Below are 63,169 nucleotides of genomic sequence, written 5' to 3'. Positions count from 1 at the left end.
CAAACACAGATTTCTTTCAAGAACTGTTAGCATTAGCAAGCTTTCTCTGTGATGCAGGATTATTCTATTTTATGAATTCCTTTCTCTGTGCATGTAACACCTGTCACATCCTGTTCTTTCACTTTGCACACTGAGGCACAGAGAAGGTGGAATCTAAGCAGGGGACGGATTTGTCACATTTCCCTCTCAGGAACATACATACATTTTTAATGCACTGCTCAAATGAACAGCTCTGCATAAAAAGGCCACTATCTATCAGGACTCAGACTACATAACAGATGCTTTGTTATGAACAGCTACGGTGTTACAATAGAGGGTTTCCACGGAGCGTCATCATTCGAGTCATCAACCCGGAAGTCGCCATATTGGCGATATTCAGCAGGTAAACAAAGCGCACGTACACAAGCAAATCTCAAATTTCGAGAGGAAATGGTGAATTATTGCCATGTTTTTGGCTGTAACAATCAGTCAGACCGTGAAAAACATTTGTAGTTTTATAGACTGCCAAAAGTTATAACAAGTCAGGGAGAACAATGTCCAAAATGATCAGAGGAAAGGAGGCGCTTGTGGCTAGCAAAGCTAAACCAGGACCTGCGAGGCAAAAATCTGAAAAACCTCTGAAATTGTTCGGCCCATTTCTTGTCAGGTAAGTGAATTGTTGATAGAGTGCCGCCAAAATGGCTGTTACTACCCAGAACGTGACGTCGGTGAAAACCCTCTATTCTCCCCAGGACACTTCCAGCTGTGTTACTGTCACAGCACTCCACCCCAGGAACGAGGCACCCGGCCCAGCCAAAGGCGGCCTCCAATCTCCCTGCTACAGAGGCCGGCACCCAGACGAACCTGCGCACCTACACTTAAAGCTGCATCATGTAGAATCGTGAGGTGCTTCACACTCCTCCCTCCCCTTCTAAAAAATTAACCGGTCTTCTTGGGAACGTTTGCGTACACGCACACAACTGTCGAACTCTTTGCGACAATTTTCTCCATAGAGACTAATAAACAAATTTAAAAGACTTTATCTTGTATTATTGGAGAGTGTTCTGACTACGTCCACACTGCAAATAAACTGGGTCTGTTCTTTCCACCTTAGATATTTTTTAATTATTCTGTCTGTTATCACTCTCTCTCTCTGACTCGGGGCAGAGAGCACACGGACTGAAAGCGGATCACGCGGAGTCCGGCGTTCATCCTGAACACGTTTGTACCTTTATAAGCCTTTTCACACTCTGGAGGTGCGCATGCGCGACCTGCGGGGGTCATAGGTCAAGAGGTATAAAAATGTGATCACAACGCTGTTTGTGCTATGTGCTGAGATTTTCAGCTGACTTTTTGTATGATAAATGTAGGCCTAATCTATCTGACATTCCAATATATTGCAAGTGCAACACTCAGACTCCAGTCACTCACTTAAATCGGTTTACAACGAATACATTTTATTGAATATTTGTGATTTTATTTGGTCAGGCTACCGGACTCATAACGCCACTCACTTGTTGTTGTGTACACTAGTTACAGTAGGTACGGAAAGTATTCAGACCCCTTTAAATTTTCTCAGACAATCCTGGCTATAGTTCCGTCACTTCCTGTTCTGTCACTGCTGGACCCGTGTCCTTCTAGCTATAGTTTTGTCAGTTTTATTTTAGCCCTAACCCTAACCCTAACCCTAAAACTAACCCTAGCCCTAACCCAGGAAATACCCAAAAATGTTTCTTTTTTCTGTATATGTATTTTTAAAGGTGGAATATGCCATGTTAAATAAAAATGAAGAAGAAAAAAAAGTCAGAAGTGGGATTTCAACCCACATCAGCAGAAGGAAACATCCTTAAGTCTAGCACCTTAGACCACTAGGCTATTTTGACACGGTGTTAATACAGGCACATTACGCTTATGTAGAAAAGGTTCGGCAGCGATGGAACTGCACATGTGCACAGGAAGTGCCGGAACAATAGTCAGATTTGTCTGAGTTCCGGGTCAGGAACTATAGATACTTTGTATAATAAAATAGAATGATTTTGAATTTTTGACCAAAGAAAACCCCCAAAAAACTACATATTGCAGCTTTAAGCCCCCCTTCTTGGGCTAAGAACCTCCACCAACCTAGCAGAAGCCACGTGCTCCTGGTAGACCGTGGCACTTTGTCACGTGTTATTTGTCACAGCTGAATAAAGCTGTTTTTAATCAGAATGTGATTTAGAAGGCTTTTCTGTTTAACTGCATTATTTTATTTCATAAAAAGGCCTTAAGGAGGTGCCCTTGAGCAAGGCACTGAACCCCAACACTGCTCCCTTCATTGTAAAGACTACCCAGAAAAGCGCTATATAACATTTATGTCAGAAAAAACCCCAACGTTATTATTGCGTTAACAGCTGCGTGGCGTCCGAATAGTCCCTCTTATCTCCTTTCCTATCTCCTTTCCTAACCACGTGGACTCAGCCCCAGTTTTTATTCATAGTGACCGCTTTCAGTGGGCCACACCTTGTTTGTCCTCTTTGTCTTTCCGTACTCATTTTGTGTGTGTGTTTTGTCATTTTGAATATTTTTCCCTGTTTTTGTTATTATTATTTTTGTGTTTTGGAGTCATTTTTGGTGTTTGGTGAGTTTTTTTTTTTTTTTGTAGTCATTTTGTGCATTTACTTTGGAGCCGAACAAAATTAGACCTGGGCCCCCGCGCCACATGTTTCCTATGTCTGCGGTATAACCGTTGGATTCAATAAAAGATGTATTCACATATTTGATGGTCAGTAAATGCCTTCAAAGACAGATTTCTTTCGAGCACTGTTAGCATTAGCAAGCTTTCTCTGTGATGCAGGATTATTTTATTTTACAAATTCCTTTCTCTGTGCATGTAACACCTGTCACATCCTGTTCTTTCACTTTGCACACTGAGGCACAGAGAAGGCGGAATCTAGGTGACGTAATAATCACACGGCCATGCCTCCTTTCCTCGGGGAACGCTCTTTCATCATGAGTACCACTTAAATACTAAAGAACAGTGGATAAAAAGGAGATAAGAGAGACTATTCGGACGCAGCCCCAGTTTTCATTCATAGTGACCGCTTTCGGTTGGCCACACCTTGTTTGTCCTCTTTGCCTTTCCGTAGGTTCAGCGCCCACGTGACCAAATAACCTTATAAATATTGGTGCCGAAGACAATCGTTGCTTTGAATTTCCGGTCAGAGTGAAACAGATATGGCGTCTACGAGCCGGTACGTAGCACATTCATCTCGCACCGCTGGACCTTCTTTGTCTCCTTCTGTGAATAAGTGTAGTTTAAACGCGGAGGTTTAGCTACAAAATGAACTAGTGGAAAGTTAGTGTAGACACATGCTGACGGTAGACGTCCGTCTATTGTCCTGGTTAGCATGTTAGCTGGTAAATGAGCATCGGATGTTGCCAGAAGTCGGTGTTTGTGTCCCCGCTTTGCTTTCACCGGCATCGGGCTGGCCGTTGACGTGTCCTCTGTTGTTGTTTTTGTTATTATTATTGTTGTTGTTGTTGTTGTTGTTGGTTTCTTGAGTGTAGCGCAGTTCACGTCTGTAAACAAACACTGTACCAATGTTATTATAATGTAATTACTGCCAAAACAAAGCGTTGCCACTGAATAATATAAACTCGAATTATATCTGAGCTTTAGCTATTAGCGTCTGTTGCCAGTATTTCAAGTTATTTTACCTACTTTTCGAAGTTGGTTACAAAAAAATTAATAATAATAACTTTTTCATTGTTATGTATAGTACGTAATTTTTGTGTACTTGGTCTTTTTTTCAACATGTTGTCTCTGTTGTTGTCGTTTTGTGTATTTTCGTGGGGGGGGTTTGCGTGATTTTTATTATTTATTATTAGTGTGTGTGTGTTGGTCATTTTGTTGTTGTTTTGTATATTTTCCAGGTTCATATATTTACAGTAACCTCGTGACAGTGTTTTTGGAGTCCTTTTGTGTGTTTTTGTTGTTGTTTAGAGGGGTTTCTGTGTTTTGTTGTCATTTCGTGTACATTTTTGTTGTTTTCTGTGTCTTTTGCTTTTTTTTGTATGTTTTTCTGTAATTTTGTTGGACTGTTTTTTTTGTGGTTTTGCAATATATTTGTTGTTTTTTGTGTTGTGGGTTTTTTGTTGTCCTTTTTGAGTATTCTCCTTTTATTTTGTAAGTTTTTGGGGTCATTTTTTGTGTTATTTTTATTTTTCACATTTCTCTCATATTTTTTTGTGTTATTTTATATTTTTTGTGTGTTCTTGTCATTTTACATGTCATTTAATTATGATTGAATAAATGTCTTCACTTCTAAAATGAATAAAAACATATTATTTAATTGTAAGTTACATCTTTTATTAAACGCTGACAGGTGTTAAAAACGTATCAACTCACATGATCAGTGTTTGATCACGTTTCAGTTGTTTTCTATGATAAATGGACTAAATAACACCATTTTTAACACTTTACTACTTTTAAAATGTTCAAACCACAGAAACTTCTTCAACTTTTTTTCCGCTGCTCAGTAACGGATGATGTCGCGTCCTGTTGGTGTCAGCATTGGTTTCTATTGGCTGTTTAATCAGATTAATAGCTGCAGCGCATGTGCCCTCACGTCTCTAATCAATGTATTTGGAAAATTGCTAAATACATTGTAATGGTAGGAGATCTTATTCATTTTTTTGTGCAACTCCTTTGTCTTGGGTCTCCTCCTAGGTTATTAATGCAGCATTAATGACACATTTGTCATCTCATACATAGGGGCAATGTCAAGGATGTGCGGACGACCTTTTTTGGAGCCAAAAGGTCGTGTCAAGTGTCAAAGACAAAATTTTTTCCTTATCTTTGAGTATTTATCGTACAAGATCGATGCTTACATTTATGAAAAGTTCATCTCAAGTGGAGTATTTTATTTAATTAGACCAACACTGTATGACCTACCAGTAAAAAGATTGGTAGGGGTCAAAGTTGATGACATCACAAAACAAAAAAAACCTTTGCTCAAGGTCACATTTGAGGTCAAGGTCAGTCTTCTGTTTTTTTGCATTATATAACTTGTCAACAAATCCAGATACAGGTTGTGATTTTTGCCAATTTCTAACTGCCAAATACGTATTCACCTTGAGAATACAGGTCTTGCCTAGTTAAATCTGTGATCGATCTCATGGGTCTTATGAAGATGTCCATTTAAGCTAAACACTGTCAGCTGGCTTGGCTCAGCTGGGGAGCTCCAAGCTGAGAAGAGTTTGATGGAATGGTGAAAGCCACCATGGTCACGGACAGCTTTAAACCAGGTTTAAACCATAAGCCTGGCTCTACTAATAAGAACACTTTGATGAAATACCCCCTGATTTGTTCAGGCTGGCTTCGTGAAATATAAATAAGGTGAGATGTGCTGATATTTGACTTAGGTGGCATTCTTCATGTCTAGTTTATCTGTGTGTCCTTGCACCGTACAGTGGTGCCTAACTACGCAGTGGTATCCTTTGTCACACTCTCTGAACGAGCAGCTTTTGAGCTTTCAGGGTCGCTTGGCAGAAAAGCAGTCACCTGTTACTTCCTGGAAATGAAATATATTCTTTATATTTACCACAGAAAAGTGTAAGACACATAGAGATAGGAAACTTTTATCATATCCGGGGTGCAAAGAAGGGATTTTATCTGATCTGAGGGTCATCAACATTCATGTCAGCATTTAGAATAATGATCAATCACAGCACTTTGTTGTGTCGATGATTTGTGAGTTTTTGTTGTTTTGAAAATAATTTTGAGTTTTTTCTTTATCAGTTTTTTTTTTTTTTTACTATTTTGTATGTTTTTAATAGTAATTTTGTGTTTTTATTGCAATTTCTTTGGAGTCAGGTTTGTGTCTTTCCAAAAAGAACAAGTTGTTGTCTTGCGTGCTTTTGTTTTTGTTTTGCGAGTTTTTAATCAATGCCTGTATTTTTGTTCACAATTTGTTTGCGTTTTTTGTTTTATTAAAATCATTTTGTGTGTTAAATAGTTTTGTATTTTTTCTTTTATAAGTTATTTATAATATTTTTTATATGTTTTCAATAGCCATTTTGTGTGTATTTTTCTCATTTTCTGATTTTATTTGTCTGTTTTGTGTGATTTTCTTGTTGTTTTGTGTGCCCTTCTGTCATTTATTTTGTCTTTTTGTGTGCTTTTGTTGTTGTTTTGTGAGTTTTTAATCAATTTGTGATTTTTTTTTTTTTTGTTCATGATTTGTGTGTGTTTCCTTTGTTGTTTCAAAAAACATTTCATTTTTTTTGATTTTTGATTTTTAATAATCAATTTGTATGTTTTTAAGAGTTATTTTATGTATTTTTCAGTCAATTTGGGAATATTTGTTTATTTGTGTTTTTTAGTCGTTGAGTGTTTTGTGTTTTCATTTGGTGTATTTTTCTGTAATTTGTGTATTTTTTGGAGTCAGGATTTGTGTTTTTTCCTTGTGTATGTTTTGTCTTTGTCAGTTATTTTTTGTTATGATTTTTTCTCGTTTACATTGCATCATACTTTTTAGTCATATCCACGATCAAGTCAAGTTTAATTCAGACACATTTACCTCTACACCTCCTCCTCCTTTTTTGGTTTTGTCATTTGACGGACTTCCTGTTGCTTGATCACTTTACTTGTGTTTTTCTATATCAGAGATGGTTTGGCTCTTCCCAAAGTTCAGTGTCCCAACCACCCTGATGCCATCCTGGTAGAAGACTACAGAGCGGGGGACATGATCTGTCCTTGCTGTGGCCTGGTTGTAGGTGAGTCCGTTTCCTGGACTTTGAATGTGTAAAGTTTCAGTTCAATATCCATATCGAAAATCGATTCGATATTGGCAATAAAAATAAAAATTGGATTATATAGGAATAAGTGTAAACTCTGCGATACAATAACTGAAGTGATCTTGAATTGTCATTATTTACTTTTAAAACTCTTTTATTTCAGTATTTTTTATTGGTTTTGAGGGTATTTCTCAGAATGTTTAAATTATTCTTTTTTTAAATATTCTACTTATGTTAAAGTTCAAAATATAATATTTAGTTTTTAGGGATTTATTCAGATTATTTTTCAGGGTTTTCTAAGTTATTATTTTATTTATTTCATGCAGTTGTGGAATATTCTTGTTTAAGCATTTACATTTATTTATTGATCTGAATAATATCCACTGTTATCCAGGAGGTTTATTAGTATTTTGCCCCATAGTATATAGTCATTTTAAAGATGTAAATCTTTGTTTTAATTTGAAACAAAATGGGTTAAAAGTGACCAAAAATGGTGGAAAAAGTGGTAAAATTGAGTTTTAAAAACCACACAAATTGGTTAAAGTTGGAAATAAAGTGGGCAAAAAATGGACAGTAATAGTGGTAAAAAGGGATTAAAGTGGTAATATTGGCCAAAAAGTGGCAAAAAAGTCAGAACAATTACTTTAAATTGTCAAATAATGGGCATGACAAATGATGAATGGGGTTAAATTGGCAAAAATAAGCATGAAATATGGTGAAAAAAGGTTAAAAGTGACAATAATGGGTCAACATATGTGACATTAGGTGGAAAAGTGGTGCAAAGGGTTTATAAGTGCTGAAAATGTCTTGGAAGTGGAAAAACGGTGCAGGAAAGGCATTGAAATGTGATGAAGTGGCAGAAATGCATTAAAAGGAGCAAAAATATGACAAGAAAAAGTGATGAAAACAGGTTAAAATATGGTAAATTTGGTGTAGTTGCAGAAAAATGGTAAAAAATAAGCAAACGGGCTCAGTTCAGTAAATATTCTTAATTTCCTAAAGGCATCTTGTTGTGTTTTGCAGGTGATCGAGTGATTGACGTGGGCTCAGAGTGGAGGACGTTCTCTAATGAAAAAGCCCTCAAAGATCCTTCCAGAGTGGGAGACGCTCAGAACCCTCTGCTCAATGGGGGAGACCTCACCACCATGATCAGCAAGGTGAGCCCTGTCTGCAGCTGGGTCTGATCCCTAATCAGCCCTCAGCGTCTGATTGGTTCTAACGCGTGTGTCTGACAGGGAACCGGCGCCGCCAGCTTTGACGAATTCGGAAACTCTAAATACCAGAACAGGAGAACCATGAGCAGCTCTGACAGAGCCATGCTCAACGCCTTCAAAGAGATCAGCACCATGGCCGACCGCATCAACCTGCCCCGCAACATCGTAGTGAGTAGAGACACACCTGATGATGGGATTGTGTGGTGGGGAATCTGCACAATCTGTAGGGATGGGTACCACCGAATTCTGTACTTTTTACACCTACCAGATTCTAAACGCCACTCACTTTGTTCTTCTTCTTCTTGTGTACATTAGTTAAAATCACTCCTCTGTTATTTGTGAACGGATCAGACTGAAATGTATCTATAATCTATGGATGTGTACGTATCGATGCTTGCAGCCCGATTTTCCATTTGGGGCCACAAAAGAAAAAAAAAAAACGAAAGTCGATTTCTCATATTACGACGGTTGGTGGTAGTGAATCATTGACACATACCAATGTATACAGTAAATGGGGCCCATTACTCCGTATGTGCCACAGGGGCGCCAGGGACTGAATTCTTGGGAACGTGGTACGTGCTATTCGGCGCGGAGACGTTCCGCGGGCCCGGCCGTAGTTCATCAGAACTTGTTTAGGTGACGACCTAATTATTTGATGTCGCTTCATGTAAAATCCTGTTTCGCTTGTGACTGTGAGGAGAGGAAGAGTTGGTAATTCCCCCTGCAGTGTCTGAACCAGGGTTTGGGTCAATTACAATTACCTCTTCAATTATCCAGTTCAATTGCAACTCAATTATGATTACGGCGGCCAATATTCCAATTATTATTTCCCCCTGGAAGTCAATTACTTAATAAATAAAATTAGTTAATAAATAACCAAATCAAGGTAAAACTTCCTCTTGTGTTAGCTTCCTGTTAGCATCTCTTATGATAACAGGTCACTTGTCTTAAATCAGCTGTAAAATACTGTAAAAATATTATTTATCATTTAATTTGTTCTTCATCTCTTGGTTAGCTTGTTAGGCTTCCTAATCAATGAAAATATTGGTATTAATATTTTTGGTGTGGGCGTCTGAGCCTTTTTTCTGTCACTATGCCTCTTGATTAATTTTTTTTTAATGGTAAATGACAGGTCGTGGGAAAACATAAAACATATTTTAATAATTGTTTGCTATGTAAGTGTGAACCATAGAATTTTAATCCTCAATTTTGCATTTAATTAGATTGTAGTTGACAGTTATTATAGAATGTCCATGCAAATTACAATTACAAAGTGAATTAGTTGAACTCAGTTATAATCCAATTACGATCACAACAGCAACAGATCTTTTCCAATTACAATTACAGTTATAATTACATCATAACTGTAATTATCAATTACAATTATAATTGAGCCCAACCCTGAACACAACATTGGCAGTAGCTGCGAGTTCAGCGATGGCTGAAGAAGTCGTATTTACTATTTATTACCACACAAAAAAGTACAGAAAATTGCTACCGATGCTGATTCACGGGTATCGAGTATCGGTTGAAATGTGAAATGTACTCATCCCTAGTGATCTATGAGTGAAACGTGAACATCCTTCATCATCGTGTCCTGTTTCTGCCCCCCCCAGGATAGAACCAACAACCTTTTCAAGCAGGTGTACGAGCAGAAGAGTCTGAAAGGAAGAGCAAACGATGCCATCGCGTCCGCCTGCCTCTACATCGCCTGCAGACAGGAAGGAGTCCCCAGAACCTTCAAAGGTCTCCACAAAGTCCACATTATTACCATTAAGGCTGTTGGAAATGTCACAATAACGTACAACTTACTTACTATATGACACACATGTCAAACTCAAGGCCCGGGGGCCAAATCCGGCCCTTTACACCATCCAATTCGGCCCGCAGCAGAAAGCAAAAAAGTCAGCGAAGTCATGAAACACTGTGTAAATGAAAAAGTAATTCAGCTGTAGATATCTCCAAAATAAAACACAACTTCAACAAAACTCCACAATATTTGCAGGGCTTACACATAACACTCTTATATCACATGATGGAAGTCATTTTTAGTCTCAAATTGATAAAATAATTATAATTTTTTTCCCAAATCCTGCAAATTACTTGAAATTATTGCACGGAATTTCCCCAAATTACATAAAAATTAGCTACAAAATGATTACATTGAAAGTGAAGTCACTTAGCCTCACCATTTCAAAATAAAAGCATCTCCTCTTGTCTTTCATTAGTTTTTTTAAATGCGTTTGTAAATAGGGCTCTTATTTTGAAGTTAATCTGAACGCATAAAGCACGTTTTACTCACAAACACAACCTCGTCCAAAAACATTGTGTTTTGTTTTGCCAATAAGAAACATACCCATCAAACAAATACAGCATGTTTAACACGTCTCCAATTACAAAAAATATTCTTCCAAGATGTGCACTTCTTCCAAGTGCACATCCTTCCAATTCAAGGATGTGCACTTCAAATCCTCACAAACACACGCAACGACTTTCAAATACAAAACCTCATCCGTAAACTAATGCCTTTTCTTTTGCAAATAAGAAATGTATCCATCAGACAAGCTCAGCATATTTAACAATTCTTCAATTACAAAAAATATTTTTCAAGTACAAAAAAAAACAATTGCACAACACTCTAAGAAATGTCTTTTTTTGTACTTGAAGGAATTTTTTTAGGGGGAAAACTTGGAAGTATAATTCAGTGGGAACGGTCATCATCCTAATCATACTAACTATACTTATAGTAGATTAATATACAGGTGCTGGTCATATAATTAGAATATCATGAAAAAGTTGATTTATTTCAGTAATTTCATTCAGAAAGTGAAACTTGTATAAGATATACATTCATTTAAATGGTCTCCAGAAGGAGGACAAGACACAACAGGCCATGGCCTAAGAACCTGTCTGTTCACAGAGCTCTGTGTCCAAGCACATTCATAAAGAGGTGAAGGGAAGGAAAAGATGTGGTAGAAAAAAGTGTACAAGCAATAGTGATAACCACGCCCCCTGGAGAGGATTGTGAAACAAAACACATTCAAAAATGTGATGGAGATTCACAAAGAGTGACTGTAGGTGGAGTCAGAGCTTCAAGAACCACCACGTACAGACGTATGTAAGACATGGTTTCAGCTGTAGCATTCCTTGTGTCAAACCACTCTTTAACTAGAGACAGCGTCAGAAGCGTCTCCCTGGGTTAAAGACATAAAGGACTGGACTGCTGCTGAGTGGTCCAAAGTGATGTTCTCTGATCAAAGTACATTTAGCATGTTCTTTGGAGATCAAGGTCCCAGACTCTGGAGGAAGAGACACAGAATCCACGTTGCTTGAGGTGGAGTGTAAAGTTTCCACAGTCAGTGATGGTTTGGGGTGCCATGTCATGTGCTGGTGTTGGTCCACTGTGTTTCCTTAGGTCCAAGGTCAACGTAGCCGTCTACCAGGAAGTTTTAGAGCACTTCATGCTTCCTGTTTCAGACCAACTTTATGGAGATGCACATTTCATTTTCCAACAGCACTTAGCACCTGCACACAGTGCTAAAGCTACCAGTACCTGGTTTAAGGAGCAAACTCACCTGACCTTAACCACATAGAACATCTATAAGATATTGTGAAGAGGAAGATGTGAGACACCAGACCCAACAATGTAGAAGAGCTGAAGGTCACTATCAGAACAACCTGGGTTCTCATAACACCTGAGCAGTACCACAGACCGATCCACTCCATGCCACGCCCATTGCTGCAGTAAAAAGTATTGAGTGATGTACATGCTCATACTTTTCAGTTGGCCAACATTTCTAGAATTTTTTTTTTTGTATCAGTCTTAAGTAATATTCTAATTTTCTGAGATACTGAATTTGGGATTTTCATTAGTTGTCAGTTATAATCATCAAAAATTCAAAGAAATAAACATTTGAAATATATCAGTTTGTGTGTAATGAATGAATATAATATGAATGAAATTACTGAAATAAATCAACATTTTCATGATATTCTAATTATAAGACCAGCACCTATATACCTATTGAGTGTGTAGTGTAGAGTGTTTAGTAAACTAAAATTATGTATTTTTATATGATAAAAATCTTACATTTATAAAAAAAAAAAAAGTCGTAATCGTGTTTTCAAAGTTTTTCTTTTTTCCCCGATTGTGCTTCAGAAATCTGTGCCGTCTCCAGGATTTCAAAGAAAGAGATCGGTCGGTGTTTCAAGCTGATCCTGAAGGCTCTGGAGACCAGCGTGGACCTGATCACCACTGGAGACTTTATGTCCCGTTTCTGCTCCAACCTGGGCCTCCCTAAGCAGGTCCAGATGGCTGCTACCTTCATAGCCAGGAAGGCTGTAGAACTGGACCTGGTCCCTGGAAGGAGCCCCATCTCTGTGGCTGCAGCCGCCATCTACATGGCCTCCCAGGCCTCCGCGGAGAAGAAGACCCAGAAAGGTGGGTGTGTGAAAAGGAGGCGGGGTTAATAATTCTACCTATTTTCAGGGAATTTCCTTTGATCTCCTCATCAAAGGCAGGGTTAAGGTCCTTAAAGCTGATGCGATTTATAGGTCAACAATTAAAAAACGGAAGAATTTACTCACGAACGAAGTTTCACGACACATTTAAACGAGGATTGGCTGAATCTGTGCCGACAGACAGGAAGTAGAATCTTAAAATATGATTTATATCATAAAATTGCAAATTTATTAAGATAGAACTTTATTCTCGAGATATTTCGACTTTAATTTTGAAATATTATGACTTTAATCTCATAAAATTACGATTTTATTAAGATACAACTTTATTCTCATGAAGTTAAGATTTTATCATTGAAAATTGCGGCTTTAATCTTGAAATATTATGACTTATCTCATAAAATTATGATTTTATTAAGATTCGACTTCATTCTCATAAAATTACAACTTCTCAAAATATTCTGACTTTAATCTTAAAATATTACGACTTATTCTCACAAAACTGGGATTTTATAAAGATATTTTATTCTCAAAATAACACCTTTATTCTTGAAATATTACAACTTTAATCTCATAAAATTAAGTTTTGTTTTAAGATACAACTTTATTCTTGAAATATTGCTACTTTAAACTCATAAAATTACGTTTTTTTTTTTATTGAAATATTACGACTTTAATCTCATTAAATTACGTTTTTTAAGATACAACTTTATTCTCATAAAATTACAACTTTATTCTTGAAATATTACAACTTTAATCTCATAAAATTAAGTTTTGTTTTAAGATACAACTTTATTCTTGAAATATTGCTACTTTAAACTCATAGAATTACGTTTTTTTTATTGAAATATTACGACTTTAATCTCATTAAATTACGTTTTTTAAGATACAACTTTATTCTCATAAAATTACAACTTTATTCTCGATATTGCAACTTTAATCTCATTAAATTATGATTTTTTTTTTAAGATACGACTTTATTCTCATACCTCGTAGTGCCCAGATTATTATTTTATTTTAACGTGACCCTAATACATCGTCATAATCCACAGCTTTGAATTTACGGCGTAAAGGTTCCCGCCGTCTGTGGGAGGAGCTTCGCTAACGTTTTAACCTTTGTTTTGTTATCGTTTCCTGCTCTGAAACTATGTAAATCTGAACTTTTCGTCTTTTCTTTTCTCAGAAATCGGAGACATCGCGGGCGTGGCCGACGTCACCATCCGACAGTCGTATCGTCTCATTTACCCTCGAGCTGCCGAACTCTTCCCTCCAGACTTCAAATTTGACACGCCCGTCGACAAACTGCCCCAGCTGTGAAGACTCCGCCCCCTCCTCCTTTATAAAGTGCTGATATTTTTTTGCTGTATTTACTTTTTAAGGAAAAAAATAATTTCTGTTGAATTTGGACGTGTTTTTTTTTTTTTCTTCTTCTCTGGTCGTGACCAGTGAGTTTTACAGGAAGCGCTCTGTGAATAAAGGAGACACATTCCAGCGCTCACTGGCTTTACAGACTGCACTCGCAGTATTTCATTTGATTGTATATACTGTGTGTGTGCGTTCGCGTGTGTGTATCCAAGTACCTGATGATTGCGATTTGAGGTTTCATACTGTACACATTAAAAAAAAAAAAAAAAACCCTGTTTTTTCCCCCGATTCCTCGTTTTTTGTTTTTTTTTGTTGTTGAAAAAAACCAAAAACGAGCAGGTCTATTTTGTTAGTATTTGTTCGTAATTTAAAACAATACCTCAGCAGTGACACAGATTTGGTAATAATAAACATTTGTTTACAACAATAAATGCTAATTTAAGGGGGGAAGCACTTTGTAAAATGTGAACGGATTATTCAATAAAACATTTTAAAAAATTGTTCCGAAACTGCTTTTCGAGCTCATTCATTCAAACACAAACATGAAACTTTACACCAGGTTTAAATAGTGAGTAAAATGCTGTACCATTTAAAAAAAAAAAAACCAGCTGGGGGCAACGACGACTATTCTCATGAAATTATGACTTAAATTGTGAAATATTGCAACTTTAATCTTGAAATATTATGACTTTAATCTCAGAAAATAACAATTTTATTGAGAAGCAACTTTATTCTCATAAAATTACAACCCTATTCTCGAAATAATGACTTTAATTCCACAAGATACGACTTCATTCTCAGACTATTGACTATTCTCCTAAAATGACAACTTTATTCTCAAATTATTGCAACTTTAATCTCATAAAATTACGATTTTATTGAGGTACTACTTAATTCTTGAAATATTGCGACTTTAATCTTGAAATATGACTTTATAAAATTACGGTTTTATCAAGATACAATTTTTTTCTCATAAAATTTCAACTTCGTTCTGGAAATATTACTTCTTTAAATATTGCAAATTGAATCTTGAAATATTGTGACTTTAATCTCAGAAAATTATAACTTTATTTATAGTGTGCGATTGAAGGGACGCTCTTTGTAAAATGTGAACAGATTATTCAATAAAAAAAACTTGTTTCGAAGCTGCTTTTCAGTTCATTCTTTCATTATTTCAAACACAAACATGAAACTTTATACCAGGTTTAAATGTTGAGTAAAAATGCATCATTAAAAACCAGCTGGGGGCAACGACGACTTTATTCTCATAAAATTACGACTTTATTCTCAAAAAGATTGCGACTTTAATCTTGAAATATTGACTTTAATAAGGTACGACTTTATTCTCATAAAATTTCAACTTTGTTCTTGAAATATTGTGACTTTAATATCATAAAATTGCAATTAAAAAAAAACAAAAAACTTTTATTCTCATAACACTCATGACTAATCTAAAAATTGCAATTTTATTAAGATACAACTTTATTCTCATAAAATTACAACCCTATTCTCAAATGATTGCGACTTTAATCTCAAAAAGTTATGATTTTATCAAGACACGACTATTTTATCAAAAATATTGCAACTTTAATAAAATTACGGTTTTATTAAGATACAACTTTTTTCTCGAGATACTGAGACTAATTTTGAAATATTACTTTAATCTCATAAAATATTGCAACGTAAATCGTGAAATATGACTAATAAAATTATAGCTTCTCGAAATATTGTCACTTTAATCTTGAAATATTATGACTTTAGTCTCAAAATTATGATTTTATTAAAATATGACTTTATTCTCACAAAATTACAACTATTCTTGAAATATTGATTAGGAAAAAACAATAAAAGCTAATTTAAAGTGTGCGACTGAAGGGAAGCTCTTTGTAAAACGTGAACTGATTATTCAATAAAAAAAAAATTTAAAAATTGTTCCAATGCAGCTTTTCGAGCTCATTCATTCATTCATTCCTTTGGTCGGCACCTGTTTACAAAATGTTTAATTCCTGCATTGATTGCAAAAAAAAAAAAAAAAAAAGACACAAACATTAAACTTTACACCAGGTTTGAACAGCAACGGTAATGTTGAGTAAAATGCTGTACCATCAAAAACCAGCTGGGGGCAACAACATGCAAAGAAAAAAAAAAAAAAACAACTTTGTACAAACTATGTTCAGCATTAAAAAATGTAAATACTGATAAAAAAATGCTTTTTTGCGCTCATTTGTACACACTCAGTATGTAAATTATATATATATTACACGCCCTGCGCTCAGCTGTCAACAGTTCATGATTGCAGGGCTACAGCCGGACTCGTGACGCATACTTTTGTTTTTTTTAAGTCCAGCAAACTGGTTTTTGGCTGCTTCTTTTTTTTTTTTTTGATTGTGTGAGTCGCTCACAAGCATCACATTCAACACGAAAAATACTGGAAAAAAAAAAGAAAAAGGAAAAAATCATCCTGAATGAAATAAACCTGAAAAACAAAAACTTCACTGACACACTCGGCTTTTAAAGAGATATCCTCCACCATTTTTACAAATCTGGTCTAAAACCTTTGAAATGTACTTAGAAGATCTATGTCTGATAAAACTCATTATTATGCACCATATTCATTTTAAAAATGGAACTACGTTACCATGTTATTGCCCGTGTTTCGTCATCTTGAAATCACGTGATTGATGATGTCACACGGCCCTACAGCTTGGAAACATTCCATTGTTTTCAATTCGTTCAGCCTAATTTTTTAATGATTTAGCTACTTTTTCATTCAAAATGACAACTTGTGCTGCTTTTGGTCGCTCTAAATAATCAGGAACAGTTAAAACTGTTGATGTAAACCTCTTGTTTACCAAAAGATAATAAAAAAAGTGAAGTGACAATGAAGCAAAGAAGAAAAGCTCTCCTAACGGACCTTTACTCCCACTTAAACAGTGTGCTGACATGCTCTGGTGGCTGAAGTAAGCGAGTAAAACACAGACTCCCACCATATGGACTTCTATTCTCAGGGTTTGTCTGTCTTTAACAGTCCCTCATAAAAGTTCTCCTCAAGGACCTTTACGCTCCCTTAAACAGTGCGCTGACACACTCTGGTGGCTGAAGTTAGTGACTAAATCACAGACTGTTGGACGCCCACCCTAAAGGTCTTTTTATGCACTGTTAAAGACACACAAACCCTAAGGGACCTTTATTCTCCCTTATACAGTACTAAGGACTGCTACGGACTTAAGGACTCCCACCTGTGATTTACTCGCTAACTTCTGCCACCAAAGCGTGTCAGGGCACTGTTTAAGAAAGAGTAAAGGTCCCTTAGGAGAGCTATTCATCTCTGCTTCGTCTACTACCAAACCACAGAGTGGGAACTGTTGCCCCGTGTGGTCAATTGTTTTTATCCGCTTTCGATAAACAAAAGATGTTTAGATCTTTACTTTAACTTTTCCTAATTATTTATAACAACCAAAAGCAGCACAAGTTGTTATTTATACCAAAAAAGCTGCTAAATGATCTAAAAATCAGGCTGAATGTTTCCCTCCAATAGAAAACAATGGGATGTTTACAGGCAGTGGGGCCGTGTGACATCATCAATCACATGATTCCAAGATGGAGGAACACAGGCTCTAAAACTGTGAAGTAGTCTCATTTTTAAAAGTTATTTAAATGAATATGTTGCATTATAATGTGTTAGATGTGTTAGACATTGATCTACTATTAAGGACATTTAGAAGGTTTTAGGCCACATTTGTAAAAACAGTGGAAGATCCCTTTAATGGATGGAAGGATCGAGCGTTTGATGCTTTTTTCACAAACGATATAAAGACAACGAGGGCTTTTCACAATAAAGATACAGGAATCGCGACGACGTACAGCTGAATATAATATGTACACATGAAAAAGAGACGACGGCGACAACAAGTATAACATGATTGTGATGTTGCCTTCTTGAAGTTGATGATATAAAAAAAAGAAAGACATTCTCAGTGGTCAGACCAACAGGCAGGAGAAGCTCCTTCACTCTCCGACACATTTTCAATGTTCTGTTCCTTTAATAAAAACAAAAAAAGTTCTTCATGTTGACTTTTTTAAAAAAAAGTAGGTTTTTTCCTCCAACACTTTCTTTAATGGCACAGAGTCACAGCCTCGGAGTGAGCGACGGTCACTTCACAGTGTGTGTGTGTGTGTGTGTGTGTGTGTGTGTGTGTGTGTGAGGGAGGCTAACACCAGTCTGCGATGTAATCAAAGTCAGAGAACATGTTCTGGTCGGCTGAGCTCAGAGCTCGAGGTTCTCTGGGCGGAGTCAGGATGGGAGCCTCTGAGGTAAATTCATCGTCAAAGTTGCTGACGTCGTTGGATCCGTGGATGGTCGGCACAAACGGAGGTTTCACCTTCTTCGCTAGTAGCCCGTTCCAGTCCAGGTTCTAGTGGAGAGACCATGTGTCAGAGGTCAATTCATCAAGAGAAAATGTATCACCATACTTAATGTAGATACCGATTCAATATAGATTGTGATTCAGATTTATTGCTATGTTAACTTTTTTCAGGAAATTCACTTTGATCTCCTGACATGTTTTCGACTGTCAGTCTTCCTCGGAGGTGTATGATTTTCAAGATTGTTTTTTTGTTTTTTGGTCATTTTGTGTTTTTTAAATTATTCTTTATGTTTTATAAAGTCATTTTGCATGTTTTTATTAGTGATTTTGTAAGTTTTTGTGAGTCCTTTCAACATTGAAATTTTTTTCTAGTCATTTTGTATTTTTTCTCGTTATTCTGTAAGTTTCTTTTAGTCATTTTGTAAGTTCATTATTTATTTATTTACAAAACGTGACAATTTATATCATTCAGTTTTGTTTATATTGAAGTTTTTGTATTTTTGTGAGTCCTTTGTACATTTACATTTTTTTCTAGTCATTTTACATGTTTTTTTTTTTTAAAGTGATTTTGTAGGTTGTTTTTTTTAAAAGTCATTTAGGATGTTTTTGAACCATTTAGTATGTTTGGTTTTTTTTGGTCATTTTGTGTCCCTTGTCTGTTGGATTGTATTTAGCGTGTTATTGTTGTTGTTGTGGTGTGTGTGTGTGTGTGCGTGTGTGTACGTAGTAGATCTCCATCTGAAGACGTGTGTCCTTGTTCCTCACCCTGAAGAACAGATGCTTCTTCACCTCCTCGGCGTCCTTCTCTCCTGCTCCGAGGCGTCTCTCTGGGCTCCTCCTCAGGAGCTGAGATCACAAAGACAAATACAAAACTGCACAAACAGTGGGAGAATCTATCCTATCCAATCAGAGACGGGCGTCTACACACCCTCCTCATGATGGAGATGGCCTCTGTGGACAGGAAGCGTGGGTAGCGGACTTCATCGTTGACGATGCTGTCGAACACCTCCTCCTCATCGTCTCCAGGAAACGGAGACTGAAAGGAGACGAGTCGGGAACGTTACTCACAGAACCAATGAAAAAAAGAAGGTGTCAAAGAGGAAAGACGTGCTCACCTCTCCCACCAGCATCTCAAAGATGAGGACTCCCAGTCCCCACCAGTCCACAGCGCGGGTGTATGACGTCTCTGTTAACACCTCCGGGGCTAAAAACTCTGGCGTTCCACAAAAGGTGCTGGTTCGATCCCTGAAACCCATTCCTGCACACAGAGGACAATAAAACAGTCTGATGTCGGGCATATGATGGTAGAAAGGCAAATGTATATGCATAGCGCATTTCAATGTACTCTGTATTATATTTTTTCATTGAAATATACACCAAATTCATTGCATTTTCCAGTTGACAGTAATTCAGGGGCTATCTGATCTGGGGGGTTGTGAGCTTTTCAATTACAGAAAACAACGTGCGAGAAGTTTTTAGCATTAATTTCAGAAAAGTATTGCTGCCTCACTTTGAACAAGCCATTATTGAATGTACGCAGACTTATTCTGTATAGTTCTAGATGAATTTGAAGTTTTGTTGATCTCCATTTACGCTCAGCTCTTCTACAATCAGATTTCAAATTCTGCAATATCTCAGTCCTCCTCCAAGATGTTTTCTGTGTGTTTGGTTTTCTACTAGTTTTGACTGGAGCCACCACATCTATGACATTACAGACATTTCTATCAAACTCATCCAGGATAACACTGTGTTAAAATAAGGAAGTAGAAAGTAGATACTGTGAATTTAGACAAAGAAACCGATTGTTGTCTAGGGCCTCCGATTTTCCATGAATGCGGAAAATGGATAAATAATATGGAATTCACTTCATAAAACAGACATTTTTTAATCAAGTGAAAATTGCAATCTGACGTTGAATATACGAGGCATGGTAAAGTGTTGGCCCGGGGGCCACATGCGGCCCTCGGCCTGATTTTGTGCGGACCAAATTGAAATTCAAGAAGTTCATTTGACAGGACAGGAAAATAAAATGAAAAACAACAACAAAATAACAAAAATGTATAAAAGGAATTTTTAAAAACACTCACAATTACTCCAAAAATACAGCAAATAAAAAAAACACAATAAATGACACACAAAAAACTCCCAAAATACTCGAACTAACATTAAAAACACACAAAAGGGGAGGAAAAATATAGAAAATGACAACAGAATTACACAAAACTACCAACAGTTGCACAGGAAAACTAACATAAGAATGTACTGAATGACTTTAAAAAACAAACTAAACAACAACAAAAATATACACAATGATTCAAAACACACACAACAAAATTATAAAAAACATTGCACAGAATCACTCCAAAAAACATAGAAAACAACAAAAATACACAAAATGACTCAAAACAACAACACAATTACACAGAATGACTCCAAAAACACACAAAATAACTCATAACACGAACAAAAAACATAAAAAATAACAGCAAAATATACAAAAAGACTCCAAAAATACACTAAATGACAACAAAAATACACAGAATGATACACAAAACACCACAATTACATAGAATATTACACAAAATGACTTGAAAAAACACACAAAATCATTCATAACACACAATAAACATAAAAAATAACAGCAAAATATACAAAACGACAACATAAATGCACAAAATGACTCATAACACACAAAACAACAACATAATCTCACAGAATGACTTTAAAAACACAAAATGACAACAAAAATACACACAGTAATTCATAACACACAAAACAACAAAATTACACAGACTAATATTATTACACTGTAAGTTTCTCAATAAAAGTCAAAAGTTTTTAAGTCTTCACTAACATTTAGTTTCACGTTACCTTCTTTACAAAGTCCAAAGTCAGCGATCTTCACGTAGCCCTCTGTGTCCAGCAGGAGGTTATCCAGCTTCAGATCTCTGCACGGTGTAAATAAACCATAGATCATGTGTTTCCTGTGATCAAACCGTAGCAGCGTAGTAATTAAACGTTTACCTGTACACTATTTTATGGTCGTGTAAAAACTGCAAACCCAGAACGACGCAGGCTGCGTAGAATCTGCACAGACAGGAAACACGAAGGTTAGATGATGATGATGATGTAGAGTAAAAGTTCTGAATATAAACCATGAGCTGGTCTCACTCACACGGCCCGAGGCTCAGAGAAAACGTCAGCGTGGATGTGCATCATCAGGTCGCCTCCCGCTGAGTATTCCATGACGAAGCACACGTGTTCCTGCGTCTGGAAACATGCAAACAGGTTGACCAGGAACGGGTGGCGGACGCTGTTCACCGTCTCAAAGATACGCTTCTCACACATGAGGCTGGAAGAGGAAGAGGAAGAGGAAAAGGGAGAGGAAGAGGAAGAGACTGTGAGGCACTGCAGTCAATCTAAACATTAACACCGCAACAAACAAATGGTTGGCTCTATTTTTGTGTTTTTTTCTCTCGTTGATGCATTTTTGGTGTTTTCTGTGTATTTATCTCTCATTTTATATGTTTTTATTGTCGTTTTTTCTTAATTGTTTATTTTGGTAGTTGTTTTGAGCATTTTTCTATAATTTTGTATGTTTTTTGGAGTCATTCGTGTATTTGGATTGTCGTTTTGTGTATTTTGTTATCTGTGTGTTTTTCTGAAATTCTGTACATTTTGTTGAGTCATTTTGTGTATTTTTATGTAACTTTGTATGTTGTTGGAGTACATTTTATAAGTCGGTTATTCAGTTGTACATTTCTCTGTAATTTGTGTGTTTTCGTAGCTGATTTGTAAAAGTGTATCTCATTTAATGTAGATTTTTGTTGTCATTTTCATATATTTTTCTAAAAATAGGTCGTTTTTTGAGGATCATCGTTGTCATTTTAGTTTGTTTTGGTCGTTGTTTTGTGTTTTTCTATATTTTCATTGTGTTTCGTGTATTACTGATAGTTTTGTAGTTGTTTAGTGCAATGTTTTTTTTTTAAATATTTGTGTTTTTCTGAAATTATGTATGTTTTATGGAGTCATTTTGTGTATTGTCACTGTCATATTGTATGTTTTTCTATCATTTTTGCTTATTTTGGTAGTTGTTTTGTGCATCTATAATTCTGTATGTTTTTAGGAGATAATTTGTCTATTTTTATGTACATTTTGTATGTTTTTGTCATAATTTTAGTGTATTTTTTTGTAAACTGTTCTGTTATTGTGTGCTTTGGGAATGTTTTTGAGGACTCGTGCAGTTGTTTTGTTGCCCACGTGCGCTGTAAATCATAGGGAGAGTCAAACCTTGGTCTCACCTGTCAACCTCGTCACGTGCAATGATGTCTCCTTTCTTCAGAGCTTTGATGGCAAACATTTCTCCTGTGCTTTTGTATTCCGCTAAGAGAACCTGCAGAGAACAGAAACACTTCAGAATCAGCAGGAGGTTTTCAAACTAAGAAAACCACAACAATTCAAATGATTTAAATGCTTTCGAGACAGGGCAGCTAATTAAATAATCAGTCTTTTGTAGTTTGTCAAATAAAAGCTTTAGTAATTGTAATTCACATTTTCCAACTGTAGCGCTAATTTTGCACAGCCTCAATAATTTAACGCAAGTGTAAGAAGTACAAAATAACAGAAAAATACACAAAAAGGCCACAAACAACATGAAATGAAAACAAAAATAAATAAAAAAATACAGTAAAAGTAACCAGACAACAAAAAATGACTCATACACAAAACGACAACAAATATGGATAAAATGCAATAAACAACAATAAAATCTCACAAAAACCCTCCTAAAATACACTAAACGACAACAAAAGTAAACACAATGATTCATAATACACAAAACAACAAAATTAAACAGAATGGCTTCAAAAATCCCCACAATAACACAGAATCACTAAATAAAAAGAAAACAACAAGAACACATAGAATGACTTTAAAACACACTAAACGACAACAAAAAAACACACAAAAATTAATAACACAAAACAACAACATTACACAGAATGACACCTAAAACACAATAAATGACAATAAAAATACACAAAATGATTCATAACACACAAAATATCAGCGAAATATACAAAACGACAACAAAAATGCACTGATGTCATTGATCGGATCGGCAAAGTAAGACATTACACCCGATCACACAAAAAATAAACAAAACAACAATGAAATTACACAAAATGACTGCAAAAAACATACAAATAACGACAAAAATACACAAAATGACTCTAAAAACAAAAAACAACTGAAAAATAAACAAATCAACAAAAAATCTCATGAATGACTCCTAAAACACACTAAACAACAAAATTACACAGAATATTATACAAAATAATGTCCAAAAAATACATAAAATGATTCATACACAAAAAGCATCCAAAATAACAGCGAAATATACAAAAACGGACAAAATGACTTATATTTTATCTATTTATTTCAAACCATCCCACCAAAAAAAAGCCAGATGAAAATGAAAACACACAACACAATTACACAGAATGACTCCAAAAATACACTAAATGACGACAAAAATACACCAAATGATTCATAACATCCAAAATAACAGCAAAATATAAAAAATAACAACTAAAATGTGTGCATTAATGCTCAGATTGTTGATTACACTAAAAGTCTCACCTTCCCAAAGTGACCACGACCGAGGACCGCCACACATTTGAAGTCCTGCAGGCTGAAGTGAAACGGTTCTTCTTCCCTGGAAACATCAAGTATATTAGGATGAAGCTCAGATTTCAACCACCAGGGGGCGACATTGGCAACAATATGATTTAATCTGTACTGATATTAAACAAAGAAGTTTAAAAAGTAAAAAAAGAAGGAACCAAAGGGAGCTGACAGACCTTATCTCCTGGTCTCTGTGGAAGGCAGTGAAGTCCAGGTCTGGATGATGGATCTGCTCCACCTCTCCATCCATGTCAGGCTTCATCATCATCACGCTGTTCCTCTTGTTCAGGAAGTCGAAGGAGGCGAGGGCATCCTGCACAAAGCGAGGAGGATAAAAATAAACATGGGGGGGGAAAACAGGAAGTGAGGAGTACCTTTTTCTCTGTTTGATCGTGTATTTAAAAAAAATAATAAATTATTAAAAGGCTTCAAAGTACAGGAAATAAATGTTCTTTAATCTGATGATGGATGGAGCTTTTATTGCCTGACTACAGTAGATTGTTAGGCCTAGAAAATTTACTTTAAACCATTAACCCTTCATTATCCTTAGAGTCAACAATAGTTGACTTTATTTAGAATTTTGTATTTTTGTTGTCATCTTTAGTACATTTGTAGTCCTAGTGTATTTTCGTTCTTTGTGTGTTTTTGTTATCCACTTTGTGCAGTTGTCCTGTATATTTTTCTTCTTTTGTGTACTTATACTTGTGCTTATGTTGTGTATTGTTGTAGTCATCTTGTGTATTTTTCTCTTTTTGTGTATTTTGTAGTCTTGTGTATTTTTGTCCTCTTGTGTATTTGTGTAGTAATCCTGTATATTTTTCTTCATTTGTGTACTTTAGTAGTCACCTTGTGTACTTGTGTTGTCATCTTGTGTATATTTGTAGTCGTACTTGTATTGTGTAACTTTGTAGTCGTATTGTGTATTTTTGTTCTACACGTGTTTTTGTTGTCATCTTCTGTATTTGTGTAGTTGTCCTGTATTTCTTCTTTTGTGTACTTGTACTTTTATTGTGTATTGTGTATTTTTGTAATTATCTTGTGTATTTTTCTCCTTTTGTGTATTTTTCTTACTTTGTGTTTTTGTATTAATCTTGTGTATTTTTGTTCTTTTGTGTGTTTTTGTTGTCCTCTTGTGTATTTGTCCTGTATATTTTTCTTTCATTTGTGTACTTTTGTAGTCCCCTTGTGTATATTTGTAGCCGTAGTTGTATTGTGTATTTTTGTAGTCGTATTGTGTATTTGTTTTGTCGTCTTGTGTATTTTAGTTTTGCGCCTGTATTTCTTCTTTTGAGTACTTATTGTGTTTTTGTATTAATCTTGAGTATTTTTGTTATTTTTATTGTCCTCTTGTGTAGTTGTCCTGTATATTTTTCTTTTTGTGTACTTTTGCAGGCGTATCGTGTACCCCAAGCGGTTTCAAAACGTATTTATGTAATCAACAAATAAACAAACGTGCCTGACACAAAAATTTGGTTAAACAATTTTGTGAAAATTATTTTGTGGAGGAAAATAAAGGGTTACATGTGTTAGTAATATTTGAAGAGAATAAGAGGGTTAAAAAAAAAAAAAATCACTCCGAACCTGGACTTCCTCCTTGTTGGGGAGCTTGTGCTGCACCATGGGTTCTCTGATGTTGTCCAGTACTGTGTAGCGTTGGGCTCCTGGTGTGGACTCTTTGTCAAAGTCTAGTTTGGTCACCAGTGGGTCACTGTGCACACACACACACACACACCAACGTATGAATAACACACACTTTAATAACTAACACCGGGCTCAGAAAGCAGCCAATAGCAGACATGAGAGAGATACACAAGATGATGACAAAGATACTAAATAAAGACACAATACGACTGCAAAAGTACACAAAAAGAAAAATATACAGGATTAAGTACACACAAGGACAACGAAAATACACAAAAGAACAAAAATACAATGACTCCAAAATGAGACAAAAGAATACAAAAACACAATTAAAGGCACAAAAAAAAAATCCAACATAAATAATGATAAAATACACAAAACAAGGCAAAAACATACAAAATGATAACAGAAATACACAAAATGACACACACACAAACCTTGCTGGGTTTGTGCATTTTCGGAGCCATTTTGTGTATTTTGGACGTAATTGTGTATATTTCTGGTGTCATTCTATGTATTTTTCTGTCATTTGGTACAATTTTCTGTCATGTTGTGTCTTTGCTGCTTTCAGTATTTTTTGGAATCATTTTTTATATATTTGGTTGTAAGTTGGAGTCATTTTGTGTATTTTCTCTGCACTTTTTATAAGTTTTTGGGATTTTTTTGTGTGTTTGTTGCAATTTTGCATATTTTTGTCATCATTTTGTGTATTGTTCTGTGATTTTGCACAGGGTATTTCTTTGGAGTCTTAAGTGTTTTTGTTGCAGTTTTGTATATTTTATGTTATATTTGTGCTCATCTTGTGTTTCTGGAGTATGCAGTCGTTTAAGCTTTTGGGTTGTTTCAATTTGAAAAAGAATGATAATTTCTTTGGTGAAGCAGAACATTAAAGATGTGTGTGTACCTGCTGGGTGTGGGTGAACCAGGCAGGCTGCTGGGTCCAGTGTCCACTGCCTGAGGACTGAAGGAGTTTGTGCTGACGGTGGGAATGGCTCGTCTCACAAGACGGCCCCAGGTGGCGATGTTGATGTTCATCTGAGGAGCTCGAAGGAACGTCTTCCCTGATATACACACAAAACACACACACACACACATCAGGGACGTGACCAAAAACGAGGACAACAGGAGAGCAATGAGCACAGATTATAGAAGGAACCCTAAGTAAACACACAAACATGACTCCCCATAACATAAAAACTTACAGAAAAATACACAAAAGGGCAAAAATATACAAGACAACGACAAAAAACACAAAGGAACAAAATTGCACAAAAGAAGAAAAATACACAAGACGACAACACATTTGCACAAGATGACTACAAAAATACACAATACTACCGCAAAAGTACACAAAAAGATATATATACAGGACAAATACACGAGAGGACAACACAAATATACAATACGACCGCAAAAATACACAATACCACTGCAAGAATAGACAAGAACAAAATTACACAAAAGAAGAAAATACACAAGACTACAGGTATACACAAGTCGACTACAAAAATACACAAGATGTCAAAACAAATACACGATACGACGACGAAAATACACAAGTCGACTACAAAAATACACAAAAGAAAAAAAACACCACAAATATACAGTACATAACATGACAACAGAAATTTTACACAAAATAACTACAATATACACACAACACGACGACAAAAGTACACAAAAGAAGAAAAATATACAAGACAACCACACAAATAAACCAAAAAAAAGACTGCAAAAAATGCATTTACAAAATTACGACAACTAAAACAACATATAAATGACTCCTAAAACAAACAAAAGAATACAAAAATAAAGTGAATGACTCGGGAAAAAGCCCCACACAAATAACAATAAAAAAATACAAAATAACAACAGAAATACACAAAATGACACACACACACACACACACCTTGCTGCTTTGAGAAAATCTTCTTTTGTCTTTGTAACTTTGGTCGTCTCTCAATGACGGGGTTGAAAAATGTTACCTGGAAAATTAAAATAAACCTGGTTAAAAACTGCCTGCGATGCGTTACATTAAAGCACAGACGAAAAATCATCCACTTAATAAGATTTTTTTTTTCTTCTTTTATTTGAATCAATGCATTTAAAAAATAAAATTAACATCAAAAAGCTTTTTAATTCTCCTTCTTCAATTGTCAAGTCAAATAATTTCATGCCTCTAACGGCCACAAAAGTAAAAAATTCTAATTCAAAGTTCCTCATTCGGTAAACTAAGATTAAGTTTATTTTTCTCTGGTTTAAATTTAGTTGTAGATACAGGAAACTGTGATCAATATTAATTTATCGCCTAAAATGAGTTAAGTTCTGCAAAGTATTTCAAACGGCGCTTTAACTGTAGGTCTGTTTATTCTTGTCCAGGGACCGTTTTTTCTTTACACATTTTCACTGACCAGGGTTTTCTCTGCTCTGAATGTACATGAATATTTAATTTTCAATGTAAAACAAACATTATTTATGTATTTTATGTTTTGTTGTTAAAATGTATGTATTTACCTTAGAGTTTATCATTTAATTTAAAAATATACCAAATTTAATTTCATTGAAAAGTCTTGCTTCTTGTTACAAATATTATTCCATTTAAATGTGACTGAGATTAAATACTGTAATTAATTAGATTGTTTTAAATGTATTTTTTTAATCGAGTTCCACCCCTAATAAATACATAAAAAATAACTAATAACTTACCATGTCGAACTCTTTAACATTAAAAACCTTTCATTTATTATGTCTCTATCTGTTTACATTTCTAATTCAAGGTTCCTCATGAAGTAAACTCAGATTAAGTCTATGTTCTCTTGTTTTAAATTTAGTTACAGATACAGGAAGCTGTGATCAAATTCTTCCACTCAAAATAAGTCGTCTTCTTAGAGCTGCTCGATTAAAGAAAAAACTAATAATCATGATTATTTTAGTCACAACTGAAATCACGATTATTTGTTAACCAAAAAGTTATTTATTTTCTGTACAAAAAAAAAGTCAAAATATATTCTTTAAACATAAATAAAATCCTTCAAACACTAAAATCAAGTGTGTTCATTTGACTTGCCTTTCTCGTTTACCAAGCGTTTTTTGATGCGTTTCTCCAGCTATGTTTCAAGGTTGCTAGCAACAAACTCCTCGTGTTAGCCTGTAGGCTAGCTTTAGCGTTGAGAGGGGCGGGGCTTAGGAGCTTGAATTAAACAATTAAAAGTTTAGCATCAATAATCATTTTTTTCTCTTGTGTGCCAAGCTTTATTCTTTGTAGATATCTTAAATTATGGATTTCTTTTTATTTCATAAAGAAAACACATGTATAATTTAAATACATTATTTATTTATTTTCTTAAATAACGTTTTTTTCACGATTGTTATTTTTGTAATTGTTGAGTATATTTATCAAAATTGGATTATGATTAATTGCACAGCCTTACTTCTTCTAATTTAGTTTCTACAGTTTCTAATGAATGCGTCACCGCTAAAACCGAGTAAAAAAAACCAAACAAATCAATTTAATCGATCTTGAATCGATTTCATTGAAATTTTCCAAAATCGATTCATAGGTGCTGAAATATTTTTTAAATTTTTTTTTTAACTCTATAGCGTGGCGTTAGCAAAGTGGACTACTGCGACTGCTCAACGCGAGAGTGCATTTGATTCTTTATATTTATTATTTATTATTATGATTATGATACTGTTTCTGTTTTTTGTTTTTGTAAACAGTTTGTCTAGTGTGACGAAGCTCGATTTTTTGGCGGCATGAAAACCAAAAAAATCCACAAATCAGCCGTGTCATTGTTTAAGCCGCAGGATTTAAAGCTTGGGAAAAAAAGGTTTGTGGCTAATAGATTGGAAATTACGGTAATACGAATCGAAAACAAACTGAAAACCTTATTAATCAAAATGGAGTCGATTCAGGAAATTGGCCCTAAAACCCAGCTCTGGTCACCTCTGCAAACAGCATGCCCTGTGGCTCCAGGTACAGACACATGCCGTGGCGTTGGTTGTCCAGGAAGTCCTCCAACCGCAGGAACTTTACGGCGCAGAGCGAACGCCAGTCCCTCCAGTACACAGAGATCTCCAGCTCACGAGACTGCAACACACCACACACACGCACGCGCACCACACATTTGCATGTTGGTCACAGAAAAAGATGAGGATCACAAAGAGTGCGTGCATGTGTCAGGGTTTGGGGTCAATTATATTTGTAATCGCGTAACTGATAATTAATTACAGTTATGCCATAATAATAACAGCAACTGTAATTGAAAAGAGCTGTTGCAATCATAATTGACTTATAGAGTTCAGATAATTGACTTTGTGAATGTAATTGGCATGGAAATTCTATAAAAAACTGTCAATTACAATTGAATTAAATGCAAAACTGTGGAACCACGTTACAATTCTATTGCTCACACACATACTTGGTTAATAGTTATTAAAATGTGTTTAATATCAACTTTTCCCACTGCCTGTCTGTTTTCCTGAGGATCATTTTACCATTTAAAAAGAAACGTAATAAATCTAGAGGTATACTACGCCTACACCAAAAATATTAATACCATTATTTTCATTGATTAGGAAGCCTAAAAACGTGATCAAGAGATGAGAAACGAATTGGATATTAGATTATTATTTTTAGTGTATTTTACAGCTTTTACAAAAATGATGCTAACAGGAAGCTAACTCAAGAGGAAGGTTAAGATTTATGTTGTTATTTATTAAAGGCTCAGGAATTGTTATTAAATGTACTTTAGTAATTTAGAATGTAATTGTAATTGACTTACAGGGGAAAATAATACATTTAATTTTAATTGTAATTGGAAAAAATGCCGGTCACTGTAATCATAATTGAGTTGTAATTGAACATGGATAATTGAAGGCGTAATTGTAATTGAGCATGTGTTGAGCGTTACCCGATCCAGCTCCAATGTAAACTTCTGGTCCCAGGCCTGGTTACTGACGGGCCTCCAGCTCGTCTGTCCCACTACAGTGTTGTCCAGCTTCAGTACAGCGCTGATCTCATCTGGGAGGAGCACGGACACGTTATTGGCTTTAACTTTTACTACTTTAACTGTGATGTTTGGGAGGGGACACACTGGACTTACTAGAAAGCTCCTCGCTCTTTGCGATGTTCCTGGAACCCACGCTGCGGTTCCGATTGGCTCGGCTGATGAAGGACGAGCGCGTCTCGCTGGGACTCCAGCCTGGGAGTGGAACCGACGCGGGCTTTGGAACGACCCGGAACATTTTCCAGGAGGTCCTGACAGCCCATGAGCCTGACGTCTAACGTCCCTGGGAGTGGAGGAAGAACGTTTTAACAACAAAAAAATACTTTCAGCACACTTTTCATCACATTTTAAAGCAGACATAACCAACTGGTCAAAAAACACAAAAAAAAAAAAAAAAATCACTGAAAATATACAACAAAAAATGACTCAAAATGACTGCAAAAAACATACAAAAATCACAGAAAAATATACAAAACAATACTAGAAATACACAAAATGATACCAAAAGTGCAGAAAACTGACTCCAAAAACAAACTACACAGAATGACTGCAAAAACACACAAATAACGGCAAAAATACACAAAATGACTCCCAAAAAATCTTAAAACAAAAACACACTGAAACATATACAACACTAGAAATACGCAAAACGACGCGAAAAGTACACATAAATGACTCCAAAAACCGAAAAGTGACTCACAATACCAAAAACAACTACGCATAACTGCAAAAGCACACAAATAATAGCAGAAATGCACAAAATGACTCCAAAAACACAAAAAAGAAAGAAACCCACACAAAACAATTGACAAAAAAGAAAAAAATGAATATATATATATATAAAACAAGACACACCAAAAAACTGCAAAAGCACACAAAATGACAACAAAAATATACAAACTCACTCTAACAACACACAAGTAGGCAACAAAAATAACTGAAAAACACATACACATAAATTACTCAACACAAAATGACTCATAAACAAAACAACAATAAAAACACAAGATGACATCAAAAACAGATTAAATTGAAGAAGAATATAGAAAATAAATGTAAAATGAAAAAAGTGCTTGTAGTTACCTGTGAGTGCTGCAGGCTTGGTGACGGTGCTGTACTGGTTCTGGGTGGAGATGAGGCTGGATCTGGGGCTGAGGGCCGGTGAGGACAGCAGCGACAGCTCCTCGATGATGCTGTTACTGCGAGGGTGGTTCTTAGGCAACTCGTTGAGGCGCTGCTCCAAGGAATAACGCAGCAGGTCCAACTTCTGACTGGACTCGTTGAAACGGGCCTGGGCCTACGGAGGACAACAAGAAGCCTTAAAGGTGCAGGGTCCGTTTCCTATTGAATAATAGCTGTAACTGGGTCCAACATGGGCGTACCTCTGAGTGCGCTCTCTTCTCTGTCACCTTCCCAGATCCGAGAAGTTTCATGACATTTTTGGCACCCTCGGCCACTGCAGACTCAATCTTGGAGTGGTGACAAAGCTCCTCCACCCGCAGGTCTAAAGGGCTGATGATGGGCTTATCTGAAGGACACGGGTGAACAACACTTTTTTTAAAACAAGGGACGGGACCAGAAACACCATCTGTATTTATTACAAACCGAGAAAAACGGTCAAATTCTTTACTTTTATGCATTAAAAGACAGAACAGATTAAACCAAAAAAACCTCCATCAATTGCACTGAGGAAAATTGTTCAAAGTTGTACTTTTTCAGCATTAGAATATTGAGCGGAATGAACCAAAATATCACTGTGGGCAGCATGTATACATTGAGTTTATGATAAAACTCAAACATCTTGCAGATAATGATGACAATAGAGAGGAAATAGTTCCTTTTATCATTGAGTATATCATGGAAAAGTTTTGTTTTGAAAACACTAATTCATTTTTTATTATTATTATTTATTTTTTATTAAAAATAAAAAATAAAAAATTAGAACAAAAATCCATCACATGGCAAAACCAAAATAATTAATACAAATTTGAATGATTTTTAAAAAAAAATGGGCTAATAACATCTTATAAACCAATTCTTGATTAAATCTGAAATTATACTTTTAAACATTTTTAGTCTCATAATTACTTTTTTTAAATTGTGCTTGATTTGCACAAATACATTTCCATGAAAATTAAAATAGGGAATGTACATGTTAAAGTTTTACTTTTTTCTAGACATTTACTTTGATCTGCTGACATGTTTCGACTTCCAACTGTCAGTCTTCCTCAAAAGTATCTGCCGATCGCTTTAATGTGCCCTTACCTTAGTTCTTTGAGGAGATCAAAGTACATTTCTTAAAAAAAAAAAGGTGTCTGAATAAATGAAACTTTAACATGTTATTCAAAACAGAAGACAAAATGAACTGGCTGGAATTACTACGCGGAAGTCAAAGACACATCAAAGCGATCAGCAGACGCCTCTGAAGAAGACCGGCAGTTGACAGTCAAAACATGTCAAAAAATCAAAGTAAATTTTTGCTAAAAAGTTGACTGAATAAACTAAACCATGACATATAATTTGAAAAGAAGGCAAAAAGAACTTGCGTAATATATTTTATTCTGGGCCCAGGAAAATGCACGTGACCCAGAAGTTGAGAACCTCTTGTTTAGAAATACATAATATCAAACACAGAGCTTTTTCTTTATCTATTTATGCACGTGAAGAGTTCTGAGGTTAAACATGGGATGTGATTGTGAGTTGATGGTGAAACATAAGGTGTGGCTCACCCATCACGTCGTTGTTCTCAAAGCTCAGCTCACTGGTCTGACTGGCCTTGAGGATCTGCATCCTGATGAACTCGATCTTGGTTTTGCTGTCCTGGAGCATCTGCTGCGCCGTCGCTAGTAACTTACGGTCCTGCAGAAAAATAATTACCCAATCATCAAACAAATCACAGGTTGCACGACATTGGCCCTAGGGCTGAGCGATACGAACCTAAACTCATTGATATTTTTTCTCAAAATGCCGATGTACAATATAAATTGCGATAATTATAATTCAAATAAAAGTCTGACCAGAAAAACAATTCTGGGTTAAATTTGTTGATGCAAAATGTCACACAGGCTAAAATAACACCACGGTGCTTTAAGAATGGCTAAAAAAAAATAATTAAAAAATAAAACTTGAACATGTATGACAAATATAGGAAACTAGTAGCCACCAAAATGACAGCAAAAAATACACAAAATTAACAAATTAACAGAGAAATACAAAAAAGAAAAACACAAGTACTTAATAGGATGACAAAATACTCAAAAGGAGAAATAAAGGCACAATGGGACAACAAAAATACACAAAACAACAGAAAAACAACCAAAATTACTGAAAAAGACAAAAATACATAGAACAACAAAAAAGTAAATATACAAAAGGACTGGAACATTTATTAAATAGCTGCACAATATGTGCCACTTTTGGCTTTCTCTCCTGTAAGGGACAGCACGTGTGAGTGAGTTCTGTAGTGTGGCTTGTTCAGGAGAAGGTTTGGGTTAGGATGCACTCAGAAATACATCTAACTGTGCTTTTCATCCTGTTCTGAGAAGTAGAGATAGTATCTCCTAATACAAGTATTTTAATACAAAATAAGCTATATTGTAATTTTCTATATCGCTAAAATAGAAAACTCAATATATCTTGAATCTCGATATATTGCCCAGCCCTAATTAGCCCAGCAGCATCTCTGATCACTTATTGTCTTTTTCTTCTCTGTGAATGTGAATGTGTGTGTGTGTGCGTGTGTGTGTTCAACACAAACAAGCAAGAGACCACTTCATGCCCTTAATTGGAGCCGACGCACATGGAAAGTGTTGTTCACCACAAAGGGAAACATGGAATCTCATTGTTGTGTTTGTGAACCGTTCCTGTGTGTGCGCGTGCGTGTGTGTGTGTAAACTCCACCACACATTCCTGAAATGCTTCAATCCAGGTTGTATAAACTAAAAGGCATTTCCTTTGTTACATCAGAACAGGACTGTGTGTATATCCCACTGACACTGATCTTAGAACCATTACACAAACACCTCCTGTACACGGTCATGTGCTGCTGACACATTACACTGTACCTGAAGACACTTTTATGTTTAAGAGTGAACAACTTAAATAATAGTAATGTTAATATTAAATGTTCATCTTAGAAATGATACTTAATGACAGAGACGGGCAATTGTTTCATCCGAAGGCCACAGAATAATGACCAACTGACAAAACAACGAGGGTTTTTGTACATTATTGTTGTCATTTTGTGTATTTTCAGACACATTTTCTGTATTTTCAGATTAATTTTCTGTATTTTTAGTTTAATTTTGTGCATGTTCAGAGTCCTTTAGTACATTTACAGAGGCATGTTTTGCATTTTCAGTCATTTTTTGTATTTTCAGACTCCTCTTGTGCATTTTCAGTCATTTCGAAAGTCCTTTTGTGCATTTTGAGAATCCTTTAGTGTATTTTCAGTAATTTTTTGTATTTTCAGATTCTTCTTGTGTATTTTCAGAGTCATTTTGTGCATTTTCAGAGTCGCTTTGTGTATTTTCAGTCATTTTATGGATTTTCAGAGGCGCTTTGTGTATTTTCAGTCATTTTGTGTATTTTCAGAGTCATTTTATGCATTTTCAGAGTCATTTTATGCATTTTCAGAGTCATATTGTGTATTTTCAGCCAGAAAAACTGTCAAAGTGACTTCCCAACACATTTCTGATGTTTACACTGAAAGCTGTGGCAAAACAATGGTGGATGTTTATTTTCGGTTTACACAAAAACATCCAAATGTATTGATCTCTGAGGCCTACACTATATCCTTATCTAATAAAAAATGATTTTCTTCAGCAGCTTTAAGTTACTGGCAAAGAACAACTCCCATCTGCAGACTGTAGAGCTTGGAAAATTAAACCTAAAATGAAAAATGTGTCAATTTTCTGTTCAAACTATAAGCAAAGCCGTGGGAAATGTTTTCAGCTCACACCACATTAAATTAGACGGGACACATTTACACTAACGTAATGAATGATAACACGTTAAAGCTGCAGTCCTGATGCGTGTACTGTGCACCATCTGCTGCTACAAAGTGCTTTCACATACAAACTACTCAGAGTACGAGAAGCTCCCAGTGCTGTTATTACACTGACCTCCCAGTTAAATTACAGCTTTTTACCGAGGAGACGCAGACGCTAAACGTTCTGCAAACAAGGGCCAGAGCACATGACACACAATGTGTGTGTGTGTGTGTGTCAGCACATTCTCCTCTTTCCTCCCCAACATGACTGCTGGAAACCTGCCCTTTCAAACTGGGAACGTGCCTGTTCACAGCACTTACTTTACGATCCTGATCTGAAAATAGTTTACCTTCAGTCATCAGACACACGCAGTTACACAAAGCTGGGGTCAGATTGTAATAGGACGTGGGCAACTGGCAGACTCATTTTGTGTCGCCCCCCAAACAAAATGCACAAAATGACTCATTAAACACACAAAACTGCAAAAATACACTAAATTAATTGCAAAATCTCAAAAAACTTGCACAGAAAGACACAAATTGACTGGCTATTTGGAGACTATATCAATAACATTATGTCTGGCTCACTATACTTGTATACTCTTAAATATTTTGTATATTTGTATTTTATTTTCATGTGTATTTGCACTTGTATATATTTCAACCTTATTTCACATTTAATCCTTGTTCTGTTAAATTATTATTTTTTACTTTTTCTTTCGTCATGTAATAAATCTGGGCAAAATGTTGAGATTTCTTTTTTAAATATTACGACTTTAATCTCAAAATACTTTACTTTAATCTGATGAAATGACAACTATTCTCCAAATATTAAAATTTTAAACTCGAAATAATATAATTTTAATCTGATAAATTACGATTTCATTCTCAAAATATTATGACTTTAATCTGATAAAATTACAACTCTAATCTCAAGATATTATGACTTTAATCTCAAAATACTACGACATTAATATGATGAAATTACAACTATTATCATAATATTACAATTTTAATCTCGAAATAATACTTCTCCAAATATCAGAATCAGAATATTATAACTAATCTCAAAATATTGCGACTTAAATCTGATAAAACCAAGACTCTAATCTCAAAATATTACGACTTTATTCTCAAAATATTACGACTTTATTCTCAAAATATTACGACTTTATTCTCAAAATATTACGACTTTAATCTCATTCTGCACAGATTTCTTTTCATTTTAATGTGGTCCTATTACGCCATCATAAATTAGAGCTCTCTTTAGCGTGAATTATTATTTTTTGTACGAATCAACTGAAGTTAAATTAATTCCAAAATAAATACAGTCATTCCGACCCCTTTGGGTACATAATACACACACACACACACACACACCACATCCTGTAGGTTAATAAGCAGAGCTGATCACCCTAATGCCTACCTTGGACGGCCCATTGGAGTACATCTGAATCATGTTTTCTGCTCCCTGTTTGACTTTGAGCTCAATGTCGTTCTGCCGCTTCAAGGCAGCCAGTCGACTACTGCTGGTGGACATCCTCGCCTCGCTGTTGGGAGTGTCAGGGGTCAAAGGGCATTCTGGAATGGCACAAGAGAAAAGAACAGCTTACGTTACGTTTGTGCGGCTGCACATGTAGCTCGACGGTCCTGCAGCACTTTAATTATTGCCTATGAAAAAGTCTGACTGAATACTCATGAAAAGATCAGTAGAAGTTTGTGTCAGCTGGTGACTCAACCACAGCAAACCAGGGAACACCCAGCAGCAGCTGTCCTAAACTTCAATAAAAAACAACCCTTGCCATTGGACGGTGTCGTTTGGAAGGCCTTTGACTTCAGCGCAGAGTTAAAGATTGACACGTGTAGAAATGCAGAGCAAACATAGAAAACACTTTGCTTTAGCTCGCTTTGGTAGGGACTCAGATTTCACATTTCAAAAAAGTTTCCTCATGTCCATTTCAGAATTGACCCATTTTCATTAAAACGCTTTTACTGGCTAAAAAAATTTCCAGAATCGTAGCAAACATGTTAGATAAGGTTGATTGTAGGGTGTAAGGATACAGTCAAACAACGATTTGACTCAAATCCTGATTGTTTTTTTTAACTCAATTCAAAATGAATGCATAGAGATCATCAGATTAGTCAAAAATACAGATTCTTATTCTTTTAGTAAAATTCACAAAAAGTTTTGTGACTAAAATATTTTCTTCTTATAAACAGTTTGAAGTGTTTGGACTCAAACCAAAATAAAAATGCACATTTCTTCATTTATCACCATGCAAAGTTAAACAAAAACAAAATATTTGTTTAATATGAATAATATATATATATATATCTTGTATATATGTATTACATCACATATGTATATATAAATGTTTGATAAAATAAAGTTAGACATTAGCAAACAGCATATATTGCATAAATTACTTGCATTAAAATTTTTGTTTTGTTTTTCGTCTGTTTTCTAAAAACATAAAATGGAAACATAAAGGTTTTCAAAACATAAATACAGTGAAAAAATAGATGCAAGTTTGTTCTTTATTTATTTTAACTTTTAAAGTGCAGCCTAGGGATGCGAACCTTTCACATTTCAACCGATACTCAGTACCTGTGAATCAGTATCAGTGCTCAACGGTACCAATTTTCGGTTCTTTCAATGAAATGCCGACAACTGGCGAATCACCCCTGAGTTTGGCACAAAAACCTACATAATCATGTGATTACGTGGCGTAATTTGCTACACATTCTGCTACTCATTTTCCAGAGGAAAACAGAGTGTAAATGCATGATATTGTCCCAAAAAATGCATGTGAAGTATTTCCGCTTTATATTGAGGTCAGATTTTAAATAAATTGTACAAAATATACAGTGCAAATTTTTATCATGATTTAGTGAAATTTGACATATTTTTTCATTTGCTGCACATTCAGTCACTGATTTTCCAGGGGGGAAATAGCGTATAAATGTGTGATATTGTCCCAAAACATGCATGCGTGGTATTTATGCTTCATATTGAGGCCGGATTTGAAATAAAAGAAAGAGGGAAAAAAAACATTTAAGATTGCTTTTTCCATTTCAGAACGCAAGTTTGGCTTTTTCCGTCATCCCAGAAAACCGGAGTTCCTACTTTTCCGTTTTGCCGATTCCCTGTCGTGTGCACGTGTAACAAGAAATAAAAAATATCAACATGGAGTATTTTCTCCCCCAACAGCTCGTTGTGTTTAATCATGTCTGAACTTGAGTGATCACAACAGAATGCAACTATGCCATCACTCACTCACACACACACTCACACGCGCACACACACACAAACACAACAAAACAAAAAAACCTGCCAAACTTCTCGTAACTGGAAGTTCAGTTTAGGAATTATTACTGGAAGACGAAGCTGTTCTCAAAAAAAAAAAAAAAAAAGTCAACATCTTACAGAAATCATGTAGATTTAAAGTTATTCAATCAATTTTACAAACTGAATGTTGTAACATATTAATGAATTAAAAAAAAAAGGAATACTCGGAAGAAAGTGAGCTCATTTCTCGTGAAGTGAAAAAGAAACATATTGCGTGAATCATCCGTTTTACGGGCTCTGCCAAAATTGATTAAAAACAACAATGTCCTTGGTTGCCCACGGCGACGGTCTGATAGCGTTAACAACAACCAGCAGGTGAGTTTTGTGATTCATTTCATCAAAAACATTGGTCTTATGGCTTCCTTTGATCGTCGGTGGGATACGGGTATAAAGGAAGCATGTGACTCTTTGAATTGAATCACCTAATGACCCTTTATGCTCAGAGCAGTTACTGCTGATGTGTGTGTGTGTTCACTGCCAGGTTTATAAGCAGAGAGACACACACTGAGTCGAGTCGGGCAGGGCAGGAAAAACAGAGCGGGCACAGATGTTCAAGCAAGGTGAAGATTTACAGGAGAAACAGATTCTGGTCTCACAACAGATCCCAGCGCACAAAGCAGCACAGTGTGTGACTGAAGCCTAACAAAAGCACACTGCGGGAACACACACACAGAGTCAGATAAGTGTGTGGATCTCAAACAAGGCAACGTTTTGGGGCTTTCCTCTCCCGTGTGTTACTGTGTAGTCACATGGAGCCAAGAATCCAGAGACCTCCGCCCCGTTTGTTCTCTACCTACTCTACAAGAGACAGCTACTGAATACAGCAGCGATGATGTCACTGTTGGAACGCTGAGCGGGGTAAACCCTCCCTTGGATTAACCCCATCTGGAACTTTTTTCCTCTCACTAAACAATTACATCAGAACGCAGAGAGCTGGAGCTAAAAATGGTGCTAGAAGTCATCATTGGGACTGAACTACTGATGATCTTCTTAATCTTAATCAAAAAGCATTGCACACTATTTATTTAAGTGGTTTCCAATCTTTTTCATCCCATGTACCCCGTCAAACCACGTGTACCCCCTCTTTATATAAGTACCCTCTCTATAATTTCATATGCTTTTTCATTTGTGGAACAGCTGACTCTCCTAAACCCCTAACTGTGTCTCCAACATTGGTTCCCTAAGGCTTAATCTACACATTCTAAACAATGAGTGGAATTTAATGTGAATTTATTTTTATTTTTTTATTTATAAATAACATTTATAACTTTCATTTTCATTAAAACAAAGAGCCATCAGACAGATACATAACGCAGGATACAGAGAACACACACATGGATTATTCTTAAAAACACCAGATTTAAAACTCCCAGATCTCCAAATGTCCAAATGCTTTATAAAGCAAGTAAAGGTTCACTTCCAAAAGGGTTTCAAAAAACATTTTTAGAGAGAAGGGGAATAAAATTGAAGAGGAAAACCACATTTCAGGAGCCAGTACGCTAGAACGACAATACGATAATAACAATATCAAGGGTTAAATTATGACGTTGCCTAAAGAATGAAATAAAACAAAGCACCAACATAAACCAGTTTAAAACACTTTTTAAGACATCATTAGTATGTATAAGAAATACAATTTTACCTATAATATGTATATAATGGTATAAAATATATTAATACCAAATAAAAATAATAAAAGGTTTTTGTTAATTTATATATTGCCACTCCAAATTTAATTGAAGAAAAATTGTGTCGTAGATATTAAATAGTATAATATTATTATATACATGTCATTCACATTCATGTGTATGTAAGTATGTGTGTGTATATGTGTACGTATGTATATATGTTTGATGTGCATGTATCAACTGTATATCTAAAACTTGTGCAGAATATATATTGAATGTATATTGTGAAAATAGTTGTTCTTTTTCAAATTAAAACACAACACACAACAACACCATCTTCAACAACTGTATTCTATATAGGGGGAATTGAGAGAGTGAGAGTGAGAGAGAGAGAGAGAGAGAGAGAGAAATATTAACAAACAAAAGCTTTAAAAATATAGAGTTTTATACCGTTTCTTTTGAGTTCAAAATGATAATCATAATAATGATCTTTATTAGAACATGAACTGAAAATACAAGGGTCAGTGTTAAATAAATAAATTAAATAAATATATTCAGGAAGCACTAAATACTGCCCATGTATCCTTTAAAATGTGTTATCACTCATTCATTCCATCATTATGTTCTATAGTTGTTTTTTATCATAGTATTCTGAGCAAAATGTTGTTGTCGGACAAAAGGAGGGACTTGAATTCAGAAATAAGAGAAACTTAATCACAGCAGTTCACTTTATTAACCCTATCTAGCATGTTTGGTATGATTTTGGGAAGTAATGTCATCTAACAGGGAAATATAATGAAATTGAAGATAAACAGAAAAGTAGAAAGTGACTCTGAAACGGAATTTGAGAAATTTTGAAAGGGAAAATGGAAGGCCCTGGGCAAGGCGTTTTATAAATACGACCACGAATGATTTGGCTCGTTTCAGTCTGAGCTGAGTGGTGGAGAAAAACCAGAGGCGCGTTCAACTTTGTTCCAGAACAATAACAAAGTTCTGGCAGCGTGCAGAAACAGAGCAGGGTCTTCATATTAATCCAGGAAACGAGTGCTTTCTGTGGCGTGTTGGACATATTTCAGAAGGCTTGTCTCATGTCTGAGGTGTTGAGCGGCTCTCATTCCCTTTGCATCACTTTGCCACATTCCAGCTGCGCTGCGTCACTCAGTAAGAAAGACCTTGTTCACATGTTAGAAGGTCGCCGAGTCAGGGCTAAATTTGTTTCCACTTAAGATAGCCACTTACCATGACAACCTCCCTTTCCCTCCACACACACACGCGCACACACACACACACACACTCTTCCTCATCTACCTCCTAAAGTCAACTAAACAGCAGGAATGTGACAAACGCCATCAATCCTTCTCTTCCTGTGAGCTCCCAGACACTCGCCATCAGCTATGTACGACGTTAAAACACACTGAACGCACACAGCTGTTGTGGTCAAGCTCTTAAAATTCCACCGCTGTTGACAAATGCACAGGAGCGAGCTTTCAGCAGCGGCGGAGAAGGAACAATCGACGGCTCATTGTAGCGTCTGCAGGAATGTGGAAGGCAACAATGTCAGCCTCTGAACTCGTACTGTGAGCTGAGCACGCTCCGTTTGTACCTAATTATGTGGCGCTCCAATTAAATCTATCAATAGATTGTCTATAAATCACTGTAAATACTCTGGAAATAAATAAACATTCAGTTAACAGTAAGCGCCGTATTTTCCATCATATAGGACGCTATTTTTTCATTTAAAGTTGAGGGTGCGGCCAATACGACAGAACATTCAAAAACGAGCTTCGGATACCGTAGGAAAAGGGAACACTCTCACAGCTTTATTAACTGTTGAACATTTGTTTTTATTTTCTAAGCCTGAAATAAGATGTTTGCTGAAATAAGAAGCAAATACCGGTAATAAATGGTAATAAATTGAAGTTTCTGGAAAGGGGAGTGGTGCGCACGTATAGCGTATAAAAAGTACAATAACGTCTAAATGTCAGATATATCAGCTAGTTTTTAAAACTAGGATATAGGGGTGGACGATATGGGAAAAATATCACATCACAATTTTTTCTTTGTAAAATCACGATCACGATTTTATCACAATTTTTTTCATTCAAATAATTTTGACTATTTTTTTTTACGAATAAAACAAACCAATTCCTTAAAACCATGGCCCTAAATGGAAAAGAAGGAATAAAAGATAATTTAAGACAATGTAATTTCACATAATTTTTTAAAATGTCTGTAAGCAATTCATCAAACTGGTTCCAAGTACAATTAACATCAAACAAAAAGGCTGACAAGTTATTTTAGTCAGTCTTTTTACTTTGTTTAACTAAAGTAGTTTAGCATTTGCAACACTTGCTACATAACAAGGCAGCAGATCAATCTAGTGATTTCCATTTGTTTTTGAGGTAACACACATGTTAATAAAATCCTACTTTAAACAGTGTTTGAACCCCCCATTTCACACAGTTTAGACAATCATATCCTTTACGAGATAAAACGTTACTGCTTTGGTTACATTAGGCCTGGGTGATATGGACCAATATTAGGGATGGGCGATATGGACTAAAAAAAAAATTTCCCGATAATTTCTGGTATTTATCACGATAACAATAAACATCACAATAAATAAAAAAACTATAAATGAATAAAACAAGTCCCAACTTAAAGTGTAAACAGGTTCCTTATAAACACATAAATGTGAATACATCAACACTAAACATATTAAAAAAGGCTACAATATCTGATGACTCAAAGAGTTCATGAGCTGATATTTTACGGAATATATTAGTGCATGTGGATCACTATTAGTGTTATTGTAAGTAATTCATTTATTTCCCTACTTAAAATTAAATTATTTTCTAACAAAAAGCACATGAAAAGCACAAATAACTCTATTAGTGTTTTTACTGCTGCTGAATCTTGTTTCATTTATCTGATAATGAATTACATAAAGTTATGATTGATAAATAACTCTGATTTCCTATAATTAAACCAGACCAAGCTGATGATTTAACCATTCAGTACATTTAGGTGTAATAATCTCAATAGTTACATTAGTCTAATGGGACCAGCTTTGTCTATGAACACGTGAAATATAATTAAAAAATAGTGAATAGTGACATTAGTATTTATGCTAATGTCACTCACACACCACTGTCTGTGTGTGTGTGTGTGTGTGAGTGCTGGGGGCGGGAGGGGCGGTGCGTACCGTGAAGGCTCCGCTGTGGAGCTCCCGTGAACAGAGTTCCGCTCCAGAGAAGAATAAGTTGTTGACAACAAACTTGTGGACAATTTTGGCTTCTGAAACAAGGCTTTTATGGACATTCTTGGCTAAATTGAGGAACAAATGGCCCGTGGCCCTCGCTAATTTCCGACATGGCCATTTATCGTTTCTATCGTGGGATGACATATTCTTACCGGTGAGAATGTTTTTGATGATATATCGTGAACAACGACATATCGCACATTCTTAACCAATATTCATATCATAACTCTGCCCTGTTTAAGCGCTTAATAATTCTTCGGTGTCTGTAATGCTGACATGTTGACTAGCAAATGGCGTGATTTGGCAGAGAAAAAACCTTTGGCTGTTCTGTGTATGGACCACAGACATGGAGAACTGACACACACACACAGAGAGAGAGAGCGCGAAAGAGAGAGAGTGTGCGCTGCAACAGCCTGGATAAAGTAAAAATCAGCCAGTTTGTAATAGAAAGAAATAATAAACAACATTAAGTTCCCAAATCAACACGTTAGGTTTGTACTGGAGCGATTATGTTGGGATTCTGTCTCTCCTGAGGTGGTATATCAGTCTGGATCCAGTAAAAAGTCACCATCAAAAGCTGTAAATGGACGTGGAGCAGTGAAGAAGTGACTAATCAGTTGAAACTTTATCAGTATACACGGAAATACACAAAAATCTCGGTTTAATCGAACAAGAGTACAGCAACCCGCCTACCTGCCCGTTCTGATTGGCCGTGTCTTTTGAAGAGCACCCTCATTAGCCAATAGAGTGCAGCCTATGCTAATGTAACGCAGCAGCATTTACGTGGATTTTTCTTGAAAAATTGAAAAAAATCCTGAAATGTAATTACTCGTTTACTTAAGGGATGAACTCATTACTAGTGTGTATTTCTCTGACTATATTTGCTTAAATATTTAGTACTTAAGTTGGTTACCAGATTCAGACTGAACCTTTATTAATATAATTTAAAACACTATCACGTGAGCGGAACAGTTGGATGGAGTTTCATGTGTTACCTTGCAGCTCGTCTGGATCTTTGACCACAATGTGGGCGTTGAGTTCTTGTAGCTCCTGATGAAGCTCCTCCACCTTCTTGTTGGATTTTTTCAGCATGTTGTCGACATAAGCCAAGCTCTTCTTGTCTGTGGTGACCTTAAGACGAAGTTTAGATTAGAGTAAAATCAGTAAAAGGATAAATAATTCAATGTACAGCAAAATTTAAAGGTGCGACTTTACCTTGCGCAGGTTCTCTGCTCCCTCTTTGATCTTTAGCTCCTTACGGATCTCGCGTCGGATCTGGTCCTTGATCTCATCCAGCTTTTGTTGGACCATCGTGTCGGAGAGGTCCAGGTTGTTCCCGAGACCGAGTCGCTCCGCCACCAGCTGGCCCCTGGCATCCCCCTAATGGAGAAGAATACGGCTTGCTTAACCAATGAAGAAATCAGTAAAAGGTCTAAGACTAAGACTAAGTATATGGTTTGTAGATCTACATTTTATCGTTCAGAAAAATACAAGTTAACAATGCAATTCTCAGATTTTTATACCGTACTTTTGTTGTCGTCTTGTATGTTACGAGTGTTTTTGGAGTCATTTGTGTTAGGCGTGGGCGATATCTAAATTTTTATACCGTTATACCGTGATATATGGTATTACCGTGACTAATTAAAAAACAAGACGTAAGGCTCAGGGTGCGACTGTGTGTGTGTGTCTGTCTGTGGAGCCGACTGATCGCTTCTTTTCCTTCTTACTCCGGCCGTATATTTACAGCACTTATCATTAACAGAGCTGCTTTTACGGTTGAAATGATCAACTTACGGAGTTACTAAAGGATGAGTTCAATCAGAATGTAGGCTTATTCAAGGAGTTACAGCTGCAATTCCTAGAATCTTCTCTCCGCTCCGTTTTTAAACCCAAACCGAAACTGAACCTCCCTTACCGGTATATTTTCTGAACACTCTTAGCGACTTTTTTCTCAATAGACTAGTGACAAATGTATAAACTTTATCTAGTGTTATTGAAGATTTTTCTGATGTTTTAGAGACTCTGACATGAATGTACGCATCACTGTAGATACTGTCCCAAACACCTGCTGCTGCCGTCAGCTCCTCCCCGCCACAAGCACACACACAGGGGGCTGTGATCACTGCTGACTGACGCTCTGAGCGAACCATCACTCCACTTCCAGACTATAGAATTATTTCACTTTGAATAAGCTTCTCTTGGTTTACACGTGTCTGTTCTTACTCTCTGACACCTGTGTGTGTGTGTGTGTGTGTTGCTATTTTTATGACCCCGCGGTATACGGTATTATGGGATTACCGCCCACGCCTAATTTGTGTGTATTTTTGCTGCCATGTAATATACTTTCATCTTGTGAGTTTTTAGAGTAAATTTGGGTATTTTCTGTTGTTCTTTGTGCATTTTGTGTGCTTTTGTAGGTTTTTTGGATTTACGCTGCTATATTGTGTATTTTTTTTGTTATTTCTGTGTATACAATATACTTGCGGTAATCTTGTGTGTTTTTAGAGTAGATTTAGGCATCTTCCATGATTATTTTGTGCATTTCGTCTTTTATTTTGTAAGTTATTTGGAGTATTTTTGTGTATTTTCACTGTTTTGTGTTATTTTGTGTTTTTTGGAGTCTTTTATCTGTATTTTTGGTGTCTTTTGTGTATTTTTTGCTACCGTATTGTGTATTTTTTGTTATTTCTGTGTATTCATTATACTTGTGGTCATCTTTTGTGTTTTTAGAGTATATTTGCGTATTCTCTGTATTTATTTTGTGAATTTTGTTTGTGACTTAGATCATTTTGTGTATTTTTACTGTTGTTTTGTGTGTTTTTGTCATCACTTTGGTGCTTTAGACTCTTTAAGTTTACATTTTAACCATTTATGTATATTTTTTGTCTCACATTTCTTGTTTCACCTTTGTTAATACTTCTTCACTTTGAGAGTCTTGTAACCAAAGTAATTTCCCCTTAAGATTAATAAAGTAATTCTGATTCCAATGATTCTGATTGGGTAAAATATGTGTGGTACAAAAGCACATTAACTAATTTTACAAAAAAAGTGCAAAAGTCAAATTACTTTATATCACTTTAGTTTATAAAATATCCAGAATGCCCAAGAGTTTGTTTCTTTAATTGTTATGTTTCACAAGAGTTAGTGAAATGTGAATGAACACAGCAGCGACTGTCAGCAGATAGTTGGTTTGTAAATTGAGAAAATTCAAAGAAAATCTACTAAAGTATTATAAGTGTGACCCAAAAGGAATTCAGCATAATCCATTTAAAAAACACACTTGTGTTATTGTGAAGAAAACAGCATTTCGGTACAGTACTGTGATCAAAATCCAAATAAAACTATTAGTTATTATCTTCTTGGACATTTCTTTTATTGCTTTTTAAGATAATTTTAATTGAATTAAGAGAAGAAACTGGAGATCAATTTCATGAAATTACAATTACAGGAAAAACTAACAGAATATAAGGTTTTTAAGCTCATGCACTTTCTCAATGAGTGCTGCGTCGTGAACTTAAGCTCCTTGTTGTGTCACTATTACTGTCACATGACATTGATCTGCCTCCTTAAACCAGCACCTTAACCGAGGACGGATTAAGAAGTACTTCCTGAATGGTTCAGCCTGAAAGGTCATCGTGAATAGATCAGTGACGTACATCCAGTTAATAGTGGTGTGCCTGCATTTGGAGACCATAAAAAGTCTGTATAATGCTTTTCCTTTTTTACTCAATCTGTTCATCCAGAGCAAAATTTATGAAACCAAAATTAAACATGGAATACACAACAAAAGACGTCTATGTTTCCTCGATCAATCATGTGTGGGGACAGCTGTTTATGTTTGGACAAAGCACAAAGTGAGCGCACGCCTTTACATGCGTCACCTCACATCATAGACAACAGAAACTAGAGTAGTGTCATGCTTCTCTGGATTACAATAACTAACTAATTAATATAAACACGAGTAAATGAGGTGTGGAAGTGCAACCATACCAGTGTGTCATTATATAGTCCTAAAAATACATTAACAACAATAAAAGTGGGTTTTAGAAGATTTATCTGACCAAGTATAAAAACTAGTTTACTAGATTTGTTTGTAGAAATATGTGATTTTGTTAAGATCGCTAGGCTAAGATTAATGTCTTCTACTTTGGCTGCATGTTGCTGAACAAGAGCAGTCAGAAGCTGTGTTTTCATTTCACTTTTTCACTAAATAAAAGCGATATTTCAAAATTATTTCAGAAAATTATGTTATGGTTTTTGTGGCCATACCAGATCTCGGAAGCTAAGCAGGCCTGGTTAGTAGTTGGATGGGAGACCACTGAGAATTCCAGGTGCCACAGTGGTATCGGTCATTGTCACCCACACTGTCAGGTATGAATGTAGTGTGTGAGTTGGTGGTGCACTGTGGCAGCCTAGCTTCTGTCAGTCTGCCCCAAGGCAGCTGTGGCTACAATAGTAGCTTACAAACACTAAGTGTGTAGTGAAAGAATAATTCTGTAAAGCAACTTTGAGTGTCCAAAAAAGCACTATATAAAATTGATGTATTAATATTATTATTATTAATTTACTTCAAAAGGAAGACAAAAAGAACTGGAGCTGGAATTGTTACGCGGAAGTCAAGGACACATCAAAGCGATTAGCAGACACCTCTGAAGAAGACTGGCAGTTGACAGTTGAAACATGTCAGGAGATCAAAGTAAATTTCCTGAAAAAAAGTGGTCTGAATAAATTAAACATATGATATTTCTAAAGTTTCAACAAAGTATAATTGTATTTCGAACACGTTTCCATTGAAGGTTATTTTGGGGGAGGAGCCTCGTAACTCCTGTGAAGACTTCGCTGCAGGAAGATGGATGCTCCAAACCTCCTCCTAACACTCTGCATTTGTTGTTTTCTGTCTAATGTGGCAGTGGTTTGCTCGGAAAGAAAAGGTCTTGTGAGCCTGTACGTCACGCCCTGTGACGTGTAATTGCAGAATAAGTGTTTCCATTGCGCTTTTGCGATACGTTTCAATATCGAAACGTCTGGAATAAGCCTCTTCATGAAAGCGTATAAACTTTTTAGCAATATTTGAGAGTTTTTTTCAAAATTTCAATTGTTTCCATTACCAGTGCTTATTGCACTATTTAGATTTTGCGTATTATAATGGAAACGCAGTTAAAGAGCGCAAACCTCCAGCAAGAGTCAAATCTCTTGTCCAGATATTGTCAGCTATCTGGATCAGTGATCATTCACATTTTAAAGGCTTTGAAGAAATTTCAATTCCCATTTATGATGCTATGAAGCTGACACCATCTGAAAGTTCTGTCCAACTGCATTTTTGTGAAAACAGGTTTAAATGCAAAAAAAGATACCAAATATGTAGTAAATTAGTATGTATGTGCTCAGTTTGATTTTTTCTTTCTTTTTGTTTTAAATGTTACCTAATAAATTACTTCTGAAAGTCTGTGTTCTGTCCTCAAAATAGACTTTAAAGTTCTGCTGCTGGTGTGTAAATGTGTGAATGGGTTTGGTCCAGAATACATCAGTGAGATGTTAGTCAGGTATTAAACCAGCAGGTCTCTCAAATCTATGGACACAGGTCAGATAGTGGAGCCCAGAGCTCACAGTAAACATGGTTGATGCTGCTTTTAGTTGTTATGCTGCAAAGAAGTGGAAGAAACTGCCAGCAGAGCTGAAGTCAGCATCACATGTGAACATTTTTAAATCAAATTTAAAGACACATTTTCTCTACTGCATATTTTGAAAGGGAGATTTTTGGTCATGTTGATTAAATGTGTTTGTTGATGATTTTTAAATGATTTTACTGATGATTTTAAATGATTTTACTGATGATTTTAAATGATTTTACTGATGATTTTAAATGATTTTTTAAGTTGTTGAATGTTTTCTGTTGCACTTTTTGATCATGAAAAGCACACTGAGTTGCCTTGTGTATAAAACGCACAGTACAAATAAATTTGCCTCGCCATTCAAAGTGTCAAAATATAATATGGTGTGACTGTCCGGCCATGACTGCTGTTTTGAAAAAAGTCTTTAAAATTACTGAAAATGTATTTTCTGCCCTATTTTAGTTATATTATAGTCCTGAATTAAAATGTATTTATTTCCATCATAACATTCATGCTAACCTTGCTTGATGATGCACATTTTATGAAATATCATGTGGTGAAAATCTTTATACATCATTGACCCTAATAATAACAATAAAAATGTATGGACACCACCATTAAAATAAATTAAATAAAAAAAATCGCAATGAAATGCGTAATCCAGCTCCGTTCCTAATGAAACTCAGAATAATTGAGTAAAATTTCATAAAGATCAGTGAATTACTAACCAAGATATTAATTTTTGGAAATTTCACCAATGGTGAGAAAAAGGGATTTATCGATTTTTGAAATGGATCAACAATCAATGTATTGATCCAGATCCCCACCAAAACTAAATGGAATCTTTCATGACATGTAAAGTCTTTCTTTTCCCCCAATTATTATTATTATTATTATTATTATTATTATTAAAAAACATTTATTTTACAAGACATTAATTACATAATCATATATTACAATACAAATGTAAACAACTTCAAATGTCATTCTGATGGGAGTTGAAAATACATATTGTTCATTTTGCACTAGCCTTTTATAATATATATACATAAAATAGTATACTTATATATATATACTTTGGTTAAGCAGTTTTGATGAAATTTTGCAAATGAAAATGAAAGAAGTCTATGGCTAATAGACACAATAGACACTTACAGTTGAACTTCTATTAAATGAACTGTAAACAAGTTAAAAACGTACGTAACAGACGTTGCTTCAACTATGTCCAAAATAATCTGCTAAAAAACGTAATTTCCATGTAAGCGATACATAATGAACATCAACAAACATGTAACTGAAGAGTCTACCAAGACAACAATCTTAACCTAAAAAAAAATGTAATCCATCCGTCTTACCGGTACCTCATCAATATCGGTCAAGTCCATCTCCAAATCCGTAGAACAAACCAGTCCTCGCATGTTCTGTCAACCAGCTAAACTCTAATTACGTGTCCTTCACCAAAGGAAGTGTCATTGTCTGCTGGGAGTCAGTCTGTAAGGAAGTTACAGACCAACACACCAGCAGCAGCAGCCCAGTCCAGGCTCTGTGCACAGCTCGTTCTCACTTTCCCACTTTCTCACTGAGTGACTGTTGTCGTTCTCACACAGACCGTTGTTGACATCAACACAACAGATAGTGTCTGAGCAGCCACGGCCAAATCCCCTCTTAGCTTCTGGCTCTGTGAGGTCACAGTGGCCCAGAATGGGACCTAATCTCAGTCCCAGGAGAGTAACGTCTAAAATTAGCCCGAGCTAAAAAACATCACACTGGCCCTCCACTGTGGGCTCTACCAGACCCCCCCTCCACACCCCTACGGAAAGCCACTCGTCGTGTGGGGGGGATGAGCTCTGAAGAAACACCCCGACTATTGGAGGGTTTGAAACCACACCAGATTAGAATGTCATTCAAGAGAACACACAAGTCCCAGTGAGGTTTGATGAGACGTTTTATACTAGTATACACATGAAGTGGCTGTTGGCGCCTATTTTGAAATAAAGTACTTTAACCCAAAAGGACAATTAAAAGTTGATTAATATTTGCAACATACACTTTTCTGATATACAGCAACTCAGTGAGGAAGAACTGTCAGATTACCACCTCAATACAATAAGTTGACAAGCAAAATGAACCGGTCGAAAACGGCAGATTGGATCCGTACGTCTCCATGGAGATAATGGTTGAATCAACAGTGATGTCAGAATTCCAAAATGTGGGTGGGAAAATGAATGGATTATATATATATATATATATATATATATATATACACATATATATAAATAAATTCAGAATTTCTTCAGTGACTCAGATATCGTAATGTATCGTAGATTAAATTTCTCAAAATATATTAGTTATCGCAGAATCGCTGTATCGTGATAATATCGTTACCGTAGGAAATATATATATATATATATATATATATATATATTGCAATATATCGTATCATGTGTGCACACTCAATAATATTGCTTCTGCCTGTTGGACTGTTCACTGCCCAAATATTTGTAAGCTTTAAACTAAAGAAATGCCAAACATTGATTCAAGAGCTCATTGGTTTGTTTCCAGAGTTGATTTGTTTCCTTTGATTAATCCTGAGGAAATACTTTGATATTCAGCAGAGTTCAGCTGTTTGTCTGTCTCACAGTGTTCAAGTGTTTTGATGTAGTTATTTGGCACAAGGAATGATTACTGATGTCACATCATTGTAGGCTTTATCTTGTGTCTAAATTTTCCAGCAGGCCAACATGTCTGCAGAATAATTCTGAATGTAATTCCACTACAGGAACTAGACAATCTCTGCAATTAGGTGTGGGTAGGGCCGGGACAAAAATACGTCGACGCAAAATGTGCGCGCCGATACGTCGTGCGACCAAAACAAAGGTGACGTGCTGGAGAATAACTAATGCGAGTGGCTCCTCTGTGTTTCAAAAGTGCAAGGCAGTGAAGGCACACACTCGTTCGTCAAAGGGAGCTGTTCCTCGTAACCCTCGTCTTTGATCCCAGGCGTGACCGGACGGCAGTGCGTTGACGGGACAAGGATGAAACACTCAAACTCATTGCGTGCGGCTGCTGAAACAGCAGCCGCACGCAATGAGAGAACACATTTACATAACACTGTGATACCCTAGTAGTCCGTCCTGATTTGTAAATTAAACACAATGTATGTTTGCTGTACACATAGCCATCTATTGGAGTTTTTCCTTTGTACTCTGACCTTTTATTTTTCCCACAACAGATCCCAGCGCACAAAGCAACATCCCCCCCACCCCCACCCCCCCAAGGAAAATTAAAGTTTTAATTTTACTTTAATTATCCGTAACGGTTATCAGCCAAATGACGTGCAAGATACCATATATCAGCAAAAATAAAGAAATAAAAATCCAATATTGTGCATCCCTCGGCAATATAGCAACACATGCATGTTTTGGGACAATATCACACATTTACACGCAATTTTCCACTTTAAATGGGTGGGTAAAGAGACTGAAATGTCAATTCTTGCATAAAATATGATGTATTTCACCCCCTGAAATGGAAACGGATTAAACCCTCCCCAACATATTTTGGGATATTATCAGACATTTACACGGTGAAACAAAACGCGTGATCTAATGTGTAGCAACTTTAGCTGACACACAGACATCTAACCTGCAAAATATTCAGTGCAACTTCAGTGCAAATAGAAGAGGATTTTGTGTGTTTTCAATGGTAAGAAGTAGCAAGGCTTTGTCCCCGCTGTGGTAGTCAATGTCTTTGATTACATGTTAGAAAACCTCAGGGACGTCTTCATCTAAACATCCAGACACGCTTTTTAAGCTTTCAGTGTGTGGTTTGTAAACTTGCCTTTCATTCTTGATAAAAACGCCACACCAAATCTGAAGTTCAAATCTCCACCTAGAGAAAGTTATCTCATCTGCCTTTTCTATAAAGCTTACGTCAAAAAATGCTAACATTGCATTTGGTATGCGATTTACTGCTTGACAAAAAATGCTGTTTGACATTGGCAGAGGAGTTTTGGCAACTGTGCTTCTCATTCCATAAATGCATGTTGCATGAATTGCAAGTGCAAGAAAAGAACCACTCTGCTAATCTCATATCATTGGTTTTTGGGGTTGGTTGAGATTCATGTTGGGATTTCCAACCTCAGACGTTCCCTTCTCTTCTTCCATACGTGTACTGTTCACTCCCTAAAGGAAGCTATAGTGTGCATGACTTATCCTGGTACTGAGGCTCCTTGATGACTCATAGGTAAAATGGAGGTCATCACGAGTGAGAAATGGGAGTGGAGGGAGGGCGGGGGGGTGGAGGCTCACTCCTTAGGTTCACTGCCCTGCAAAACTTGTTTGCACTATATGAGCTGTGTTTGCCCAACGTGGACAGAGAGACTCCCAAACATGCTTCTACTTTGGGGCTCAACAATGTAAGGAAACACAGAAAGAACAGCCCATCAGAGAAGATGGAAATTAATCAGCAGAGAGACTAAATAAAAGAAAGAACAGGATTTATTTATCTACAACACGTCACTCTTCTACATTTGTGTCTACAATCACTTCACAGTACTCATGATGAATGCACAGCCCAGGCTAAGGAATGACGCCACATCAGAAACCTGACACTTATGAGGCGCAAAGGCGAGTGTTTCAGCAATTGTACGCCGAGGTTTCGACTCGTACTACAAAGCATGCGGTTAATGATGAATGGAGAAAACTTGTGCTTGTCTCATTGTCAGTGCAGTTTGACGCAAACAATGGCTTCACTTTTAATTAAATGTCAAACTTTATGGATATTACTAATACAGCTGTTTAATTACTAAATTAGAGCCTCCCATTTTGCAAATTTTACCAATTTCTGCATCACTTTCGCATCACATTTACACTTTCTCTGTTTAGATGATTTTGGTGCCTGACAACTGAAAAGAAAAAAAAAAAAAAAACGGCAGCACAATGAATCAAATTTTAATCGTGATCACAATTTTGGTTTGATATTGTTTCAAAACATGCAAGTCTGGCATTTCTGTGTCATGTTGGGGTCTGATTTAAAACGTTTTCCACAATCATGGACAATCAGAGGCCCTAATTTTGTCCATAATTTAAAAAATACAGCGGTTTAAATGACTATATTTAATAGGTTATGAATTTTGGTTTTACATTTATGCCTGTGACTTAACATTTACTTTAACCATGACTTTTCAAAGCCACTGGATGCACGTTGACCTTGTTAGGAGCACTTTTAGTGCTGGGAACATGAAAGGACACAGTGATGGGAAAGCAAACATTTGGTAAGAGGGTTAACTTGCTCAATGACAAAGTCAGGATTCCCGCCGTAAAAAGCCGAGCCGTTGCCAACCCAAAACCCTCACAGTTGGCTGCACAGCACCACTAAAGCCTGCTGCTCCGCTGTGAGCTGGAAATAGCAACACGAGCTAATAAACAGTCCTAAAAGTGCAACCGCCACACGTACACAGCTATATGACAATCTATTCTTCCTGTTCGGTTTGACTCATCTAAAACCACATAAACTCAACTCTGAGGGCCTAAACCCATGGTATGAGTACTAAGTATGGCTAAATTACAGAAAAACATGACTCTACAAACACACAAAATGACTCCAATAACACAAAATATAAATCATAATAAACAAAATGACATTACAAGTTTACAAAAGTATGTATGCAAAAACATACAAACAAAAAACACTACTAAAATGTCTCCAAAGACAAACAAAATGGCAATAAAAACACACAAAATGACTCCAATAACACAGAAAACCCTAAATCACCGATGCCTAACTTTAGACACCTTCGTATTTCTCTTTACTTGGCATTGAATTGCTGATAAATGCAAAACGCTGTGAAATACTTTGGGTGTAAATAGTTGTGAGACATGAGAGTTATTACCTTGCAGTTTACAGTTTTTCCTATCAGCAAATAAAAAACGAGATAAACTGTGGAACAGGAATTCGGCGTAGCATAGCATTAGTTAAACACACTGGAGTGGGTACATGAACATGACCTTGAGTTAAATTACACATTGGACAATAAGAATGTGGTGCAGACCAGGCTATTCGGTAACTTGTGTATTTTTCTGTCATTTTTGTGTGTTTTTACAGTCATTTTGTATATATTTTTTAGGTTGTTTCATGTATTTTCTAGTCCTTTTGTATATTTTTCTGTCATTTTGCGTGTTTCTGGAGTCATTTTGTATATTTTTCTATAATTCTAAGTTTGTGTATTTATTTTAATTTTAAATATCGATATGCTGTGTATTTTATTTATCTACTTTCAATTTATTTTGGAAATTTTGTTAGTTTTATTTATGCATTCTAATTTGTGTGACCATTTTTTTTTTATCTTATGGGTATCCAATATCTATTGCTTTGCTTGACTATTTGTTGAACATTATTGTTGCTATTGTTACTACTATTACTATCATTGCTACTGTTATTATTATTATTATTGTCAGTTTTCTTTTGTTTTGGTTCATCAGTGATCCTGTTGTTTATTTTTTGTTGTTTGTGGTGCACATAAATACGGTGCCAAATGTGGACAACTTTGTTAGTGGAGTGCCAAAAATGTGAAGAAAAAAAAAGTTTTTAATTTTTTAAATAAATAAATCAAGGTGAAATATTCAAATTAATCTTAACATGTATTTATTTTCCAACATATTTCAAATTGTTTTTGATTTATTTCTTCTTGAGTTTTTGTTCAACTTTTTAGCTTAGCATTAAATGAAAAGTTTCAGGAGAACACATTATTCTGGTCTTTAGTATTTTCTTTAAAAAATAAAAGAAGAGTAAAGTTATGCTTGAATTTGAAGAATATTCATTAAGGTAATCAACAGCAAATGAACAAAAATATCAATATTCATAATGTTAGTATTAGATGACTATCATAAAGTAAATCATATTTTTAAACTCCAGTTTGCTTAATTCAACCCAGCGTATATAAAGTTTGAAGGTACTGTTGCAGTGTAGAGAACTGGATGATGTCATTTGAAGAAATGCCTCGAGTCGACACATCTGACAAACATCTGGTGTGTCTCACACAAACTCAAATCCAGCGCCCAACACGTCTCCATAAATATCTCTCCACCAAGACATGATTAAACGTGTAAAAACTCCAGTTATAGCAGAGATGTCTACATAGATTTAAATTAAACTGAAAAATAATAGATATTTTTGTGTCTGGAGGTTTGATTTCTGTTTATGCTAGATTTCATTCAATATAATACATATATATTTTGGGGAGTTCACCAGACTATTTAAATACTAATACTATTTAAATACTAAAACTAATGAAATACTGCAGCTTATAGCGAACAAATGTACTTCAGAGACAATGTTTGGATCCCACTCCTTAATACAAATCAAAACATCAAACATTAATAAACTGCTTTTCGTATGAATAATCCTTTTTGTGTTCTGTATTTTTATGCCAAACCTCATGAAAACATGATTCAAACTTTTAATTTGAATTTTAAACACCACAAACATTTAATTCAACCCCTAACCATTTAATTTAATAGATTTATTGAATTTAATTTAACTTGATTTTTATAGCACCAATAGACCAAGCCATGGCACTCATCCCAGATTTTTTATGTAATTTTTATCTAACTTTTTTTTTTTAAATCATATGGCATCATTTTGTACATTTTTTTAGTTATGTTTGTGTATTTCTTTAATTTTACTGTTTTTGTATATGTTTAGTGCATTTTTAATGTAATTTTGTGTAATTGTTCGGCAGTATATATTTGTAGTCACACAAATTTACCACAATATCACAAAAATTACAATAAAAATACACAAAATGACTCTAAAACGCATGCATTACAGAAAAATATACAAAATGGATCTAAAACATATAAAAGTGGCAACACAAAAAATTACATAAAAAATCCACAACAACAAAAAAAACACTAAAATGTCTCCAAAATTACAAGAAAAAGGCACAAAATTACCCCAATAACACAAAAAACTATAAATAAAATATGCAAAATTACTCTTAAACATACACTGCAGAAAAATATGTGAAATAACATTAAAAATGCACACACAAAAATACAGAAATTGACCACAATATCACAAAAACTACATAGATAGAAATACACAAAATAACAAAAAGGGGGGGAAATGGCAAAATTACTCCAAAAGCACAGAAAATAATTAATAATAATAAATAATAAATAATAATTAATTAATATATCAGAAATTACTCATAAAACACACTAAACAAGAAAATAAAAATACTATACAACCACAAACTCTGATGTTTTCTGTGTTAAAGGGGACAGATCATGCTAAATCCACTTTTTTAGCCCTTAAATGCATTTTGATGTATATTTAGATTGTTTAGAAGCACAGAAAAGTTCAAATTAATCTCTTCAGGTGCTCCGTTGATATCTTTATATTCTGTTTTGGTCATATTTTTCAATCTGTTTCGATTTTTCGATTCTCTATTACGTTTTTTGAACAATAACGTCAGCGGAACTGCCAAATTAGGACATCAACTCCAGGCCCAACACTTCGAGCAATCCGCCATTTTTATTTCTCGCTTTTATTTTGTAGTCCAAGCTCCAGGATGCAGAAGTTACGAGAGGAGAAATCAAAATGTTTGGTTGTTGGATGTAGTAACCCACACGCTTCATTACAACGTCTCCCAGCATCAGAACCTTTTCAAAGTGCCTGGTTGAGTTTTATTTTTCACGGAAATGTACCCACATCTGTGGATAAGGTCATTTTTGTGTGTGCGCAGCACTTCAAGGATGACTGCTTCAGCAACCTCCGCCAGTATAAAGAAGGATTTACAGAAAGACTTTGTCTGATTGAGGGGTCAATTCCTTCTATCTTTGGAGACGACAAACAGAGCACTTCGGTAAGCTGTAAATAACGCTAAAAAGTGTGATGATAAGACGTCCCTGTCATTGTTTTGTTAGCATTAGCAGTTGCACCGTCTTCATATGTTAGCGCTGTGTGCTCGTTTTAGATCCTTGATGATATGGCCTACGTGGTTTAATTTAAGTCTAAAGTTTTCATTAGTCATTTTATTTTGCCGTTTTTGTCTTTGAAAAGACTGTATTAAAATCCATTTCGTGACGTTAGCTTGGCACTAGCGTTAGCTCGGTGCTTGTGTTAGCTCACTTGTTAGTGTTCATCATCTTCATTTTCATCTCGCTCCGCCGGGTCAGACTCTGGCTCAAACATGTAAAGCTGGATGGACTGAATAAACTTTTTCTGCGCCGCTACATAGCCATATCTCTTCTATCAAACTACAAAAATGGCCGAGCAGGGTGGAGTTGAACCTGGAGAGGGGGCGGGGTATGAAGTGTCTCATTTGCATTTAAAGAGACCGCACCAAAACGAGTTGCTCTTAGAAGCACATCAGAAAAGGGGTAGAAAAGGGGTCTGGGGAGCTATAATAATAAAGAATTCAGACCCAAGCAGTGCAGTTCCACTTTATATAGACCACAACTGTATGATTTATATCTAAAAAGGAAGCATTTAAAACCATGATATGTCCCCTTTAATGCTCAGATTGGTCATTATTCTAAATGCTGACATACATGTTGATATGGTGGCCCTCAGATCAGACACAGTGTCATTTTTTGTGGCTCCAACTGTGATAAAAGTTTGCATTTAAGGCACATTTGAGATGAACCTGTGTGCTGACGTAACTGGTGTAAAATCCCATTAATCAGTGAGTCATGACAGCTCTGGCTGAATAATAAGAAAAGCACTGAACACACACGGAGCAGCATTAGCTGGAAAAAAGCAGCTCTTATCTGCCTGTGGTGAAACTCTTGGTCAAAAGTTCAACATGTCAGCAACGTGGGCACTAAAATAGCATTTCCTTCTGCAATAGTAAAAAATAAACCAGAGAAACGTCTGGACTTCCATAAAGACATCATCAGTATTCCAACAGGCATGTGAACGTCTCACCAAATTTAAACACAAAATAAAGCCCCTGAACGTGTTTAAATGTGAACACCCATGCTAACAGTATTAGCTTAGTGTTTTTTAAGAAAAGACATACGTTTTAATAAACTTTATAAACTCTAGAAACACAGAGTATGACAGAAAAAAGACAACAGAACAACTCCAAACACCCGAAAGACAACAAAATTAGGGGTGTCCCGATCCAATATTGATATCGGATATTGTTTCGATATCAGCCAGAAAACAAATATCAGATTTTATCGGACTGCTTCTAAAATCTCTGATATATAATATGTTTATTCAATTGTAGAACACTGTAGATATTATGTTGAAGGTAAAAATGTATGTAACCAATTGGTTAATAATACATGGGTCAGTTTTTCACATACCTACTGTTATTGACTATTGTTCTCTGTATGAGTGACATCACTTGATCAAGCCTTTTCTAACATTCCACACTACAAATTAAGTAATAAAAGTATGTATGATCCATGCTGATATTGTATCAATATCAGCCTGCAATATCGGTATCGTATCAGAAGTGAAAAAGTTGTATCGTGACATCCCTAAACTAAATGCACAAAATGACAGAAAAAAAAAAAAAAAAAATGTAAATAAAATACACCAAATTACTAAAAATAAATACAAACACTACAAAAACCCAAACGACAACAAAAATACACAAAATGACAGAAAAATACACTAAAGGACAACAAAATACATAAAAATGTCTAAAAGAAACCCTAACACTATTCCGCAACAAGGTACAACATTAGTATAACTCCAGAAACACACATGACAGAAAAAAGACAACAGAACAACTCTAAAGACACAAAACCACAACAAAATGACAGAAAAATTCTAAAATAAAAACACATACTGAATAAAATACACAAAATTACTAAAAATAAAAACAAAAGACACCAAAATACATAAAAATGGCTAAAAGAAAAAGACAAAAGGACAACTCAACCCAAAACTATAACGATAGGACAGAAAAATAATAATTAAAATAAAATAAAAAACAATAAAATGCACCAAATTCCTGACAAATACAAAAAGACTACAAAATACACAATATGACATAAAATGCACTAAAGGACAACAACAAACAGAAAAATGTCTAAAAGAAACCCCTAAAACTACGACAACAAGGTACACAATTACGCCAGAAACACACAAAATGACATAATAATACACACAAAAATTTAAAATAAAACAGAAAACGTCTGGATTTCCATAAAGGCATCTTCAATATTCCAACAGGCATGTGAACGTCTCACCAACTTTGAAACGCAAAATAACGTTTAAATGTGAACACCTGTGCTAACTGCATTAGCTTAGTCTCTTATTAATAAACTACATCCGTTATATGAAACTTTATAATCTTGTTGTAACCGTTTAGTTGGGATAAATGTTTCCCAGGCCTCGATCCATGCAGAATTCCCAGACAGGGACACAGGTCTGTGGGGTCTAATACGAGTCTTTGTGTTCCATTAAAGTGCTCCTGGGACACATGGATCAGGTTTCAGACACTTTTAAGGCTTGTTTAACAAACCTGGAGACACTTGGCGCACTTTTACCCAACAGTTGTCAAGTTTTCCTACCTGCACGGAGTCCGCCGCCATCTTGGTTTTCGCCTTTGAATCAAATCCTACGGAGGGGGAGAGAGGGGGGGTAGGGGTGGAGGGATCCGAAAACAAGCTTCAACTTTCCCTCTCCGCCGACGGAAAACACGGCACACGGCGGCTCATCTCCGGGATGAACTGTTCCTTCTGCTGGTTCCCATTCCGTCCAGTCCCCTGTGTAAAGTCCCGCTGCTGGAAACACAAGCCTCTAGCCCTGGATACGAGTCCGTCCCGGTCTGTCCCAGTCTGTCCCAGTGCATGGGAGGGAAAGGAGGCGGTGGTGAGAGTGGAAGTGTCCGCCCAACCCCGGGACAGACACACACGTGATCCAAACTTCACTCACTCCGCGAGCTCGTGCTCGTGCTCCTCTGATCACAGAATCAATCCTTTATGATCATTGAACAATATCAGAGTGGAAATGAAATGTAAAAAAAAAAACAGCTGAGAAACTGAACCATTATAAAACATATAAACAACTTAGACTGACGGCCCAGGAGCCACATGCGGCTCTTGGTCTCGTTCTGTGCGGCTCACAAAGTGACAAAAATACACAAAACTATCCCAGAAACATATAAAATGACCCAAAAAAGTTATGAATGGATCATTGAAATACACAAAATTACCTCCAAAACACATAAAATGACAAAGAAAGTGATGAATGGACAATAAAAAATACACAAAATATGTACAAATGTCTCCATAAACCCAGAACTATGATAACAGTGTACAAAAATACTCCAAAATAACAGAAAAATAAACAAAAGGATGTAAAAAATACAATATAAGACAACAAAAATGCACTAAAAGACTCCAAAAGCACACAAAATGCACCAAAGGACAACACAACACATAAAAAATGTCTCTAAAAATCCCAAACTCTGACAACAATGTACAAAATTACTCCGGAAACACAAAAAATGACAGAAAAATAAACAAAAGGACAGAAAAAAATACTAAGTAAGACCAAAAAATGCACTAAATGACTCCAAAAGCACACAAACTACACAAAGAACAACACGATACATAAAAATGTCTCTAAAAATCCAAAACTATGACAACAATGTCCAAAACTATTTTGGAAGCACACAAAATAACAGAAAAAATTAAAAAAACGACAACTACAACAACCCAAAACGACAACAAAATTACACAAAATGACATTAAAAAAAATACACAAAAGGACAACACAATATGGTAAATACCTCCAAAAATCCCAAAACTATGACATCAATGTTCAAAATTACTCTAGCAACACACAAAAAGACAAAACATGAACATTTTTCTTTTTTTGATGTAAGTGGCCTTGAGAGTTTTTGAAGCTGCTTGAGAAATTTAATGTATTATTATTATTCTTGTTGTTAATAATAATAATAATAATAATAATAATAATAATAATAATAATAATAATAATAATAATAATAAAAGGACAACTCCAAAGACCCAAAACAACAACAAAAGCAACAAAATGACAAAAAAATACACAAGTAAATAAAAGTCCCAAAAACTACAACAACAATTTACAAAATGATTCCAGAAACACAGAAAATGACAACAAAATGACAGAAAAGTACTAAAAACAACAACAAAATGAACAAATTGACTCAAAAAACACACAAAATGACAAAAGAAATTCACAAAAGGACAACAAAATACGTAAAAATACCTCCAAAAATCTCAAAACAAGAACAACAATGTACAATATTACTTCAGAAACACACAAAATGACAGAAAAATGAACAAAAGGACAACTCAAAAGACCAAAAAAAAAATAACCCAAAAAAAATGCACAAAATGACAGAAAAAAATACACACAAGGATAAAATAATACATGCAAATGTCAAAACAAAAAAAAAGATCCTTCAAACAAACAACACATATTTAATTCTAATCTAAGGGCATCTCTTCACCGAACCAGAATGTATTGTCAGCATTAATTACGGCGACATTGAGCATTAATGAGTTTACGTTGAATTAAAAAGAGCTAAAAACACAGTTTTTACAAGGTCATCATTTACCATCCTTTAACTAGGGTTTATGAGGGCGAGGGGACATTGAGTAGGTATGTGGGTCACAGGGGTGACACCAGGAAGCTGTAAGTGTAGAACAAGGTGATATTAATAAGGATGAGTCATAGTGTTACTGCTGATGTCTCTACAGGGATTAAATCCAGTGAAGGTAGAGTAATATAAGCTCAGGTCCACTTTCCCCTGACTGGGCCCTGGGGGCTCCTCCTCGCATAGCAACGCTTTAATATTTAACTGCCCTCAATTAA

At 35.7% G+C, this 63,169-nt stretch overlaps 2 protein-coding genes across 2 annotated transcripts; one reads left to right on the top strand and one right to left on the bottom strand.

Annotated features, from left to right (window-relative positions):
* The first annotated feature begins 3,069 nt into the window (after positions 1–3,069).
* On the top strand, positions 3,070–14,399 carry gtf2b (general transcription factor IIB). The gene is made up of 7 exons (XM_028473740.1): positions 3,070–3,209; positions 6,626–6,735; positions 7,780–7,913; positions 7,992–8,138; positions 9,587–9,716; positions 12,130–12,411; positions 13,615–14,399. The coding sequence occupies exons 1-7, from the start codon at positions 3,193–3,195 to the stop codon at positions 13,746–13,748; spliced, it is 954 nt and encodes a 317-aa protein (XP_028329541.1). The 5' UTR covers positions 3,070–3,192; the 3' UTR covers positions 13,749–14,399.
* A 3,467-nt stretch (positions 14,400–17,866) lies between these two features.
* Positions 17,867–51,018, bottom strand: pkn2a (protein kinase N2a). Its single transcript, XM_028473738.1, is given in 24 exon segments — positions 17,867–18,211; positions 18,929–19,009; positions 19,092–19,199; positions 19,279–19,421; positions 21,035–21,111; positions 21,188–21,250; positions 21,339–21,515; positions 22,465–22,556; positions 23,804–23,879; positions 24,025–24,161; positions 25,430–25,556; positions 26,394–26,550; positions 27,399–27,474; positions 29,436–29,579; positions 30,403–30,512; positions 30,595–30,712; positions 30,714–30,781; positions 31,582–31,795; positions 31,881–32,026; positions 33,228–33,357; positions 36,915–37,069; positions 44,723–44,858; positions 44,943–45,107; positions 50,695–51,018. Coding segments are annotated over 24 exon segments (2,967 nt in total). The 5' UTR covers positions 50,758–51,018; the 3' UTR covers positions 17,867–18,007.
* Positions 51,019–63,169: the final 12,151 nt, after the last annotated feature.

Source organism: Gouania willdenowi, chromosome 17 (assembly GCF_900634775.1).
Source record: "Gouania willdenowi chromosome 17, fGouWil2.1, whole genome shotgun sequence".
NCBI classification, from domain to species: domain Eukaryota; kingdom Metazoa; phylum Chordata; class Actinopteri; order Blenniiformes; family Gobiesocidae; genus Gouania; species Gouania willdenowi.
Note: the sequence above shows the minus strand (reverse complement) of the source record. Positions and strands in the feature narration are given on the sequence as shown.

Coding starts and splice junctions, on each gene's coding strand:
- gtf2b (XM_028473740.1), top strand. Junction 8,139..9,586: donor ACCTGCCCCGCAACATCGTA/GTGAGTAGAGAC, acceptor TGCCCCCCCCAG/GATAGAACCAACAACCTTTT. Junction 12,412..13,614: donor GGAGAAGAAGACCCAGAAAG/GTGGGTGTGTGA, acceptor TTCTTTTCTCAG/AAATCGGAGACATCGCGGGC.